Genomic DNA, 72089 nt, shown 5'->3' with positions numbered 1-72089 from the left:
AGATCCCAGAGAAAAGTCCTGCTCCGTCAAAATTGAGCCAAACTGAAGGAGAATCCGGTGACGCCATAGTATGTTGTACACGTAGATGAAATACCAACCCTTGTGGAATCGTTGCCAACCGCATATAGGCTGTAATTGGAGGTTAAAGTTTTTAAATAAACATTTATATTATATTTAATAAACCATGTTAAATAAACAGAGCCTGTGTAGCTCAGTGGATGTGGCGTTTGCACACCATCGCGCTAGGCCGCACGAAGGAAGTCTTGGTTTCGAGTCTAGTCGGCGACTAGAGGAAATTTTTCTAAGCCTTTTTTCGACCGGTTCCCGAGTTAGTCGATCTCTGGCACGGGCAAGCAGGTTTTTCCTCCCGGAAACTCGGGTTTTTCGTCCTGTAAACTCAAGAAAATCGACCGTAGAACCCACATTATTTCAGACATTAAATATATTGTGTTAGGGTTAGAGACCAGGAGATGGCGGCACATTTGAGCCGTCTCTCTTCACTGCGTACCGCTTAATTAGTGATAGCCTTGGGCCATCTGTCTCTGATTGGGTACCAGTGGAGATTGAACTGCCCACTCAGTCTCCAAAAGTTAGATAGGGCTAAATGGCCTCGCCTACTCCCGTATATACGGGAATAAAAAAGGCGTTAGCTGATTTTTTTTTTTTTTTGTTAAATAAACATTTCTAATGGAGTATCTGGTATGAGTAGAACTAAACGGAAAATAAGATCTGTTAATGGCTTTTAAATATACCTGATAATAGAGTAAACAGCACCGACAGAAGTGGAAGAACAATCGTGAGATCTAAAAAAACAACATACTGAGACCTATCAGTACAATGAACAGACCCTGCTGCAAACGTTTTGCGGTGGTTCTTAACCAGCTGTGGAGTAATCCTGTTGTTGCAGACTTTGCCAGGTTGTTTTGTGAGTTGTGAGTAGCAGTTTGTTGGAGAACTGTCGCTTGCGTGCTCGGATTGAATTCTAGGTATGCAGTGAGTGGTTATCATCTCCACAAATCATTAATCCCAGCTAAATATCCCACTATCTTTCCATGCTCAATCTTTATGGCTCAAAAAAAAAAGGAGATAGACTGCTTTTGTTCAAATGTCAAAATCTCCAACAATGATTATTTTATTATTCAGAGAGTTGAAACACAGAAAATTAACGACACTATATTCACCTTGTATTGGAGGAACTGTAAAGCGCTTCGAAAGGAGTGATCTCATCATTCTCCATATTGATTGATCCTCTGTGTTTAATTGGTGAATTTTGTTATTCCAAAGTTGGTTACGGTGATCCTTTAAGGCATACCGAACCTGGTTTGTTGCTGTATTAACTGCGTGTTTATCCGTTGGGTCCTTTGTTCTCTGATATTGTCTTCCTAGTCTGTTTTTCTCTTGGATAAGACGTTTTATATCCTCTGGGAGTTTATTTGATGGTGCACATTTGGTTATATTTGTTACCTGTGTTATCGCTGTCAGTAGTTGTTTTTCAAGAGTTTTCACTGCTTTTCTATATCTTCGGTGGATATCATATGCAGTATTAGACCAAGGTTTTCCTGGAAGGCTGAGGGAAGTTGTTTCCAATTTATAAATGTGGTGGTGGTTCCCGTTAAATCTTGTATGGTACCTAGCTATAATATGATGCGGTTATGATCAGAACTTAAGTCGTTGATTGCTTGTATTTGATAGCTGTACGCTATGTTTTTAAAATAGCTATATCTAGTACATCAGGACGTCCGGGTGCTTCGTAATGTGTGGGTTCAATGGGTCCTATCACGGTTATGTTTCGTGAAGTGTTATAAGAGTTGAGTATTCTTCCGTTAATATTTGAGTTTCTGCTGTTCCAGACTGAATGTTTGGCATTAAAATCTCGCTATAATCACTGCTATGCCTGTGTTTAGTATCACATCTAAGTCAGATTCAATAAGTGTTTTATTTAGAGGGTTGTAGGCTGCATATATCATGATGCTGTTTGTGTTTCCCATATGTATTTCTATTCCTGTAGTTTCCATGTGTTCTGTTTTGGGTTCTGCTGTTGACTTATGTTTTATGTTTCTTTTCACAAAGATGGCGGTGCCTCCACCTCTGGCTTAGCATCTGTCTATACGGTAAGTGCTATAACTGTTATTTCTGATCTTGTCACTTGGACGTAGGTGCGTCTCATTTATGAGGATGATGTCTGTTTGGGTTTCTGCTGCAAACTACTGCAGCTCCTGTAATTTGTTAGATAAACAGTTAGCATTCCATGAAACAATATGTAGCGATTTCGGTTTTCTTTTAGCCTTATCCATTAAGGATTTCCACAAGGAGTGACTGTGTGTGTGCCTTAAGATGCTATCCGTGGCTTCTTGAGTTGGGTTGGTTTGTCAGAGTTCAGCAAGCATTTTACCTATGTGACTGGTTATATTCAGTAGGATAGGTTTGTTGGTTTGCTGTGAGTGATTTCGTTTTGGGTCTTTTTGGAAGGTTGATATTGTAACTTCAGCATACGATCTTCCATCCGTTGTGGAGACTATGGTTTGATCGGAGTACGTGCGTTCTTGTATAGGTTTACTGGTTTTGAGTTATGCCTTTTGGGGAAATGCTGTACAGCCCCTATAATTCGCAGGGTGTGGGCCTCCGCAATTTGCACACGTTGCTGGATGTGTGCGGGTTTTTGGTATTCATTTGTTGCGTGTTTGCCACCAGATTTCACGCAACGAAATTCAGCCTTGCAGTATCGTTGTGTGTGCCCAATCTTCTGTCATCTGTGACATTGGGTTGTAGTTGATTTATGTTTCAATAACGCAACTTTTATGACTAGATCATAGATGGTTTGGAGATTGTATGGCATCCGGAGAGTTCATCGAAAAACAGTTTACCAAAAGACAATTCATCGAAGGCAATTCATCGAAAAAGCAATTCACCGAATAAACAATTCATCGAAAATCAGTTTATCGAACAACAATTAATCGAAAAAGCAATTCATCTGAAGACAATTCCCCGAAAAAGCAATTCACCGATGAGCAGTTAATATAAAAGACAATTCATCGAAAAATCACAATTCATCGAAAATACAGTTCACCGAAAAATGAATTATAAGGCGTGTGGGGGCGAAGATGTGTGTGCAATTTCTTTTTGTTTGTTTGTTTTGGATTATTTTGAGAGGTATATATATCTTTTTATTATCCTACTATTTATAACTATATTTATCCTACTTCGTTCGGAAAGCGATTTTTTGGCGGGGCATACTGGTTGCAGTGAATGATATCCACTGAGGCGGGTATAGTTGAGATGTTAAAAGAACATTTCATAAAGGGATTTCATCCTCGTGAAATATTTTAGCTCATATTCTAACCGTTCATGAAACATAGCTTCGTCGCTATGACCCAGAGAACAAACAACAGTCAATGGAGTGGAGACACAAAGGTTCTCCATGGCCAAAGAAGTTTCAAACCAAACACTCAGCAGGGAAAGTTCTTGCCATTGTCTTTTAGGATATGGATGGTGTAATCCTTACCTTACCTCAAGAAAGGTGAAACTGTTACAGCAGCTCTGAAGGAGGTACTGAAGGAAAATCGGTTCGAGAATCTAAGCAGAGGCGTGTTGCTTTTGCAGGACAATGCACCTGCTTATGAAATCCAACAGACAATATACGACTTGGGATTTCAATATCTACCTCAAACACCATATTCACCAGGACTGGCCCCAGGGCCGACCCAAGAAATTTTGTCGCCACGTGCAGTAGCATATTTTTCCGCCCCTTCCCCTTAAAAAAAAAAAACTCTTTTAATGACGTCTTAAAAGCCATGATATTAATCTAGGCTTCAACATCTCTGATCATAAATTCTAAATAGCAGCATTAGCTAATAAAAATTCATACGTTAATGAAAAAGGATCATAAACTATATTTTTTACAGAGAGAGAGAGAGAGAGAGAGAGAGATTTCCTCTTAATGTGCAGTATAATAAAATGATTCGAAACGTGTTATTGTACTTCGGGATCTTATAATTTTTAAAGGGGGGGGGGCACAAAAATTTTGCGCTCAGGCGCCGCAAACCCACGGAACGTCCCTGAAGATCAGTCACTAAGAGTTGTGTAGATTCTAGTTAATTGTTAAGAAAAGTTAATTGCTCTCCACATGTTTACTTGTGGCACCAAATAATGAATGAATAATTCCAGGAAAAAAAAAGTTTCTTTTCCAGGCATTAAAAAATACACAGCCTATATATTTACAAATGAATTGTAAGAATAAATTGCCGGTAGACAGCTTCATTTCCTGATCATGTTATTAGGAAATGAAAGTTTATGCTAAGAAAGAAGATATATATATATATATATATATATTCAAGATACCAAGTAATTTTATATTAACTTGGTTTTAATCCTATTTCTCAAGTAAACAAACAGACAAGAAAGTCAAGTTTGCGCCTGTAAGTAGTGCAAGTCCAAGGCAACTCTTGGTAGTGCCAGTCGAGGTATTTAGTTATATATTATTATATATATTATATTATATATATATATTATATACATATATATTATATTATATTATATATATATATATAGTTATATATATTATATATTAGTTAGTTAGTTATTAGTATATTAGTATTATACACACTAAGAAAAGTGATCAGAACTTTATCCACCTTTACCAAGAGTTGCCTCGACTGGCACTACCAAGAGTTGTCTTGGACTTGCACTACTTGCAGGCGCAAACTTGACTTTCTTGTCAGTTTGCTTACTTGGGAAATAGGATTAAAACCAAGTTTATATAAAATTATTTGGTATCTTGAATACATAATATACCCAAGTTAAAAAACGTTATGTATATATATAGTTCTGTAGTACTCAAGTTTACATTACTGAAATACATGAACTTAATTAAGAAAGGAATATTAGCCACATTTTTTTACATAGAGAAAGCAAAGCATTCACTATGAAATTTCTTCACGTACCATGATGCACGGATGTCAAAAATAGAATGGAAGTATAAATGCTTGTAATCTTTTTTTTTTTTTTTTTACTAAATTTAAAAAATTAAAATAAACATCTATATTTCTTAGGCAACCAAAACGAAACGAGAGAGAGTGTTCGCTATGAAATAGTAAATTGACGGAAAGAAGAATAAACATCGATATCGCCCAACCTAAGTAAACTCAAAGAGACGACACATAAAAATAAGAATTACATTAGTTGGGATGTCTTTCTAAATATAAAAAATGAATTCATTTACGACGCCATACCATTTTTGCAGAAAATGTTGTGATATTTTCAGCTATTTTGCCTAGTTAAAGTGATGTTTGCAGCTTAGCATCATTCTACATGTCTAGAAAGAGTGATATCTAGTGTTAAGGGAAAAAACAATAAATTGATAATTTCGACTGACTGCACAGGAGCCCTAAACTATCGCGAGAAAGTGCAATTTCTGTGAACATCTGACCTACGGTTCAAATCTTTGAACGATAGTTGTTTCAGATGTCGAATAAACTGTAGATTACTAAGTGCGTGTGTGTGGTGTTTTCGTTTTCTTCCCAACAGTAAACCTACCAGGAGGTTATTTATTGTTTATCGTATGGCAATCTACATAAAGTTATAAAAGTACATTTACAAAAATGGGTACAGATATATAAAAAGTAAAATAAAAAAAAAAAGTGTAAATGATAAATAATTACAGTAAAACAGGCAGTTACACGTTTGACGAACAAAGCACTTATAAGTTAAGCTCATGTTCTCTGATCCAGTCTATAGAAGGCGGTGTCACCTCTAGGAAGTTGCTCCTTTGACCCGTATATGCGCGTGGACTGCACTCAATGCAAATATGATGGATTGATTGGTACGGGTGTCCACAGTCACACTCCGGTGAGGGAATTTTCCTCCACTCGTACAGAAAGCTTGCACATCTTCTATTGCGTACGAATCCTGTTCAGTGTTATCCATGTCTTTCCAATTCCACACCCGGGATACAGGGGCACGCCGGCCATATGTGCAATGTGTGTGACGCACCCAGGCGCCAGGATAGTAAAGGCGCCAAAGAGGAGGAAATATTTTTTTTTAAAAGTATTTCCTCCTCTTTGGCGCCTTTACTTTTTTTTTTAAAGTGATTTTTTATTGGAGGGGAGGATAGGGGCGCCAGACACTACTGGCGCGCCCCTGCAGGAATGTTGAGGCAGCAACTATCAAACTAAATTTTGAGTTGGGCATTAGTATTTATGCTCCACACTCGTTTCCATTAATTTTTAGTATTTTAATTAATCATTCTCAGATGTTTATCTTCACGAAGAGGGGGCTTTCTTGATTTCAATCTGTTAAGCTATAGTTCTGATATGTCATTATGTATAGGCAATACAGTATTTCTTAGTACTTTGTCATATTCTCCTGACAGAGCATCACTTCTTAGATTTGGTGGTATTATGTTGCTTAGCATTGTAAGCCAATAAATAGGAGTTGTTTTAATGGTTCCAGATATAAGTCGCATGGTGCTGTTAAGCTGACCGTCAATTATCAATGGTAGTATAGCTCCTGTATATATTGTTTTCAGGGCTCATCGGCCTAATCTCTCATTCTCAATTTTCCATCTCTTGTTACTCCTAGGTATTTTAGCTGACTGGCTACCTCGAGAACTTCGACCTTTGGAAAGACCGTTATGGGTTGTTTTGATTATTTGAGACAGATGTGGAGTATTTTAGTCCAGCGCTTCCCAAACTGTGGGAGCGGCCCCCGGAGCCGTTAGTTTTGTTGAGAAGTCTCAGATATAAGTTGCATTGTGCTGTTAAGCTGACCGTCAATTATAATTGAAGGTCAGCTTAATTGTTTATTTATGAATAATTGTTTATATATGAATAATTATTCACTTAAAAGTGAATAATTATTCATGTTGCGGAAAAGGTAGATAATAGATAATATATTATTCATTAAACCGCGCGGTTGGCCTAGTGGCTTTGCGCTTCGCAACCATATGCCTGGGGAAGGAGTGTCCTAGGTTCGATTCCCGTCCACGACGTGAGGAGCTTAAGGAAATTCCTCAGCCATAGCCAAGTTAGCCGGTCTTGGGCGTCGGCAGCAGGGTTTTTTCCACCAGTTTATCTGGGGTTTTTCATCCCGCAAGCAGGCAAACCGGCCCCGTGAACACACAGGCTACAGTCATAAATACTTACAGCAAGGAAGGCAACGGGAAACCACCTTGCTCATAATCATCTCTCCCTAGAATGGTAGCATATAGCTACCCTCCCGCGGCCGTATGGCAGATGGGAACCAGAAGAAAGGATTATTCATAAACTGTTATTTGTGTTTCTTTCTGGTTTATCTGTTAAAAGTTCTTATATTATCACATTTTCGAAATCAATGGCTGAAATCAAAGTTTCATCATTGAATATAAAGTTGCATCGTAAACGAAGAATTTAAAGAATTTTTGTAGAACGCACTTAGAACTTTTACTAGATAGCTACAAGCATCACAGTTTTCCATAGTCAATAGTAATGGGAAACCTAGAGCATGTCGCCTTTCCACAATTAAGAAAGAAATGTAATCAAAAATTATGAAATTAGCTCAGATTGAGATTTTAATGAGATACAACTACATATCCTATTCTCTGCAGTTAAAAGAAATCGTAAGGAGAACGCTGAAGTTATCACAAAGATATTTAATATTTTTAACATTTAATTTCATTTCCATCTCCTAATGGAGTATTAGAGTTGAAGTTATTTCCATTGTCGAAGTTCCTTTAGAATTCAGAAGTTTTGTAGAATACACTTAGAGCTTTCACTAGAAAGCTACAAGCATCACAGATTCCATAGTGTGGCCCATTTATTTATTTATTTATTCTATCAAAAGCAAGCAGGCCAGAAGAACATATTTAATATTCACTTAGACATTACACAGTCATCGAAGGCTTAGTCCATTCGGCCGAAGCATATTTATGCCGCAGATGTTTGCATATGGAAAGTCATTAGTGTGAAACCCATAAAATTCAAATGAAGAAACTACACATATGGCATCCTCGAAAACATTTAGTTGTTTAGGAATATACCCTAAGATAGATGTTTGAGAGCGATCAACCACAAACAAAACAAGAAACCAAAAAAAGTCACATCACGAAGCCAGACAAAAATTCAAAATAATTAACACAAACAGAAATCTTGAATGTTTAATTTAATGCGACGGATTTCACGCCCGTTTGTATCTTATAGCTTGATTTGATTTTTAATAATTTGTAAAATTATTAAAACTTTCAACTTGTGTACTACACTTTCCAGTTGTCATGGCGGATAATCAACAGCTTATAATATAATATATATAATATAGTATAATTATATGTAATATAATATAATAATATATATGTCAAAAGTTTTTTTAACTTGGGTATATACTATGTTAAAGATACCAAGCAATTTTCTAAACTGGGTTTTAATCCTTTTTCGCAAGTAAGCATACAGACAGATAAGTGAAGTTTGCGCCTGAGGTATTTTCAGGTTTGAGGCAGCTCGTCGTAAAGGTGAAGTAAGCTCTGATCACTTTCCCTTAGTATCTCCCCTAATGATAATAATCCTCTACTGACCACATGCAATAATCCAAAACAGGAAAGAGAATTGGTATACAAATGCAGTGTTTAAAATGAGTAAATTAAAATGAATAAATAAATAAGGATGCACTAACAAAGATAATCGGAAACTAGAAGACTAAATTTCAGAAAAATAGGTAATAAAAAGAAGTATAGAAAACAACAAAAACGACTGTCTTCAGTTTACAAGGTAGAGTAATAATGCTTAAGAAACTTTCAGTGTTATGTTTTGAATAGTATTTTAAAATAAATGCACATTATTGCAAAAATTGAAATGTAACATAATGTATAATATAATACGTATAATAATATATATAATATATATATATATATAATATATGTCACTGAATAATTGTATTTCCTTACTAATTCTCATATGATTAATTTATTATCAGTATACGAAAGTTGCTGGTAATTGCAATTACATATGGAAAATAACGGGAAATAAAAGTAGGGCAAGTTTATTACATTATACATATTATAAAAGCAAGAGAAAATGCATCACTACCAGCCTAAGTGTAAATAAGTCACGTAAACTGAATGAAAATGGAAAAGTTATTTTGAAAAAAAAAAGTTCAGCAAAATCAGATAACATACATATAAACTGTATGATCCATTTACAGTATCACATCACTGAAAATCAGTCCGCGCGGTTAGCCTAGTGGCTATGCGCTTCGCAACTGTACTCCTGGGGAAGGAGTGTCCTAGGTTCGATTCCCGTCAATGACGTGAGGAGCTTAAGGATCTGCCATAGCCAAGTTAGCCGGTCTTGGCCGTGAACAGCAGGGTTTTTTCTACCAGTTTATCTGGAGTTTTTCATCCCACAAGCAGGCAAACCGGTCCAGTGAACATACACGGATTACAGTCAGGAATACTGACCCAGCCATAGGTCTGATTCGTCAGCTGTTCCGGAGCCCGGAAAAAATTTTGGGGGGAATGAGATGGTACCGTACCTCCCCATAAAGGGGGCTCACGGCCGTGTATCATCATACAATTATTATTATTACTGAAAATCAATTAGTTTCAATACTTGGTAAATAAATTTGTTGGTAATAGGAATTTTTATCTACAATATTGATCTTAGCATAAAGATGATAACTAAAATATTTAAATAACATAAAAAATATTTAAGATGTACATGCAAAAATCTTGTCTAATTTTAGCTCTTGACTAATTCTCTACAAATGATATGTGTATGTATACTTGTAAATTAATAGTAAACAGTTATGGAAATTGCATAAAAATGAAAAAAAAAAAAGAACAATTTCGGCTTACAGCAGAGGTCAATTTTTTTTTTTTTGCATATTCTTAAATAGTTTAAACTTCCACATTGGGCAGGAATGAAGTCTGTTGACTTGGAAGGTAAGGTACAAATTGAAGCACAGGTAACTCTCGTATAACGCGGATGTTAGGTTCCACAAAAATACCGCGTTATATAAATCGCGTTATGCGAGACTCAAATCATATAGAAAAAGTAGGTTTAGGTTCTCAAATCGTTTTTTCTTTTTTTTAAGATTATATAAACAATGACATATTCAGGTAATTCATGTAAGTTAAGAAAACATAAACTATGCAACAAATACATAGTAAAAAATTATAAAATGTATGTATACTTCATAGATATTCTTTATTTATATATGCAATAGTTCTTATTGCATACTTCGGTTGATTTAGTTATGAATTCAAGAAGTCAGTAATAAGACCTTGCTTACCACTATGCTACAATTTTTTATTAAGTTCATAATACGGAACTAAACAAATATCCAATTGTCTCGTAAATTTTCTGGAAAGCTCCATTGAGAGATCATTATCCATAAAATAACTTTCTTGCAAAGTCTAATCTTATTGCTAATTTCTTTAAACTGAATTCTTTAACGGACTCATCACAATCATAATCTTTGGCAGAACTTTCCCCGCCATTTGGTTCGACGTCATCTATTAATTGTACCAGTTCCTCCTCGTTTACCCCCCCCCCATCAACGGGCAGGACGTCTATAGACGTCAAGATAAATCTGGATACGATGAATGCTATCTGTTGAAGTTATAAGAAGTGCAATTCGGCCAGCATGTCCATTAGAAGGTGTGATAAACCCTCCCGCTGAAGAGAACAGTTAATCGGATTATCTCACGCTCATAGCTGCATCTCAGTTGTCTATAACAAGGAATGCAGTTCCTCGTTCTATGCTGGGTAATAACTGAATCCTAGTTATATTGGATAAACTAAAAATATAGAAATTATTTTTATTTTCTCTTTTTATTGTACAAAGCAATTTTAATGCTCGGACAAAATAAAGGTTCTTGCATAGTTTCTTCATTTAAATATCGCCTTACCTTGGAACACTAATTTCACTTTTATTTATTTTTATTTTTTTGCTAATTTTTTCTAATCGCTTACTCCACGAAACATTTTCTTTGTTCTCGAAAAAAATTAATTCACGATAATTATTTGAAATATTTGAATTATTTTTGAAAAAAACAGGCTGCGGAGGTTCAAGATTATGTTATATTTTTGTTCAAAATCATGTTTCGAAGAATACTTCACGGAATTCCTGAAGGACTTGCTTGAGCGACTCCGTTTTATAGAGAATAAAATGAAATTCTTTAATCATATCACTAATTTTTTTTCTTTATTTTCATTATATTGTAATCTTCTTGGTTTCCCTGTATAATTGGTCATTACAAAATGAAGTTAACGGTTATGATTTAAATTGATATGTATATATTTTCTGCTAGTTCAGATATACCAATTGTATCAGATGTTATAATGGCAAAAATAGTAAGAAAATAATCATTTATACTTTCCTTCCAAAACACAAAGAAAGGACATTGTAAATTCACCCAATGAAAAAGAAAATACTACATATTTTTCGTGTGTTATCTGATTTTTTTTTCTTGTAGTACAAAGAAGAAATCGCTGCCGATAAGATGGTAGAATACAAGAGGGCAAAAATCTGTAGCTTGATTACATTATAACTAATAGAGATATGTCAGGAAAAAAATTATTTATGTAAGAGTTCTATCATCAGCAGATTTATATCTGCTGATGTTAGAACATCAGCGGATGTTATTACTCTTGTATAAATGTTATTACTCTTGTATAAATGTTATTACTCTTGTATAAATGTTATTACTCTTGTATAAATGTTATTAATGTTTTTACTACTCGAAGTAGAAGTAAAAATATTTAGATTATTTTAAGAAAATGAAACAAAAATCTGAACTTTCTACTGAACTTTCTTTTGTGGTATGCATATAAGCAGTTTTACACGTTGAAAATATAGCATAGTGTTTCTAAAATTTCAAATAATTTCAGCAGACAGTAGAACAGCTGATTTAAGATGGCAAAGAAAGATTACAGAATTAGAATCTTCACGGTACAACAATATTATTGTCTTATTTCTTTTGTCAAAATGGTAAAATGAAGTAATAGATTTTGAATACTATCTGGAAACTTTATCGAAACTGTAGAAATTTAGAGTGGTTATGTAATTGAATTGCAGGAGAGAATAAGGAGGGGAGAGGGGCGTAAGCATTAGAAATTCTTCAAAATAAGCATACATTTTGAATCATTCTGTATATGATATCCTTCATATTATATTTTCAACATATCTACGATGGTTACGCACTGGATATTATCGTAATGTGCATCCTACAAGAAAAAAAAATATATTTTGTATATATATATATATATATATATATATATACACTCTCATATAAATCCAGTATAAGTCTGCTTGCCTAAATAAACTGAATAAATGCTGTATTAAATTTGGTATGAAAATCAACAATAAAAAGACGAAATGTGAACTGCATCCTGAATGGAGAATTTACAGAAGAAGCATAATATTTCAGCTATTTAGGCACAATTTTTAGTAAAGTTGGCAAATTTAAAATTTTAAATATGGAAATAGACAACAGAATTAGCAAAACTGGTATGGTAGGAAGGAAAAAGAACAAAGTTTTATGGAATTAGAGAAATTGTTCAAAACACTAAAACTAGCTGTATACAAGACAGTGTTCGAACCAGTTTTAAAAAATTATAGATCTGAAAGCTGGTTTAGAAAAGAAAAGAAAAAACACTATCAAAGTCTAGAGACCGCAGATATTAGAGAGAAAGATTAGAAGCGTGAATAGAGGGCATCAATGGCAATATCCTATTAAAAACAACGATATGAGGAAAGAACTCAACATTGCTAGCATTGAACAATTTGTTAATCCCAATACATTAGGGTTTTTTTTTTTTTTTTTTTTTTACTGTCAGCAGCTCTTATGTCTTATCAATAATAGAAGATCTCAAAAATGCTAATATTTTGTTGTAAATCAACTTCTTATAACACAGAGAAGTATTCATTTTTACTCAGGAATTGATAAATTTTTACTACTTCTGTTTTGTCCGAAGACTACAATGAAAATGTCCATGTACCATTAAAGAAACTTTCACTTCAACAGATGCTATAATGCACAAGCCAGAAAACAGGTGGCTTTGTTTAACACTGAATACAGTAAAAAGACATTTATGTATTGCGATGGCAAAAAAGTTTGTTCAGTTTATGCGTTAGTAAAAGTTTACGCCTTTACGAAATTTATCTTCACTGCATTTACTTTTCATATCGGTATCAATGCAATACCATTTCAATTTTCTAGCGAATAACATTTTCAGCGAATTTTTTCTGCAATCAATAGTTCGCGAGATGAATTTTGCTGATTTTTCCTCGCGATTAATTGTTCGAACACTAACATAGCCATATGTAAAAATTGGAAAAAGTAATCATTTGGGAAATAACTCTTTTACTTAATTATTTATACACAAATATAAATATACGCAAAAGAAGAAATCCAGAGGAATCAAATCGGGACTGCCCGGTGGACACAAGTAGTGGAATACGCGCAGTTGCCATAATGTGAAGTTGCTCCATCATGTCGGAAAATGAGGCCCTACACATTCTCAATCTGGGAAAACACAAATTTCTCTAGCATATTTAGGTATGCCACTCTCGTAATCATCTCCTCATGGAAAAAAATGGCTCAACAATGCGATCATGCATGATCGCACTATTGAGCCATATTTTCGAACAAACTCGAAAATTCCAAAACAGAAAAATCAACTTTAAGAAACATCTCATCTCTGGAAAATGGAAGACCACAAAAAAACTTGTCGTGAATGTATAAAAAAAAGTCCTCCATCCTAAACTTATTTTCTACAAAACTGCAGAAACCGAGAAGAGAAAATTTCTACAGCTCATTTAATGAAACTGCTGAAAAGGACTTCAGCATCCTACGTTTATCAAGGATGTCAAGTGCCTTTATCAGGGCGTTTAACCTGAAGGTGAGTTAGCCTGTCTCATACGAGGATGGAAGGTTTTTCTTCTCTGAAATTTTTTCTTTGTTTTTTTTCTTGCTGAAAAACAAGCGAACCGAACTGGAAAAACACGCAGGGATTTAAGGCCAGTTGCTTCTTCCTTAATTCAAAACAGCTCATCGCAATTCCAATTTCCTTTAGCACTGTGTTTTCTAACTGTGATCTGCCGACCACTGGCATCCTTCAAAAGTCGAATAAGACTTCCAACCGCTGCTCATCTAAATATAACACCAGATGAGTATGCTTCTAAAAGGTTTACAGGTTTGTTTTTTAAGACTCTTTATTCATCATTCCTTATTTTATTATTTTCCTTTCCTAGAGAATATTTTAATATTTTATTTTATTTTTTTAACAAACTGCACCGATCACCTCCTCAAAACCCAGAAATATACCCACACATATACTCATTAGTATTCTTAGCCTATTCCTTCCCTTATTAACTGCAATTACTTGCTTTAGAGGTTATTCGGGAGATAACTGCATGTGGCACTCCTGTCGTTGAGGAATAACAGAAACAGGAGTAAATAAGTGAAACATGATTGAAAAATTTTCAGGAATTAATATAATTAACCTATATTTTAGCCTGTTTTTGTTTAGGAGTGTCCCTTATATTTAATACATTGGCTAACATAACTCAAAAGGGGTATATATATATATATATATATATAATTTAGGACATTACGGGCGAGTGTAGAAGGCAATTATGGCAGAATAAAAAATGTTGAAAAATTATGTACATACCTTGATTTTGGTTTAAAGATGCCTTCTAAATCCAAGCTCTTGTGGAAGGGGGGGGGAGAGGGAAAGAACATGGGGATGTACTTGGGACACGGGAAATAAGTTTGGGAACCCGGGTTACAATTAATAATATATATATAAATATATATATATATATATATTATTTTGTTGTGGGGGGAGGGGGAAGGAAGGGGAAGGGTATCCTTATGTGGAAACTGGGGCAAGGGTTTACGGGGTGTGGGCCGTTTCGGTCATCGGCTGACCATCGTCGGAACTTTGTGGGAATGACTGTCAAGGCTGTAAGATGTATCTGCCAAATTTGGGCATTTGTTGTCGCTAAATGGCCGGAGGCGTGGCTTAATTTGTAAGTTTTGGAACGTCCAACATTCGGAAATTAGGTAGGGGCGGTGGACGCTGATAGAATTACCATCACATTTTATGGCAATAGCTTCGGATATTCTAAGCATCGTTTCGTTTTCTTGTTTGTCAATGATTATGGCTTTGTCTATTTGGGGAATGTGTTTTAGTTCAAGGGCGTGAGCTGTAATTTCAGTCTTCCCTGTATTCTGTGGTTTGTTTTTCTTTTTGATGTTGCGATGTTTCTTCGTGTTCAGATATTCTGGAATGGGAATATTGCAATCCCTGAAGTGCTCTTGTAGTCTAGTCCATAACGACCTAATTGTAGAGCCCGTGTAGGTGACGTCACAGTCTTTTTGACAAGGAAATTTGTAGACTACGTTGTGGTGTTCGAATAATTCTTTATGAGTGAGAGATTTAGTAGGTTTTAGGAGAGTTGCTAATTTATGGTTTGTGGTGAATACTAGCTTATAGTTCGTGTTTTTGAAAATGTATTTGTAAGCCTTGTATGTGTTTTGGATGTATGGCATTTTGATGACCATGCGTGTCGGGAAGTCTGCTTTTGTTGTATTATTGTTAAGACGGCATTTTGCCGTAAAGTTCGCGTAATTTATTAGATGCGTGGGGTAGTTTCGATTTTTGAAAACCTGTGTTAAATACTTGAGTTCAGTGTTAAGAAAATTGCTGCTGGTGGAGAATTTGTAAGCATTGATAAATTGTGATAGGATGACTGATTTTTTAACGGAATATGGGTGGTATGAATTGAAATGGAGGTAGTTTCCGACATGTGTGGGCTTGTGAAATATCTTCGTGGCAATTCTGTTATGGCTTCTGATTAATGTAAGATTTAAGAAATTGATGGATTTGTTCTGTTCTGTTTCCATGGTGAATTGTAGTCTGTTGCTAAAATCGTTGAGGGATGTTTGTAAGGTGGAGATGTGTGAGGGTTTGCCAATGCATAGAATATCGTCTACGTATCTGCCATAGAAGGTGATGCCGGGGGGGAGGGAAGGGTGGAAGGGTAGAAGTGATTCAATGTGCGCCAGGAATAACTCCGCTAATTGTCCACCGATGTTTTGGCCCATTGGGAGACCGAAAATTTGAATATATAAGGAGTTGTTGAATTTAAAGAAGTTGGCGGATATTGTGAGTTTAATCAAACTAATGATGTCATTTGGTGTTAATTTTGTGCGTGTGTGTAGGGTGTGGTCCTCGGAGAGTAGTGTGTGTACGATGTCTAAAGTTTTGGGAACATCCACGTTGGTGTATAATGAAGTTGCATCTAGTGAGGAGAGGATGTCATCCTGGGATGGAGTAGTGTTGCTTAATTTCCAGAATAGGTCATCTGTATTTTTGATCATACAGATAGACGTTGTTAGTAGTGGTTTGATGAGTTTGGCAACAAATTTGGATAAAGGAGCTGTGGTGGTGTTCTTGTAGGAGACTATGGGTCGTATCGGATAACCGTCATTGTGGGTTTTGATGTTCCCGAACATATAGGGGGTGCGAGTAGTGCAGGGGGAGGTTGTGTGTCTCATTGTGGTTTTATCTATTTTGTTTTGACTTTTTAAGATGTGTAGGGTGCTGTTTATCTGTTTTATGAGGTCGGGGGTAGGATCATTGTGGATTATTTGGTAGGTGTGTTGGTCGTTTAAGACGGCCATTATTTTGTTGTGGTAATCCGTTTTATTGATGATGACAACGGTGTCACCTTTGTCAGCTTTTGTGATCATGATATCGGGGTTATTTTTTAAAGATAAAAGGGCATTTTGTAAGTTGGGAGTGATGTTGGGTTTTACTATTATTTTGCTATTTATAATGTTTATCTTTTGGAATATTGTGTCTCGGTTTGGGTCATTTTCAAGTTTCGCTTGGATTTCGATGATGATGTCTTTTTTCGGTACGAATTTAGGGGATATCGCGAAGTTTAGACCATTGTTTAGGATGATGATCTCGTCGGTGTGAGAACGTGGTGCGATAGGTTTTTGATGGAGTTGTCAAGTGTGGGTCGTGAGGTGGAGGTGTCAGAAAGATAGGGAACAGTATGTGTAATGTATTTTGTGCATTTTACTCGGAATTCCTGTATATTTTATTATTATATTGTGAAAAATATTTACATCAAAGAATCAATTTATTATTATTAGTAGTAGTAGTAGTAATATTAATGATTAATACTATTTTCCCTCATCCTCCTCAATATAATGATTGTTGGTATAGCAATGCTGCTTTACTAAGGAATAATTACAGAACAATATGGATTCTTATTGTCTTTCTTGTCCGATTTGCCTATTTCCAGGAGGAAAAGCCTAGTCATCTCAGTATTAGGCCTACTAACTTACGTTCAGTAAATTTATTTATTTATTACATTTATTAATGAAAAAATTTTATTTCGATTCCGTATTTGAAATTTTTACAAAAAAATGTCGAACCCTTCCAGTTTTCAGTTCAGCTATATTCGGGGCGACAAAGAAAAATGTCGAAATTATGTATTACAATAACTCGCTGACTTAGCAGATGTTTTCAGTACAAGAAGCTGAATGCACGGTTCAGTTTTAGTTCGTAATGGATCACTTTTATCATGACATTTCCGTAAAGAAGTTCCTAAATGATATTATCAATTTCGCTCTCGCTAGATGAAATTAATGAAATTTTTAATTTCAATCGACTAGACTTATTGTAACAAAATTTGGTAGAACGAATTTCTTAGCCTATTCCTCCCCTTATTAACTGCAATTACATGTTTTCGAGGTTATTCGGAAGATAAGTGCATGTGGTACTCCTGTCTTCCCTACAGATAAATCGCTAACTGTACAATGAAGCAGGATGTACATTTACATTAAATGCTCTAAAATGCAAGAAAATAATTATTGCGTTTCAATGACCGATTCCATATGTTGTCTGTATCATGAGTAACGTTTCGCATTGTTACTGAACATTTTCTAAACAATAGTTTGCAAGAAAAATGACTTTTCGATGAATTATGAAAGAATTCATCGAAAAATTTTCGGTGAATTGTTTTTTCAATGAATTGCATTTTCGGTGAATTGTTTTTTCAATGAATTGCATTTTCGACGAATTGTCGTTCGATGAAATGTCATTCGAGGAATTGCCTTTTCGACGAATTGCCATTCGTTAAATTGTCGTTCGGCGAATTGCTTTTTCGATGAATTGCTGTTCGATGAAATGTCATTCGAGGAATTGCCTTTTCGACGAATTGCCATTCGTTAAATTGTCGTTCGGCGAATTGCTTTTTCGATGAATTGTATTCGGTGAATTGTCTTTCGATTAACTGTTTTTCAATGAATTTGCCTGTAACCGATTGTATACATGTTTTTGTTCTTTATTTATTTCCACTAGAATTAGGGCATAGGGTGTTTTATGAGCTCTCCACATTCGGCTGACTTTAACTGGGCTAAATCCCTTAAATTGGAGGTCTGCTGTGACCTTCTATCTGTATTCTTTCAGATACTCCTCTTAATACCACTTTTAGATTCTTCTCACTGTTGAGTGCAAATGTGTGGTATGGCAGGTTGTTGTCGTTGTCTAGGAGTTTGGTTATTTTTCTGTAGTCTGACGACGTTTTTGGTTGTATACGTATCCCTTCTTCTGTGTTTGTAGCTTTCGTGAAGGTGATATCTGAAGATTTCAGAGAGGAAGCAACGGAAGTCCAGTGCTCCTTGGCCCTTAGAACGACTGGAGGTATCCTTTCTTTATGTTCACTATCTGGTTCTATCTCCGCTGTTTTGGGTGCATTTGCAGTAAAGGAGATTTTACTTTTCTTTTTGACTTCTGTGTTGGTTTCCAAAAACTGCTGAGTCCTATCTAGGGATGCAGCATCCTCTAGATTTGCGGGGTGTCCTAATTCTGGTTTAGTCAACATACGTCCGTCATTTAAATCATATATATATATATATATATATATATATATATATATATATATATACTCTTGCTACTTGATTGCAAATTCATAGTTTTATATCCTTCGTCACTTCTTCCACAATTAATCACAATTCACCAACCTGATGAGTTGGCATGATTATAATCTCTACTTTATTTCCACTGAAATTAATCTCTAATGCAGACTATTTTAGCCTTTTATATGATCCCATTATATATACTCTCACCCTCATTTTACTGTGTTATATTTGTGTATCACATTTAAGTCATTTCGTTAAGAAGTTGTTCAGCAATTCACTTTCAAACTGAGGTAATTACTATTATTTTAACATTGTCGGAAGGTTTTGTAAATGCCTGTGTGTTTGTGTATTTGTCATATATTATTTAATTGTCAGGCTAGAGAAACCTTTAGCATACCAACTAATAATAAAAGTTTAAACATTCGGACTCTTGACCAGCAGTCCTGTTCTTTTAATGACTCAAAGCAAGACTACTCCGATTCCGAGGATTGTATTCTCTTATATACTTTGCTCAAAATTACGAACGTTTCATAGTTTTTACATAGATTTGGCTTTGAAATAATGTCGGATCTGTAATGTCCACCATTGCAAAGTAATTTACACCGCCAAAATGAAAACTAGGGTTCTTTTATTATTAACCCGGTGGTAATAATGAAAGAGCCCTAGTTAGTAAAGTGGAAAGTCAGAGAACGCAAAGATTTTAAATTGACTATCTTTTAAATCAGTGCTTCCCAAAGTTCTGGATGTCAGGGCCCCCCTTTGGAAAAATTAAAATATTTCACGGCTCCCCTGGAAAAAAAAATCGTAATATAGACATTATTGTATTTATATTCAATACAAAACATACACCAGCGAATATTGCAAAAATCAAATGCAAATATTACATTTTTAGCATCTTACATGGCATATTATCTCATATTTTTTATATAGCTAGATATATTGTTATTGTACATTTGCAGTACAAGCACATGAAACGTAAAACGATTAGTAATAAAGAAAGAATTAAAAACATAAAAGAAGTTCAATAACAATTTAATGTGAGGGATGAGTTTCAATACTACACCAATATCAGGTGAAATATTTGAAACTGCAATTCTTAGAGTTCTGCTTTCAAATGAAACTTAATATGAATAAGCATATATTTACTAATATTCATTAAGCGCCGAAATACGCAGGAAGCAAAATTTGTGAACCCGCACCAATGTGTGATTTTTTTCCATTGAAATATTTAAAAAAAATAAAATAAAAAATAAACAATAAACAATGAAAATTAAATGCGTTTCTTTTAAGATAAAAAGAATCTACTTAGTCTCAAAAGATTTTACATTTGTTTTCATTATTTCACGGCCCCTCCCCTCAACAAAACCTACGGCCCCCAAGAGGGCCGCGGCCACAGTTTGGGAAGCGCTGCTCTAGAACAGTGCTTCCCAAACTTCTGGATGTCAGGGCCCCCTTTGCAAAAATTAAAATATTTCACGGCCTCCCCCCCTCGAAAAAAAATCGTAATAGAGATATATTATTATAATATTTATTGTATTTATATTCAACACAAAACATACACAGCGAATATTGCAGAAATCAAATGCATATATTACATTTTTTGCCTCTTACCGTTTGGTTCTGAAGACGATGCGGGCTGTTCTGGTAAAATATGAAATACTGTCTTTTTTTTTTTTTTTTTTAGTCTGTTTCTGCTTCTTCTGATTGTTCGCAGGATTTTTTTTTTATCAACCACTTATCAATCTCAGGGGTTAAATTTTTTAACGTAGAATAGATCAAATAATATCACCACTTACCAATACTGGCACACCACAGACTGATAACATGAAATTAGTGAATATTACCGGAATAAGGGAATCCCCCGGACCAGGAACATTTTTCACTTTTGTGACTTTTCTCCTTTTACGGTAATTAAGCCTAATGCGAAACAGACAGCAAAGGCAGTCTGTTTATTAAAACGTGCATATGATTGGTGCGGTATTAACAAAAGATCGCGCAACCGAAAGATAAAAGCATAGCTGACAATTGAGTTGAAATGCTAACTCTCTTCAACCGAATTCCATATGTGAAACTGCCATAACATTCATTATATATATATATATATTACTTAGTTTTAACACGTTTACGAATTTTAACACGTTCGGTTGAATTTTATTGCTGCCTTGGGAAATCGAACTCACACACATCTAACTAATAACAATAGTTTTTAGTTAGATACTATGTTTGCCCATGCAACATATGGTTTTGTTTCAGTCTATACAGCATATATAGTTTCTGTATGAGGGGACATGTGATTCATTAATTAGTGTGTTTTTTATCCCAGTTGTCTCTAATTGCACTATTTGTTGAGAAATATATTACACAGACTCCTCATACCTTATTCACTGGCATAATGAAAGTACTTATTTTTATTGCCTCTGCAGTATAGTGGCTCTTAGGGAGGGCGTGTTGTTTACCACTGCAAGCGAGTTACTATCTCCCCACATGAACTTGTTTAAGCTTTTTTTCATGTGTGAAGTATATGCGAAACTTTTATTGGTAACAGAAAACTAGCTCGGATGACAGTGATAATATAAAACGAGTTTTGATATGTATATAAAGTCAATTTTTAAACAGTCCCTGATTACGAACGCGTAACGAAAGGGACAGAAAGATTTGGAACTTCCCTGGAGAGCATTCGAAGTAAATACAATTAACTACTACTTTGAAATGGAACATATGAATAAGCAATATTTACTAATATTCGTTAAGCGCCGAAATACGCAGGAAGCAAAGTTTGTGAACCAACACCAATGTGTGAATTTTTCCATTAAAATATAAAAAAATAACAAAAAAGAAATAATAAAAGTTAAATACGTTTCTTTTAAAATAAAAAAATATACTTAGTCTTAAAATATTTTAAATTTGTTTTCATTATTTCACGCCCCCCCCTCAACAAAACCTACGACCCCCCAAGGGGGCCGCGGCCCACAGTTTGGGAAGCGCTGTTTTAAATAACGCGTGGCAGTGAGTCAAGTATAGCTTCCACTCTCGTAACACGCTACTCGAGGTTATAGAAGATAGGATGTTCCGCGCAAGCAAGTTTAGTGTGCAGAGGTGTAAACTGTGCTGGGGTCCACCAAACCCCAGCTAACCAAAAGTGTGACTATATTTACTTCTGAAAAGTAAGTTGTTTCGTGTATATTCTACAAAAATATTATCGTTACTGCTGTGTCTTCTATATTGTTACATACCAAATATGTAAAAATGTTTTTTTACATACGAAATCCGTTATCGTAAACATTTAGAGGGTATTTTGAGAAGAATATCTTTTTTGTTATACCAGATGAGTTACGTCAACTTATAGATGACGATTTAACAGACGAGGAGCCATTTAGCGGAGATGATGATAGTGAAATTTAAATAATTTTGTGGATCTGCGGATTTATTCTTTCAAATTCCAGGACACTTAAACAACACATAAACTAATATTGATTAAAAAGATATGGATTTTTATAATTCACTACATTATTTGAGTAGATCGGTGGGACCCCTTTACCACTTTTGTTACATTTTCCCACCTCACCAGCGCCGGGTTAATCGGCTTATCAAAGGCGCACTTGAATACCCACTTTCAGAATAATCACCCTTCAGGAATAAGCTGTTTACGTTTGTAAACAAATTCATGAACTGTGTGAGGCTTCATAACGGTGAGAAACCGTTTATTTGTGCCACCTGTACCTAGATATTTTATTCGAAAGAACCTCAAAAGTCAGGAATCCTTAAATCCAGTGGTGAGCTATAAGGAGCTCGCGCGAGCCTTTTGTTAAATTTTTCTCAAATTTGCAAGTCCTTTCTTCGCTTTTATATTTTTCCAAAAAAAAATTTTTTTTGAAACATTAAGCGACAAACTCATACGGTAACCTAACAAAAATTAGTCTATTCGGCAGTGTAAAGATTAGTTGGAATCATTGTGTAAACTCCTCTATAACGAATGAGCCCAAGTTTGAAAATAATATAAGCGCATGCGCTATATTTATCCTTCTCCCTTCTGGTTGCCATTCAAATGTTTTATAAAAGATTTCATTCTTATTATATTTGAATAGATACAAAATGTTTTTTTATGTAAGATAAATTAACACAGATGATTGTGTGCAAATATTTCATGTTTAAATCATGAAATATTTGTTTAAAAATGATATCCTTTGCAGGATGATTGTCCCCTGATACTTTGTGATTGGAATTGTACACAAGCTGTATTAATAAACGTTTTTGTGTCAAATACGGCTTTTTTTTTTCCTCGACGATGCGAGCCCTTTGTTAAAATTTCCATAGCTCACCACTGCTTAACACTCACTTAAGATAACATCATGAGAAGAAACCTTTAAGTGAGTGAAGTGTGCTCTCTCACCTTCTTACTATAGTGAGAGATGAAAAATAAAAGAATGCAAGATATATTGAAAATAAAGGATAACTGACTAAGCTAAGGATATAGTTTTGTTGGCAAAAAGGGAAGTGATTATAAATAATATTAAATTCAGTGTCTTTTTATTAAAATACTCCTCCTACCTGGCCAATATAAATACATCCAAATTGTACTTCCTCTTTGCCTGTTGGGAATCTAAATAACAGAATAGGAAATGATTGTCAGACACACAAAAATATTTTGGGAAAATTCGGAGAAAGGAGCAAAGCTAATAATAATGTCGAATATTTGTTGGATTCCTGCTCGGGATATGGACTGGTTATTAGGAACACCATGTTCCAACATAAAAATGTGCACAAATTCATGTGGAGAGAAGAGGCAAGGAATACGAAAAGTCGCATTGATGATAGTGATGTTTTCTCCCTGGTGCAGGACACTAGAGTGTACAGAGGATTTGAAAGTGGAAGTCATCACCATTTAGTCTTGAGCAGGATAACCTTGAATTTCATATTGAAAAGAAGAACATGTAAGAAATTTTTAAAGCGAATTAAAGTTGAGCAGCTCTCAGATGTGAACTGTAGACTAAAATACAGAAAGATTATTGAAAAGAAAATGAAAGAGTTTGAGAACAGAAACCAAACCTTGGAGATTCAGTGGCAAACTCTGAAGAAAACATTGATTGATTCTGCCAGAGAAGAATGTGGTGATGTTGTCTGCAAGGATAGAAAAATCAGAACTCCCTGGTGGACACAAGAAGTTAAAGAACAGTTGAAGGAAAACAAGAAAGATATCAAAAGTAGTGGATATTGCAAAGCGTGTAACTGAATATTGGCTGAGCAGGTTAACTCGTGAAATATGGATCAAATTAGGCACAGCAGAACATAGATAGAGAAAGTCATCAACTAATGAAATATTTACAAACGTAAGTACTAAGGGAATATCACGTGTAAGAAAGATTGTCAAAGAAGAAGATGGACTCCGAGTTTCCTATGTCATATTGTGGAATGACATTCCACAGTTGGTCATTCCACAACAGGCTGTCATCTGCACACCAGACATTCATTCCAGCTAATAACCGAACATCCCTCAATGCTCAAAAAACAAAAAAAAAGGGAAAAAAAAAGGAGATCGTCTGTTTCCTTTTGTTTTAATGGCACATGGAAACATTTACGATCATACTGCGCCAAACACAAGATAAGGTTAAACAACAGAAAATTAGCAATGAAATTTAAATTTAAAAATAGAATGGATGGTTTCGTAAGGAGAGCAACAGAGAAAGTTCATCTGATAGCTGACTTTCAGCATATTAATAACCTTCTACAGATAATGAGGAAATATCTGTTGAAATTATCCTCTGTTGCAAGAACTGTCCACAGTGAAATGCAGGTTATCGAGTAATCTTAGATGCTAAACAAAAATTAGGGGTAAAAGAAGTTATAATTAAATTAGAACACCTCGGGTTGATTCCAAGAGAGAGATCATTAAGGGGAAACAGCAAGAAAATTCTTAATTATCTATAATTGAATAACACGTGACCTCATTTGTTAATTTTTATTGAGACGAAAATTCATTACCATATGGTGATTCGACATGATTATAATCTATACTATATTTGCATTGTAGGTAATCTTTAACGCCGATCATCTGTGGCTTTTGGTATGCTCGCAATTAATATACGCTCACTCTCATATTGATGTGAAATCATTTCGCTAAGAGGTCGTTCAACAGAAAAATTCAATAACTTGTCTCTTCCTCCTCCATGATCTGTTTCAAAACGTGGTAATTACTGTTATATCAACCTTATCGGAGGGTTTCGTAAATGTGCGTGTGTATGTGTTTATCTTTAACACACACACACACACACACACACATATATATGTGTGTGTGTGTGTGTTAAATAAACCAAGCAATTTTATAAGCTAGGTTTTAATCCTTTTTCCCAAGTAAGCAAACAGACAGTAAAGTGAAGTTTGCGCCTGAACATAGTTTAAGTCTGAGGCAATTCGTGGTAAAGGTGGATTAAGCTCTGATCATTTTCCTTAGTATTTCCCCCTAATGCAAAGCAACCCCTTCCGGAGATGTATGATGCTATTCATTAAAGGCAAGGGCCACTACCAGACCGGTTTCCCTTTGTTTAATTGAGGAATACCGAGGATAGTCTGAGTTGCCTCTCAGACTTCAACTATTGTCAAGTACAAACTTGACTTGTATGTTTGCTGACTTGGGAAAAAGGATTAAAACCTAGCTTATAAATTTGATTGGTATCTTTAACATAGTGTAACTTGGGTATACTATGTTAAAGATACCAATCAAATTTATAAGCTAGGTTTACAAATCTTTCTACATCTTACTCTCATCCTGAGATTTTTATTTAATAAGATCAAAGCACCTTGTGTCAACTTGTTTAGGTAAAATTTATAAGCTCTGCATTACTTCAACCTTGGGATTAATGGGTCTGGCTCCCGCTGAAGAGACCTCAATAAAGATCGAAACCGGTCTGGGTAGTGGCTCTTGCCTTTAATGCATGGCATCATACATCTCTGCAAGGGGATGTGCTTTGCATTAGGGGGAAATACTAAGGAAAGTGATCAGTTCTTAATCCACCTTTACAACAAGTTGCGAAAGACTTGAATTATGTTCAGGCACAAACTTGACTTACTTGTCTGTTTGCTTACTTGGGAAAAAGGATTAAAACCTAGCTTATAAAATTGCTCGGACTCTTTAACATAGTATACCCAAGTTAAAAAACTTTCTCTCTCTCTCTCTCTCTCTATATATATATATATTTGATATTTGAAAAATTGTAATTAATATTTAATTTTTACAAAATCTACCTTTAATCGTGAAACTCATTAAATTCAACTAAAGAAATATATTGAATCTTTTAATTGAAGTTTTTGCTCTCGTATAATTTCTGGCTTGTCTCTGAAAAGATCCAACCACTGCAAAACATGTGTCAGGCCAGGGACACCTTTAACAAATCTATAATAATAAAAATGCAAATATACAGAAGCTTTGATAGTGGTTGTGTCTTTTAAGTACTACAAATGAAAGCAACTTCAGTTCCGCGAATTGTATTTTTAGAACCTTTCTGGTCAAAACGAGGAAGCTTTCATAGTTTTTGCATACATTGAACTTCGAAATAAAGCTGGATCTTTAATATCCACGATTTCTATGTAATTCACCCCCCCCCAAATGAAAAATGGCCCTTTCATTATTAATTGTAACAAGAAACTTTCCCGACCGACTTAAAAAAAAAAACGCACTTCTTAATCCACTCTAACGAAGAACCTTTCAGTGATAAACCGTTTATCCGATTAATCGATATCAAGAAACGCGTGAGGATTCCTAATGGTAAGAAAACATTTATTTTTGCCACCTGTAACAATACAATTTCTAATGGAATAAATAATTCCATAAATCATATTTATGGAATAATTGAACATATTCACGTATGCACAGCAACACTAATATTGAGTATCTTGTGAGACTCGCTGGACAATATCAAAAAAATATTCAGTCTTCTTACAGGGAACTCTTTTCAACATCTAGGATTTTTTGATTGAGTAAAACAGCACTTAACTCAATGCCGAAGGCAGTATGGACGAGCTCGGCAATACCCCCCAAAGTGAATTGCCGATAAGATGGATGGAATTGTGTTATTCGATCAGTATCCTATTAAATGGATTTTCATTTCTGGACTCATTTTTAGCACTCGCAAAAGTGCTAACACTTGCAGTTCGGTTCACAAGTATGGTGAGATGACCAATAGTGTCATATATATAAAACGTTTTCTCAAGGTGCAAAAAAAAAATTGTTCTTCCTCTATATGTGTCTCATTAATACCGGGATACCCAAGAATTCTCATCTTCTTGATGTAGTGAGAGATGAAAAATAAAAGAATGCCAACTAAAGGAAAAATTATGAAATATAATTTTAAAATCAAAAATTAAGAATAATCGCATATGCTGATGACATATATTATGGAAAAATGGAGGTGACTTATAAACAACATCAAATTCTACTCGTTCCTTCATATGACTCACTAAGTAATATGACGTCATTTGGAAATTATGCAAACTCTAAAATTGACCCATAAAACGATGGGATAAATTGAGTAATAACCTAGAAGAAGATACTATGATCCCTTTTTCCTTATGTTATAAATAATCTCTCATCAGGCTATTATTACCATTTTGTTCTAACCCATCTTAAATAATAGTTCAATCATATTGCATGTTGTTACGTTACATACTTGTCTTATTTCTATGATTGATTCCTTCTACAATCGTGCTGTCAGAGAAAGGTAATTTTTGAGCCATTTCGGATTTTTTTTTAAATATGTTTTATTATTGCTTTAATTAAATCGGAATTTAATTCTTAAAATATTTAAACTATATATTTAAAAGTATTTGCGGCAGTTAAACCAAAATTCACTTGGTTGCAGTTTTGTTTAATTCTTCTAATTAAATGATGCGTATTAGTAAAATCCTTAAAGCAAATTGTTGCAAAAAATCCTGATTTCTTTCATTATTAATGCTTCCTTTTCTTTTTAATATTTTTTAAAGAGGATGAACATAACAACAATAATTATATTCATTCTATAATATAATGAATTTATATTATTTACCGTGATGGGTAGCTCATTCATTAGAACACACGCGTTTAACAGATGAAAAATAGCATTCCATGTGGTGGAATGCTAAATTACACATATTGGAGTAGTGAAAGTTGAATTCAAAATAGTTTAAAGTAGAAAAATACTGTCCGTCCCGATGACTATTGTTTCGGTGTGACGTTCACTATAAATGTTCTGAACAGACAGCTGAAAAGATTTATTACTCCAATGAAAGCTCATGTGAATTTACAGAGATTATCCCAATTGGCATTCCTGTAATGCAAGACAAAATATGGATCAAAAAGCGTTCTGCTGAATTTCAAAATTTGAGGAATGGAATCCAGTTTTCTGTCAACTACTGTATCTAAAGGAGAAACAAAATACACCTGAAAGGACTACTAGGATAGATCTGCCGAGTTTGAAGAGTAGTTATGATCATCCGGTATTCTCCGAGAACAATTTATATAAGGTAACTGGGGATAGAAAATGTCTCATCATTTCTTCATGCTCAATCTGTGTAGCTCAAGAACGTAGATCGACTGTTGGCTTTTGCAGGAACAGTGACGATGTATATTCATAAGTCCCTTCCCAAGGATACAGAAGAGAAGTTTAAAAAAGCATTTAAAGGTCTGAAAATTAGTCTCCAGCAATGAATACTTTCTTATTCAAAACTTTTAACCAGAGAAAATTGGCAATAAAAATAGAAATTAAAAAAAATTAGAATGTATGGTTTTATTGGGAGAGCACCGGAGAGAGTGCTGACTTGGTAGTTGACAATCGAACTCCTATTATTCAGTTAATTCAATTAATGAGGGAACAAAGTAATGGCCCACAATAAAACCCAAGTTGTTGAGTAATGGTATATATTAAATAAAATTAGCAGTAAAGGAATGTTTAAATTAGAACAGACGGAGGTAATTCCAAGAAGATCATCAGGGTTGGAAGCAGTATTTAATTATCGATTTTGATGAGAGAGCTCACTTCAGCATCGATCATTTAGATGGATGATAATTATTTGTTTAGATTTTTCCTGTTACCATGTTTGTTAAAATTATTTATAATTACGCACATTTGATGCCATTTCTTAATTTTAATTGAGATGAACATTAACATATGATAAGTTGATAATATGATTATAATCTCGACTTTCTTTGCAGTGAAAATATTCTTTAACCCGGACTATCTTTAGTCTTTTGTTTGCTCATATTAAATATACTCTCACACTCATATCTTAGTGTCTTATATTTGTGCATTACTTTTCAGTTTCTTTGTTAACAAGCTGGTCAGCTGTGCCATTGAATAGATTGTCGCTCATCCTAAGCTCCTATAAAACAAGGTAATTATTATTATTAATTTTATTTATCTTTATTGGATGATTTTGTAAATGCTTGCGTGTGATATTTAAATGTTTAATTTTATTTTTTTCAAATTTTCTATTTATTTATCAAGCTATCATTCAATATAAAGAAATATATTGAGTGAACAGCATTTGCGCTGTATTGGTTTCGACCTTGTCTCTGTAGAGAAACAAACGTTCGAAACATTTGTCAGGACAGTTAAACCAAAACAAATGCACTAACAATAAAACTGCAAACATGCAGATTCCTGGGCAGCGAACCTGCTCTTATAATTAATATAAGCTAAGGCAACTCGGATGGCGAGGATGGTATTCGTAGAATCATGCTGATCAAAATTAAGTACCTTTCATAGTTTCTACCCAATTTCGGCTTTGAAATAATGTTGGTCATTTAATATCCACTGCTGCAGTATAATTTACGCCACTGAAATGAAAATTAGAGCTGTTTCAGTATTAAAGACAGGTGGACTCTTCAGCGATAACAAATTATTCGATTAGTCGAGCTCAAGAAGCGTGTGAGGATTACAAATGGTAACAAAGAATTTAAAGTTGTGAGATCCAAAACGGATCTTAAAGCGGATGTAACTTATCATAATGAGAAGAAAACTTATGCTTTTGAAAAGTGTGGAAGGATATTCGCTAGCCCTTCAAGTCCTCTTATTCATGTAAGAAATCATACAGATCAAAAACTTTCACATGTGCGAACCGTAGTGACTATTTCCACTTCACATTAAATCCGATACGAAAACAAGCAGTTTATTCGTGAATTAGGCATCAAGACACCAAGAAAAAATACAGATTTACTTGAGAAAACTAAATATTTTGGAAATCTTAACATAAAACAACTAACTGTATTCCACGTTTCTGCATTCTATAATAAGAGTTTACCTTTCTTTTTACTACATTTTTCTAGTAGCGACTTTCGAAATTTACTGCTCTTAACAGGATAACAGTTATGGAAGAAGTCACAAATGTTTGTACAGGAACATGAACATTACGTATCTATTGAAACTAAGTAGAAAATATCGAAATAATATGCAGTTTTGTTGACGGTGACTATTGTCTATTACACTATTGAATAATGATATTTATTCAATAGTGTAATAAACAATAGAAAACAATAGAATGAAGATTATTGGTAATCCCACTCATGAAAATGCTTGTTACCCATTTCTACATTAAAATTATAACATATGTATATAGGTTTGCATTTTTAATATCTAAAACTATTCTAGACTAAACTAATTTGACAATCCAATTAATCTTCTGAAATATTTTACTGTTCGATCAAATTTAATATTTATATGTGTACATCAGTACGTTCGCTGTTCAATTGAGTTTGATTCTCGATATGACAAAAAGAGTCCTTCTATTTACATTTGATTTTCGATAGTTGTACACTCTGATGGACAGACGAAAACAGGTCTTACGCAGTGCGTTCAGATTGGCCATCTGAAATTCACATCATGCACCTAATTTTCGATTCACAGGCAAAAGATAGATCTTCCTTCAGATCAGCAGCTTGGAACAGGGAGTACAACCCCGACATCTACTTCGTCATTCAAGACAACAGTGGACGACCGTTACCTACATCGAGAAGAGTTCTCTCCAACTTTCCCCGAAGCCAACATAGACCAATTATATTAGAGGTAGGTCTGCAGGTACCCCTTGTCAGATCCATCCAACGTCCCCGTTGGAACTTCCAGAAAGCCGACTAGGATATATTTGCTGCCTGTCTTGACAAATATGACCATTGGATCCCTCCACCAAGCAGTAATTACAAGAGATTCGCAGGAGCTGTCTGAGCTGTAGGTAAGAAGACCATACCAAGAGGCTTCTGGAAGGAGTATATCCCTGGATGGGATGATGATAGTAATAAACTGTATCAAGAATATCTAGAGTGTGGCGATCCTGACATTGCAGATGAACTCATTCACAGCCTTGACACCAACCGACAGAAGAAATGGACTGAAACAGTAGAAAGCCTCGCTTTTCGGCACTCCAGTAGAAAAGTGTGGAACAGTTTAACAAAACTAGATAGTGGCACCCTGACTGTCCGGGAACAATCGGCTATTTCTCCTAACCAATATGCATCACATATTGTCAACACTTCAGGATATACCAGCAAGAACAAACAACACACTCTCCAAATAAAAATAGAACTTACATATTTGAAAAATAACAGACCATCAGACCCTCTATACTCACGACCCTTCACTCTTGAAGATATTAACACTGCTCTAATGGCTATAAAACCAGTCAAGGCTCCAGGTTTCCATAGAATTCATACTTATTTCCTGCTGAAGACAGGCCAAAAAGATCGACAGTGGTTGGCTTGCTTTTTCTCTGACATCCTCCAGACTGGTAGTCTTCCAAAAGAGTTTAAGAGGACAAAAATTATCCCTATCTTAAAACCAGGAAAAACCAACAACAAACCAGAAAACTACCGACCAATTTCCCTGCCTAGCACCTGCTATAAGCTCCTAGAAAGGCTCATCATTAATAGAATTACCCTTAAGATAATAGAACAAGTCCCGGTGGAACAGGTCGGATTCAGACATAAACGAAGCTGCTGTGATCAGGTTCTGTCACTCACCACACATATAAAGGCAGGCTACCAACAATGCCGGAAAACAGCTGTAGCTTTTGTAGATCTTACTGCAGCTTATGACACATTCTGGAGGTATGGTGCAGTCTGCAAGTCCGCCTGTTCCAAGTGTGTATGGACGAGAACAAAAGCAAACAAAGAATAATGGATTACCACAAGGGTCAGTTCTGGCTCCCCTCCTTTTTAACTTATACATCGTAGATATGCCTCATAAGAATTTTGCTATGCTGATGACATTGCTCTAGCCACCAGGCACACCAATTTTACTTCAATGGAAGATACACTAACAAACGACCTTACAGTCCTAGATAAATACTTCAGCAAATGGAGTTTACGCCCGAATCCTAACAAAACACAAGTTTCATGCTTCCACAGGCTAACAAAGAACTCATGGTCTACTTCAACCACAAACTGCTACGCTTCAACAGATTCCCGAAATATCTGGGCGTCACTCTAGATAGAACACTATCGTTTAAACCACATTTCATTAACACAGCATTCAAGCTAAAAACAAGAAACAATATACTGCAAAAACTATGTGGAACAACTTGGGGAGCCTCAGCAACAACGCTTCGCTGCACTGCTCTTGGCCTCGTTTACTCTACAGCTGAATACTGCTCGCCCGTATGGCTGAACAGCGCCCATGTGTATTTGCTTGATGCCGACCTTAACACCACTATGCGCCTTATATCTGGAACTGTAAAATCAACCCCAACCTACTGGCTCCCAGTGCTAAGCAACATCCCGCCTCCGCAGATCCAACTTTCTTCTACATGAATACAGCATGATCATGGAAATCCAAAATCTTCTAATCCATGGAGACAGCCCATCCCTAGAAATAAACAGGCTAAAGTCAAGGTACCCTCCAATCTTAACAGTAAAAAATCTTGCAGAGACAAGCTTCAACATGAAGGAGAATTGGAAAGAGACCTACCTCGGAAAACATGGTCTGCCCTTAACCGAATCCGCATCAACCATGGCAGATGTGCAGACCACCTTTACAAATGGGGCATGATTGCCTCACCCAGGTGTGACTGTGGATCACCCCTCCAGATAGTTCATCATATTATAGCAGAATGTGTCCTACGTGCATACAGTGGAAACCTGTCAGACATCATGCATACTACACCAAGTGATAATCAACCTAGACATTCAGTTGTAACCCATTCTTGAGTGTATCTTTTATGACTGTATTATGTCTTATTATTGTACATATGTCTATTACTATGTCCATATATATATTAAGGATTAATGTAATATAACTTTTCATGTGTGAGCCATACGCTAAATAAATAAATAAATTTAGAAAGGTTTTAAAAAAAGGAAAATATTTTCATCACAAATTTTCTATTTCTTTACTTGTAGATAAATTGATAAAAGAAGTAGACAAATAATCAAATGAAGTTACATTTAGATTTTCGTTGCTAACTTATATTAATTTAAAATCTCTGTTTCTAGAATCAAACTATATTTCATTTAAGTTTTTTCTTATTTGTTTTAGTTTCCTGTAATCATTACGAGAAGGTTCGTCCACTGGAGGATTCAAAACGGAGAAATCTAAAGATAAAAAAGAACAAGTCGGAAAATGCATTTCTTCAAAGTGAATCATCAACGAATAATACTAAAAAACTATCTGCAAACAATTCAAAAGTGAATTTTTCAATTCAAAAGTCACTCGAATTTCAAAAAATTAGAAATTCGAGCAGACCATAAACCCTTCATTTTCTCAAAGGACGAAAAGAAATTCGATCACTCACGTAATCATAAAGTTCACTTAAGGGTTCACACTAACGAGAAATCATTCTGCTGTTCCTGGTGTGGATACCAATTTTCTCAGCGAAGTAGTCTTTCAACGCCTACAATGAATCACAATAGTGAGAAATCCTTTAGCTGCTCAGTGTGTGAAAAGAAATTTTCTTACTCATCACATCTCAAACGTCACTTACGTGTTCACACTAAAGAGAAACCCTTCAACTGTTCAGTGTGCGAAATGAAATTTTCTCAGCAAAGTAATCTTATAGCTCATTCAAGGAGTCACAATAATGAGAAACCCTTCAGCTGTTCAGAGTGTGAAAAGAAATTTTCTCACTCATCACATCTCAAACGTCACTTAAGGGTTCACACTAAAGAGAAACCCTTCGAATGTTCATTGTGTGAAAAGAAATTTTCTCACTCATCACATCTCAAACGTCACTTAGGTGTTCACACTAAAGAGAAGCCCTTCAGCTGTTCAGTGTGCGAAATGAAATTTTCTCAGCGAAGTAATCTTATAGCGCATTCAAGGAGTCACAATAATGAGAAACCCTTCAGCTGTTCAGTGTGTGAAAAGAAATTTTCTCTCCCCTCACATCTCAAACGTCACTTAAGGGTTCACACTAAAGAGAAACCCTTCAAATGTTCAGTGTGCGAAATGAAATTTTCTCAGCGAAGTAATCTTACAACGCATTCAAGGATTCACAATAATGAGAAACCCTTCAGCTGTCCAGCGTGTGAAAAGAAATTTTCTCAATCATCAAATCTTAAAAGTCACTTAAGGGTTCACACTAAAGAGAAACCTTTCAACTGTTCAGCGTGCGAAAAGAAATTTTCTCACAAAAGTGATCTTTATAGGCATTCAAGGATTCACACTAAATAAACGTTTCTGATTATTGTGAATCACTGAATGTGTTTTAAATAGTCTTAAAACACATTCAGTGATTCACAATAATCAGAAACGATTCAGCTGTTCAATGTGTAAAATGAAATTCTCTCAATCCTGATATCTGAAAAGATACCTAAGGGTTCACACTAAAGTGTGAACTTTTCAATGTGTGGAAAGAAATTTTCTCACAAAAGTGATCTTTATAGGCATTCAGGGATTCACATTAATGAAAAACCATTCAACTGCTCAGTGTGACAAGTAATTGTCTCAGCGATGTAGTCTTGTAAAGTATTTAAAGTTTCACAGTAATGGGAACCCTTCAGCTATTTAGTGTGCTAAATAATTCTCTACTGCATAAGATCTCAAAAGGCACTTTAGTGTTCACGTTCCAGTATCGAGAAACAGCTTCAACGTTCAGTGTGTGAAAAGAAATTTTATCAAACAATGTTATCTTAAAATGCATTGAAGGGTTCACAAGAGTAAGAAACACTTCAGCTGTTCTTTGTGTTTAAAGGAACTGTGATCGAATAATCTGAAATGCACTTCAGAGTGCACGGTAAAGTGTAACTCTGCAATTCTTCTGTGTGTGAACAGAAATTTTCTCTTCGAAATCATCGTAAATGCAACGTAAGGAATTCACAAACATAAGAAACCTATAGGTTGTTTAAAGTGTGAAATGGAGTTTGCAGAACCTTGTGATTATAACAGAAATAGTTAAGGATACGTACAGAAGATGTGTTTCGTTTTTTCGCCTGGGATAAAAAAATATTCTTAAAATATACAGCTGAAGAGGCACTCCACAGTTCCTATAAGAAAAAAGATTTCACTCAAAAAGTTGCAAAACGTGTATTTTGCAACTTTCTCCTGTTCAACAAACGATTATACACATCCCCCCTGGTCATAATCGTGAGAAGTCCATCATTTTGATTTGTGTGAAGAACGTTTTCAGCAATCAAACCATAATTTCCAATTAGGCATAAAAAAGAGAATTCTTACTTATGAAAAATGTGTGTGGACAGCAATTTTCCACATCATCGGTACATGAAATCTATCAGAGAAATCTTAGCAAAAAAATCTGACACAATGCTAACCCACTTCCAGAAATATAAAATTCCGTCTAGGCCATGTTCGTACTAAAAACCTGTATGTCTTTGTAATGTATGCAAAAATATATTGTAAATCTTACACCCAAGAACAGTTGATTTTGTCAAATAGTCATTTTTATTCTCGAACTGTAGCCTAGTTTATCACTTTAATAGAAAATGTTTTTATCAAAAATGTGGGAAACAATCTTAAGACATTTCTGCATATATTATCTCTTATTGCAATTAAATTTTAGCGATGTAATCAAAATAGAAATGTGTTCTTAGTAGTAACTAGTATTTGTTTTGGTCTAATCATTCATACTGTAGATCTTTATTTTAGAAACGGAAATAAATTATCTTAAAAAACGAACTTTTTCATTTAGTATTTGTTTAGTATTTACGTTTACTGAAAACATAGTTAATATTATATTTATTTCCTGTTTCATTAATCTTGTTATAGTTTTAAAATACACCCTGTTGAAGAAGTCTTGGCAGGAAAAAATGTACCTTCGCAACCCATGAGAAATCATTAGTCTTATTCTAAATGTGAGGTGTCTAAATATTCCCTGCTTAAGAGAGGCTTGAAACGTCAAACTCTTACAAATAATGCTGTAGTTACAAAAATTTATCTTATACTGTATTTCTATCACTATTTGTTTTCTCAATCTACTCATATCTGGAGATGATTTCTTTACCATCATTCATGATATTTTCCACAACTTTGCTTGGAGAATCTTCTACATTAAACCATTACCTGAATGAATAAGATAAAATCACCTCCGTCACTTATTATATTCTTTACATATCCTAAAGTGTACGTCCTTCCAACCTGAGTTTTTTCGGTGTATCGTGTATATAAAACAAAAGTCTTTACAATTTCTCTTTTTTCTTGTCTGGAAAAAATCATTACTGGGCAGGACACTCTTTAACTTTTCAATGGATTTATGTCTATTGTTTCAATCCTGTTTCAGTGACACAGTGGAGATGTCATGTGGATTGCTGATGTTCATTATTCCCACAAAAAATGTGAATTCTGAAGCAAAAAAAAATACCTCTCATCGCGTACTGCTTCGCATGCGATTCAAAAATATACAATGGATGAAAAAGGATAGGAGTAATAAAAAACGAGATGCAGAGATGTCACGTTCATTACTCTAAATAATGTATGGGGTTTGGTGCTGAAATATTTTCAGCGATATTCTGTCCAGTAAACCAGACATGAGCAATGTGTTGTACGTCAACGAAGGGGTTATTCTCCAGAGATTCAAATGAAAATATATTCCTGTATTGCGCACTTTTACTGCTTTCAAATTTCTAACACCTTCTGGAAATATTTTGATCACCAAAATATCTCTGGAAGTTGAAGTTTGTTATAGCTGGAAATGTAGAGAAGTGAGAGCTCTTCGCGTTTGCGAGCTGAGAGACTGTAGATGTTAGAGAATGTTTGAATATTCAAGATTAGTTATAATTTTCGATTCATTTTGAGTTGCCTTTTCCGAAGCAAATAATGGTTGTATTAATCCTATCATTTTTAATATTGTTATTAAAAACATTTGCAGGGTTATGTGAAAGTACTACTGTCAATGTTACTCGTAAATTGTTTAAAGAATCTCACAATTTATTAAAGCAAAATCAAGATTCTCTATAATTTTTTTCAATTTCTATTGAGTTCTAGTGGCCTTTCCATCTTGTCTGGTAATGCTACTCGAACTCTCAATAGGAATTGAAAAAAATTATAGAGAACCTTGATTTTGCTTTAATAAATGGAGAGATTCTTTCAAACATTTCATGGTTGGATTGAGTTGGGATTTATATGTTACAGTAAGACATGTGAGAAACAGTATTTTCATGGAAAATGCATACATTTGTGTACAGCAATGCACTCCACAGGATTCAGTCAAATATCTAGAAATATTAATAAACATATTTATTAATCTGTTTATTAATGTTAACTGATATCATACACTCTTTGCAATAACTACTTAAATTAAAATTATACCAAATATTTATATGCATTATAATAAAGAGAATCACAGCATTTTTGAATTGCGCACAGCTACATGAACAATCAGGCTTCAGGGCAATATTTCCTTCAACACTTCACACCCACATTGCTACGTACCATTTGTAAAATCAAATGGATATCATCATCCTGTATTTTTTATTTGTAGATTTCGAAACTTTATTCAATTCATTTTTCTTTATGTAGCAGATAATCAGATTATATTTTGGAGGACGATATTTACCTTGGACAATGAGTTAAAGAAAGAATTTAAAAAAATCACAGAAGGAAACAGACTGGTGTTGTTTGCGCAAAGATTAGGCAATGGATTTGTCTGCAGGATTAAAACTGAAGCCAATTATTATGTTTATTAGATATAGGCAACCACAAAAATCCGAAGGATGGGTTGTGATGGTGTTGTGCTAGGAGCCTTAAAAGAAGAGTATTCCACAAAAGAGATAGAATAAAAAAAATTACAGTATTCAGAAGATTGTCGGATTTGTGGTTGTAAAGCGTGTAAATGAATATTGGCTGACAAGGTTAACTGGTGAATTATGAAGTTAGGCATAGGTGATACTGAATGGCCAAATGTCGGAAGTGATGAAAGATGTACAAACGTAACCGCTAAGGGAATATCATGCGTAGGAAAGATTTTCAAAGAAGATGGAGGGATGACATTCCATGATAGGATATAAGATAATGACCATTAGCTAAACATTGTAAGAAATGTAAAGTTAAGGAAAACCTGTATATAACAATGAATGAAAAGCGGTTAAAATATAAAAAGAAAATGGTGTAATACTACACAAGACGGTTTTTAGGCATTATGAGTTTCAAGAGCTTCTTGAGTTGTGCATAGAAGAATAATCTTATTTCATTCTTTTTGTTGTTACTCGGGTGTTTATTAAAATCACCATGTATTGAAAAATTCATAGACTGCACATTTAAAAGTTTTTCCATTGTCCTGAAAGACTGAATGTGAAAAGTATCAGATGGTACATGCGAACGAGTTTCTTGAATGAAATTTATTACGGTCTAGCCAGAAATATGGAGACCACGAACTATACAGCCGGTTTTAATTTTAATAGTTATTGCAAAGAGTGTCTGTTTTCAGTTCATTGTCTAGTTTATTGTTTTAAGAACTTCTGCATGCAGAAATGTTCTGTCACAGATATGAAGATTATCAAGATGCCAAGGGAAACTCCTCTCGTAGTACAGAAACACAAATTAAAAAAAGCAGGAGTTTTAAACTGAAACAAAGATATATCCCAAATGATATCATGTTATACTCAATTCTCTTCACAATAAATAAATAATCATAATAAAGTAAATAAAGCGGAATGATTATCACAATTTCGCACTGTTTTGGAAACTAAGTGACTTAATTTTTCTCCTAATTGCCACTTCGTCATCTCCAAATTATCTTCAACTATTTGATTCGGACTCTCTTTCATTCACAATTCCTCTAATGTTGACTACGATGTCTTCTATATTCTCGAAAACAACTTCGCTATCAATACATTGTTAATATTTTTCAATTCAGTTTTCTGCTTTCAACACATCTATCAAATTTTTCACTAACTTACTGTGGACAGAATGATTTCTGACCAATCATTCTGCCCACACTCACGTTTCATACCATAAACCAGTCACTGGGCGTAATGAGTAGTTTGAGTACACACTAAATCTTACGACAAACCTCGTATTAGACTGAACGAGAAAGCGTTTGACACAATTTCATTCTCGAAAGCATACGTGTTCTTAATACCGGTTTTTAAACCAATAACGTTTAATAAATTTATAAATTTATTATAAATTTCAGAAAAACACACACAACCATAAGGTAAGCAGAGCACTGCGGGACAAATGAGAGCGATACGGCGAACATATTCCCTCTTAAAAATTAAAAAATAAGAAAAATACATCGATACGATAGATCTACACCGCTTCATCTTACACATATTGACCACTGAATTAGAAATGTTAATACAAATGTACGCACACATCACATACGTAGCGTATATGAAAAATACTAGGTCATGTGCGTCACGATGTGTTGAAGAAAGTATTTAATAAACGCTGATACCAACCCATATCTCACCAAAGTATGCACAGGCAATTGAAGAAGATCGGTACTGGTAATCACATACCTAAACGGGAACTACTGATTTATGCGAAGAACTAGAAATTACGAGTCACTGTACACCTTGTCAAATACCGACTGTGGGCAGAGTGTCTGGCAGTAACACTAAGAAGCAATGAACCGCGCTGCCTTGTAAACACAACTCAAAATTGTGGATTGAGTTATGGTGTGGGTATGAATGAGTCCTCTGTTATTTCTAAAAGGTCGAATGTCCTCCAAGGAACATCTGAACATTGTTGGCGATGAAGCCCATCGTGCAATGTTGATTTTTACTCTTAGATAACGGTTGTCTCATGGACGGCAAAGCTGCTGTCCAACGAGCAAGAATTGCTCATTGAGCTATTCTCGATGAGCAATCGAGCTCATGGAGTATGACAGCGACTCTCTTCATCTCTCTGGCTACCACAAACCTTGCATCTGAAACCTTTAGCATACCCCACTAATAATAAAATTTTAAACATTCAGACTCGTGACCAGCGGTCGTGGTCTTTTAAGTAGGCAAAGGAAGACAACGCGATTCCGAGGATTGCATTCTCATATACTTTGCTCAAAATTACGAACGTTTCATAGTTTTTACATAGATTTGGCTTTGAAATAATGTGGGATCTTTAATGCCCACGATTACTATCTAACTTATGCCGCCAAAATGAATACTAGGGCTCTTTCATTATTAACTAGGCTTTAATAAGGTTGGGTGTCACAGAACCCAAAGATATTAAATTGACTATAACTTTTTATTAATGCGTGGCAGTGAGTCATGCCTCAGTATAGCTTCCCCTCTCGTAACACGCTACTCGACGCCATAGAAGATAGGCTGTTGCGCGCAAGCAAGTTTAGTGTGCAGAGGTGTAAAATGTGCTGGGGTTCACCAGACTCCACCTTACCAAAAGTGTGGCTATATTTACTTTCGAAACGTAAGTTGTTTTCATCTATATTCTACTAGAATATTATCGTTACTGCTGTGTCTTCTATATTTTTACATATCAAATATGTAAAAATGTTTTTTTTTTTTACATACGAAATAGGTTTTCGTATTTAGAGGGTATTTGGAGAATAATAACTTTTTTATTTTTACCAGAGGAGTTACGAGCAGGAAGAACAGAGATTACTTCAACTTATAGATGACGCTTTGACAGACGAGGAGTCATTTAGCGGAGATGATGATAGTCAAATTTAAGTAATTGTGGATCTGCGTTTTTATTCTATAAAATTACAGGACACTTAAACAATGCCTAATCTAATATTATTGATTAAAAAGATATGGATTTCTATAATACACTACATTATTTAGGTGGGTATGTGGGATCCCACCTTACCACTTTTATTACATTTTCCTACCTCACCAGCGCAGGGTTGATTGGATTATCAAGAGTGCACTTGAATATCTACTCTAAAAATAATCACCCTTCAGCTATAAACAGTTTATCCATTTAATCAAATTCATGAATCGTGTGAGGATCCATAACGGTGAGAAACCATTTAGTTGTCCCACCTGTACCAAGACATTTTAATCGATAAAACCTCGAAATTCACAAAGAAGTTTATAGTTCTGAGATCCTTGAATCCTTACAACGCACTTGAGATATCTTCAGAAAACCTTTAAATCAGTGAAGTGTGCTCTCACCTTCTTACTATAGTGAGAGATGGAAAATAAAAGAAAGAAAACTATATTAAAAATTAAGAATAACTGACTAAGCTAAGGATATACTTTTGTTGACAAGAAGGGAGGTGATTATAAATAATATCAAATTCACTGCCTTTTTATTAAAATGCTCATCCCATCTGGCCAATATAAAAATATAACCTTATATTTCCTTTTACCCTGTTGGCGATCTAAATAGCAGAGTAGGAAATGATTGTCAGATACAAAAATATTTTGGGAAAATTCGGAGAAAAGAGAAAAGCTAATAATAATGGCAAATATTTGTTGGATTTCTGATCAGGACATGGACAGGTTATTACCAACTCAATGTTCCAACAAAAAAAATGTGCACAAATTCACGTGGAGAGAAGAGGCAAGGAATAAGAAAAGTCTCATTGAGTATGTTATTGTTGATAGTGATGTTTTCTCCCTGGTGCAGGACACCAGAGTGTGCAGAGGATTTAAAAGTGGACGTCATCACCATTTAGTCTTGAGCAGGATAAAATTGAATTTCATATTGAAAAGAATAACATGTAAGAAAGTTTTAAAGCGAATAAAAGTTGAGCAGCTCTCAGATGTGAACTGTACACTGAAATACACAAAGCTTATTGAAGAAAAAATTAAAGAGTTTGAAAACAGGAACCAAACCTTGGAGATTCAATGGCAAGCACTGCAGAAAACTGTGATGATTCAGCCAGAGGGATATGTTGTAAGGTTATTTGCAGGAATAGAAAAATCAGAACTCCTTGGTGGACACAGGAAGTTAAAGAGGCAGTGAAGGAAAAGAGGAAAGCATATCAAAAGTTCCTGGCAAATTAGTTAGCTTGTACCCTTAGAGAATACAGACACAAATGTGAGAATGCTAAACACGGTGTAAAACTAGTTAAAGAAAACTGATGGGAAATAGCAAGAATGTCGCAAGATATTCTGCAGGTTGTTGAATAAGCTCAGAAATGGAGGAAAGAATGATACAAGCAATGATGACAGCACAGTAGTAAAACACACTCATCAGACATGCAATCAGGAATACGTATATACACGTGAAGTAGAAAAAGCCGTTTAAAGCCTGAAATGTGGAAAGGCAGCTGTAGTAGATGATATCCGAACAGAAATGCTCAGGTATTGAGGTATTAAGTGTTACAGTGGCTGCATTGCATATTTCAGAAGGCCTGGACAGAGAGACGAATTCCCGATGACTGGAGTAGAGCTCTCATAGCACCCATATATAAAGACGGAAATAAAAGTGAATGTGGGAACTACAGAGGTATTTTCCTACTGAGTGTTTCTGGTAATATTTATTCAAATATACTTCCGAAACGATTGAGAAGGATTGTGGAAGTGAAGCTTCCACAATCTGGATCAGGCCAAATAAAGGAACAAGCTGGATCAGGCCAAATAGAGGCTATCAGGATCAGATCTTCACTTTACGACAAATAGTCGAGAAAGCATGGGAATATAACAAAGATCTGTATTTAAGTTTTGTAGATCTGGAATAGGCATATGACAAGGTGCCAAGAGAGAAGCTATTCAAAACCCGACATTTTTATGTGTCAGTAGGGCATTATATCAAGCAATACTTAGTCTTTATTTGAGTTGTAAATCAGCAGTTAGGATTGATGGTAGTACAGGAAGATGGTTTAATGTTAAATCTGGTGTCTGACAATGATATACATTTTCCTTCGTTTATTCATTATCTATATTGATGACATTATGAAGGAAATAAACCTGATATCATAATTGGAAATGTTAATGTCAGCTCTTTGCGTTATGCAGATGATGTTATATTGCTAAATAGATCTATTACAAGTCTGCAAGATTGCCTCGCTAAATTGAATAACTATTGTAAGAGATATAGTATAAGGGTCAGGAATAACAAGACAAAGACGATGAAAATAAGTAGAAGCATTGAAAATATCACCTGCAGTGTGAACAGAGAACCTACAGTACAAGTAAAACATTTCAGCTAACTTAGGCACGTTTTTTTAGGGAGTGGTAAATTCAATATGGAAATATACTACCGAATCAACAAAGCTATGGTAAGTAATCAACTGAAAACTTTTATATGGAGTAAGAAAGAAATCAGTCAAAACAGTAAATAAACTGTATACAAGACCGTGTTGAAACCAAATTTAACTTATGGATCTGAGAGCTGGGTTAGAAGTAAAACACTTGACTAAAGATATATACCATAGATATGAGAGACATGAGAAAGATTAAGGGCATGAATAGATGGTATCAATGACAATATCATATTAAAAATGAGGATATTAGGAAAGAACTTGATGTTGCTATCATCATCCAGGAATGTGCTAGTAGAGCAAATGTCAGGTGGTATTGATACGATAAAATGTGCTTTTGAAGGTAGAAATATAAGATCTGATAATTTTGGAGTCTTGACAGGTGACAGATTACTTTAGATTAAAACTGTAGATAAGGGAGTTAGAAATGATATACAATTTTCAGGTTGTACTGTCATATCCTGTACACTTCATTAGGGCACATGTCAGCAATTTGATGATGATGATTTCCTTTTTCATATGACCCATTCCTTTTTATGAAATTACTCAAGTAATGAAAGTTACCCAATAATACGAAAGGATAACGTGACCTATAATCTCAAAGATGGTTAATAATCCCCTCTTTCCTTGTGTGATAAGTAATCTCTTACCCTGTCTATTATCAGCGTTTTATTCTTACCAAATAGAAATTTATACTGAAGCATATTGAATATTGTTGCCTTATATACGTGTCCTATATTGGTGTGATTAGTTTTTCAATTGTGTCCTCTGCCAGTAAAATGTAATTGTTGTGCCATTTCGCATTTTTTAAAATGAGATTTTATTATTTATTTTAAATATTTCTTAAAAATAATTTAATTCAATAAATGGAATTTAATTAAATATATGTTTAAATTATATTTTATAATATTAAGTATTATTAATATTTACTAATTATAATTAATATTAATATTAATTATAATTAGTAAAATTTTTCCAAATAATCATGTTTTCATTATGATACAATGACATAATCTGAAATATGTGTCATTTAAGACCTTTTACATTATTATGGGTAAATTCTACTTTTAATGTATATTTAAAAAAATGAAGTTTACTGAATAACAACAATATTTATGCCGATTTCAGTAATTAAATGAATTTACATTATTGAATTGAAGATTATTGATAATCCGAAACACTCACGAAAAGCCTGTTGTCCAATTATATGCATTAAAAGGCTAAAATATCTTTATATTTTCAAAATCGGAAAACTATGGTGCTTGATGCTTGAAAGGTTACTGATTTCTCAGTAATCGGAGGAACCATGTAAATTTCAAGGGACGAAAACAAGTCGTACGCAGTAGGGCAGTGTTTCCCAACGTGGGGCGTACGCCCCACAAGGGAGAATTTGAATATTTTGGGGGCGATTAGAAAGTGATGTTGCATTCGTCACGTTATCGCCGATATACTGAAAAAACTCATCATTGTCGGTGATAAATTGTCGATGTTGCAACCCTGACTTTCCGAGAAAAAATCTGACATCACTAGTACAGCAGTCAGAATAAATACAGTATCAAGAAGTACTCTCAGAAAAGCAAAACGATGAGTCTATTATTAATCATCTTTCCTCAAACCGTTCACAGAATAAGGTGGTCGGCCTTACGCCCCGGTGTATCCTATGTCCGTAGTGTTGAGTTCGCAAGGCCGGTTTGCCTGATTTGTGGGATGAAAAACCGCGGGATAAACCGGGGAAAACCCTGCTGTCCACGCCCAAGACTGGCTAACTTGGCTATGGCTGAGGAAGATCCTTCAGCTCCTCACGTCAGCGACGGAAATCGAACCTAGGACACTCCTTCCCCAGGCATATGGTTGCGAAGCGCACAGTCACTAGGCTAATCGCGCGGACAATTAGTACTTTATTCAACATAAAAGGAACAATGGCATGGCTTTCTAAGGAGACAGAAACGAAATACCGAAATTGAACTAGTTTTGCAAAAAAAATACTGTTGCCCTTCGTCATATTTAGTTGAATGTGGCTTTAGTGCTGTAAATGACTTGCTACCTCGAATAAAAACTGTTTGCAGCAGATATCAACCTCAAGGATCGCATTAATTGGATTTTATTTTCCCGAGTTCAGTTCGATTTATGTTTTATAATATACAAAGAGTAATATAAAATTAATATTCATTGAAGAAAGTCAAATTAATAACAGTTTTACCGATGTTCCTTCTTTATTTAAAGTACATATTTATATTATAGTTTTTCAGAACTTGGATGACTTGGGGGGGGCATAATAATCGTTGAGGCGGGGTATGATCCAAAATATGTTGGGAAACACTGCAGTAGGATCAAATTGACGAGAGAACACACCTGTTTTAAGAGTTAAATGATGTATCCAGTGTACTGTAGACTCAATAGCTAGTATCGAGTTAGAACATCAGAGAAAGAAATTTATCACAGAATTAGGAGTGCAGCTTGGAGATCCTGTATCACCCAAATTACTTGATTATATAACAAAATCCAACCAATCTTTGCAGGAAGTCGATATTCGTTTACTTTACGATTACTTGCTTGATAATAGGGAGGTAATTTCTTGAAGAGAATTTTCTCTGCTTCCTGATTGTTCACATGGTTGCGCATCATCCCAGAACCGTGTGATTCTATTTATTGATATAGTTATAGATATCATCTCTGCTACCGATTTTAAATATTAATAATTGACTTGTGTTACTGAAGCGGATCTTTCTTCAATTGCAATATCTGTTATCATATTTAGTATGATCTTATCAAAGTGGGAATCTTATGATTTCCCGTGTTCTATTAAGATACCGTCTATCACAGGAAGACTTCTAATAATCGTTTTCTCAAAGGTATCATCGTTGATTTTAAAGATTCTCCACTAAATTAAAACTCTGTATTTATGATTAATAATATAGGTGCCAAACAAAATATTTTAGAGGACAAGAAAATTTCCTCGCCATGCTCACTGCAAGATATTGCTATATTCTATAAATTAAAGATACCAAGAAATTATATACTTAGTTTAATCCTTTATCCAAGTGTAAACAAACAAAGTTTGCGTCTGAAGTATTTTCAGGATTGGGACAACTCGTGGTAAAGGTGATATGACTTCACATCACTTGACTTTGTATCCCATAATGCAAAGCACATCTCCCTGCGGACATGTATAATGCTATGCATTATGGGAAGGATCACTACCCAGACCGGTTTCGACCTTTATTAAGGTCTCTTCAGTGGGAGCCAGACTCAGAGGTGATACCAAAATCATACCACCTTTACCACGAGTTGCTCCAGTCCTGAAAATACTTCAGGGGAAAACTCTGTTTGCTTACACTTGGATAAAGAATTAAACGAAGTATATAATTTCTTGGTATCTTTAATTTATAATATAACCAAGATTTTTCCTTGTTCCAAGTGAAAAAACTTCAAACAGTGTCATATTCTGTTTCTAGAACAAGGTTTTTTAAACATCTCACTTTTTCGAGGAAAAGCATTGTCATCAAAAACTTGCTATTCTCATATCTTTCAGATGAAATGGTAAGACAAGTAGACATCGTTTTCCTATCCAAGTTCTAGGCCAATTGGACAGTTAGAACTCAGTCCATCTTCATCTTGGTCTTTCCCTATTCCTTATTCCTCTAGGATAATATGTTAAGAACTTTTTTGGTAATCTGTCTCTCTCTCTCTCTTTCTCTCTCTCTCTGCATTCTTGCTGTGTGGTCTAGCATATTTTCCTACATTTAATCATTTAAATATAGCAAAATATAGGTTTATAATGAAATGATATTGCATTCACTTTTTCGTTACTTACATATATTCATTTAATCACTTTCACTCGAATCATTATATACATTACTTTGTAGGTCGTCTCGCTCCATTCAAGTTGCTGTAATCACTACGAGAATGATCTTCGACTGGATGATTTGAAATGGAAATATTCGTTAAGAAATTGGAGAAATATAAATATTAAGAAAATAAATCAGAGGAAACATTCCTTCAAGGTAAATCATCAACGAATAGTACTAACATATCTAACTGGAAACATTTGAAAACTAGTTTTTTCAATTTTAAAGACAGCGTGAAGAAATTAGAAATTCAAACCAACCCTAAACCTTCATCTGTTCAGTGTGGGAAAAGAAATTCGATCGCTCACATAGTCTTGAAATTCACTTAATGGTTCACACTAACGAGAAACCCTTCGTTTGTCCATGGTGAGAAAAGAAATTTTTTTTACGTAGTCTGCTGTAGTGCAAAGAACGTTTACAGTGGAATGGAAGCTTGGAAAGCTCTGCTATGGGACGAAGAATCGCACTGGAATCTTCTAACGAGCAGGGAATGAGTCTGATGCCCGATGAACGACTCTTACCAGTGTGCGACCTCAACTGTGAAAAAGACACAAATGCAAAATTTAAAAAAAACCTAAGAAATTATGCTAAATTTTTCAACGCTTTTTTATATAGACTCTCATATATCGATAACACTGTAATTATCTCAAGATCAACTATAGGTTATGTTATCATGAGCTAGCGGTAGAGGGCGCGCCATTCGAATATAACAATAACATTATTCGAGAATGTTTATAGGTCCATTGTTGCTTTATTACGTGCAATGAGGGATTTCATAGATTTATAACTCAATACTAAGTAATATCTGGAATATTTTGTTTGAAAACAAGGTAAAATAAATCCCTAAACTTACTTCAGAGCTAAAATTGAAACCAGTCTACGAATTTTATTTCTTTGTTTATGAATGCTTTAAAACTGTTTTTTTATTAATAATAATTTAGAACATATTATACACGATACACTATGCTGTATATCATAGTATAATGATAAAGAAATAAACGATGTATATCACATAACATCCACGTTGATTTTAATGATAATACATTGACGACGTTTGAAATAGGAAACAGTATAGTGCTGCCATCTATTAGTCATTGGTCGAAATTATTTGCCACTTCTATAAGAAGGTGTACATTATTTGAAATGATCAAAATCAATAAAGCATAGAGGGTTAATACAGTAATAGATTCATGTGATATTGCAAACCCTTCACTGCACTGTGTTTTGTAATGCTACTGCATGTGATAAGGTCAAATAATCAATTTAAATTTTAGAGAGGAGACAGAGGAAAGAAAACAAAATAGGTAATCTAGACACTTGATAACTTTTCACACGATGCTTCTTAAAATGTCTTCGACTAGTAATAGCGCAGTGAAAGAAGAAACTTCCCTTTAAATTAAATGTAATCTATTGGCGTCAGGACTTCGCCATTTCTTCCAAAAGAAGTTAACAGAAAATTCCACTAACCATACACTGTTGAGAAAACAGATTTTGTCTTATGAAATCAGTTAAATACGCTTACTCGGGAATTACAGAAGGTTCAGCGACGTTTGATTGAACATAAGGAAGGAAAAAAAAAAATAGGCAGCAAAATAAGAAACAGCCAAGCACGGAATCAAGTAGGATAGTAAGTAAAGAAAATAAATAACATTGCTTGTAAAAAGAAGGGGGTTATTCGGTATGGCCACTCTATTAATCAAACATGATATTGATGAGCAGGTTGTAACGATAAGGTTTTCCGATGCTAAAATTAAAAGTATAAAGAAAGTAATTCAAAAACTGAAAATAAAAGTGAACAAGATCGTAATTGTAGTAAATACTAGCGACTTAACTAGCGATAAGTTCGGTGTCACAGAGGACATGAAACGATTGTTTAAAGAGGCGAGAGTGACGAGTGAGAAAGGGAAAATACTAAGCATATTACCTCGATATGATAAAAATTAATTGAGAAGAAGGACTATGATGACAAACGATTCGATGCGTAGGCTATATAGAAAGAATGGATGCAAGTTTTTGGATGTGTGGAGAGAGTATGAGGAAAGATTGGATTTGTATAAGAGGGACGACCTACTTGTGAATGTATTTATCAGAAGTATAGAAAACGTAATAACTGGTATGAGCCCAACACAGAGAGTCAGGAAAACTAAATTATAAAGGGAGGAACAGTGTAAACGTGAATGTAAAAGCGACAATGTCATATATCTGTGTTAATGAGGGGAATGGGCTTTGTCATTGAAATGTTTTCGAGGAGATAACGATTTCGGCTTTGTGACCGTCCGGTTCGAACCCATCAAACGTCTGCAAAGATGTTTACATGTGTAAGGCATTAGAGAATAGAGATCTGCAAGTTGTCCAACTGTGTCAGGCAGACTACAGACAAGACAATATAAAATTACAAATAGATAGATTATTATATCTGTACACGAATGCTGGGAGCAACAGAAACAAAGGGGTAGAGTTTGTTGCCTGTATTAGCAACTTCCTCACGTTGTATAATATGTTATCATTGAGGTAGAGAAAGAGAATGGATGCACCATGAGACTTTAGGATTTTGCTAAGACTTTTGACAGAATTGCAATGAAGTCTGTTGCAAAAATTGGAGAATATGGGATGGATTTTAAAATATTGCCATGGATAGGGTGGTTGTCAGACAAACAGCGAAAGGTTGTATCCGTGGCGGGGGGGGGAGTCTGCAAGATTCAAGGTCCGCTATTATTGAATCTGTACTTAATGATATTGGGAAGGATTTGGCAAGCGACATATAGCTATTTGCTTATCATGCAAACGATAGGTAGGCCAATCAAGAATGCGGTTGATAAGCAGTACTTGCAGATTGATTTAAATAGGCTGGAATTGTGGGCATGGGAAAATGGATCTGAGATCACTCTCATAAAATGTAAACTCGTGCACTTTGGCGTGACAAGATATCCAATTTCGTATTATATTGTGGGATTATGCTAGAAGGAAGTGGGCAGGTTAGGAATCCTGGAGTGGTAGTAGATAAGAATTTCAAGTTACAGGCCATGTAGAAAGATTGCAAATACAACTCACAAGATAACTGCAATTCAAGGATGTTATTTTGCCTCTTTACAAGGCCTTGATAAGACCCCACTTGGACTATTTGGAGCAGGTCTGGTCTTCTGTTTTCCCATGTGATTTTGATATATTGGAGAGAGTGCAAAGAAGAGTGTTAAACATAATATCAGGATTGTGGAATACTAATTACGAAGATAGATTGAGAATTTGCAGACTGCAGAAACTAACAAACAGGAGAAAGAGGGGGTGATATGATTGAAGCTTCCAGGGTTATAAAAAGATCATGCAGGATTTTAGTTAGAATATTTAATTTCATTCAGGGTGGCGTATGGAGCCGAGGGCATCCTTGGAAGCTGAGAATGAATACCGCTAAGAAGCGCGTAAGGGATAGCTTTTTCTTTCGTACAGCGGTGTTCGATTGGAATGGATTGACATTAGGAATGTTGTGTGTGCAAACAGTGCGAAAGAATTCAAGAATAAGTATGATAGCAGGGGCGTGTAGTACGTGGCCCTCTGTCGATGAGTTCTTAACTCCTGGGAGGTCTATCTTAATACCACGATGCCACATGAATTCTCACCTTATTACTAGAATGAGAGATGAAAAATAAAAGAATGCAATGTGTATTTAAAATTAATAACAAATATAACGATATAGTATTTTTGGCAAAAAGAGAGTTGATTTATAAACAATATTACATTCATTATCTGTATTAAAATATTCATCCTATTTGGACATTATATAAATATCCACTTTTACTAGCCTTGTTCATATAATCCTGTATTTATGAACGTCATTCGGTAATTAAACAGCTAGTGAACGTTAAACAATAAAAAGAAGGGGGGATAGCCTGAATAATAATCTGGAATAAGGAATTATAATCCCCTATTTCCTTATAAGTAATCTCTCAACCAAGCTACTAGAAGCATTTCGTTCTTATCCATGGAAATAACGGCTGAAACATAAATGTGTATTGTGACGTCATATACCTCTGTTATTTCTGTGCGATTCAATAAATCACACAGAAATAACATCTCACCTTTCCAGACTGGTTTCTGGAAAGGTGAGATGTCCAGGTGGTTTAATCAGTGGAAAAATAACCCACATTGTTTGTTCAAGAGGCGTAACTGTGGTCCTAAGAAAATCTGTCAGGAACGAAATCGCCGTCGTTTTAAAAGGGTTGTGAAGACAATCAAAATTTCCGGTTTGCAGCAGTTCATCAACGCATTTAATGAAAGATGTTCCGCATCATATCTCAACGAACTATGCGCAGGGAATCGTGGATCAGTATCAACAGTCACCTGCCAATACGAATACCACTGATTTCTGTGAGGAACCAGAAAGTTCATCTACAGGGGTGTCAGGGTCACCGCGACTGGACACCCGTTAAACGTCATGTTGTTCGAGGAGTTAGTGTACACCTTGTTATGCACGACGGTACGCGGACAGTTTGCGCGAATCCCATGAAGCAGTGAACCGCACTTGCTTTGTAAACACAACTCAAGTTTCTGGATGGAGGGTTTCATGATGTGGGGAATGTTCCGTGACCTTTATTGCTGCTGAAGTCCAAACGCCAATGCTGGTTTTAATCCACCAGGTGACTGTTGTTGCATGGACGGCAATGCTAATGCCTATCGAGCAAGAATTCTTCAGCAGTGGATCTGAATCACCATGGAGATTGTATTGGTCAAGTTAGAAAAACTACTCCAAGAAAAAACTCCTCTTCCGTCGGATCTGAGACTGAGACTGCCTGATATATTTCAGACGTAGGTGCAATCAAATACCATGCAGATTATGCAAAACAGCATATGTTCAGTAACTTGGGATTTCAAATTCAGCAGCAGGTATTGTAGAACTAAAGAGAAAATATTAGATTTGTTAATGGGTTTTATATATACCTGATAATAGAGTAAACAGCAGAGAAAGAAGTGGAAGAATAATGGTCAAATATAATAAACCAACATATTTAATTTGATCAAAATGGTGATAGCCATGTTGATCATCCTGCCGTTTACACTGCAACTAATTATTTGGAAACTAGCAATTCCTCCATTTCAGGGACTCATGAGAGTATCTTCCGAGGGTTAACCGTACAATGGACTGACACTGTTGGAAACGATTCGCGATGGTTACTAATCATCTGAACAATAACATGGTATTGCAAAATCAGGTGTGGTGGGAGGGAGGTCGTGCGTTGCAATTTGTGTGAGAATTTTCGCTACCTTGCTCGGATTGAATTCTCTGTATCACTGCGTGGCTGTCATCTCTACAAATCAGTCACCCCATTAATAACCAATTCAAGGCCAGTTCTCCTTGAATTCTGATGACTCGAATTTTGAAGACTCGACATTCAGGGTAGCCCTGAGTTTACCAAAACGTTTCAAAAAACTTGACAACATTACAGCCTACATCCGTTTCAAGCCGACGTCACATCCGTTGCCAATTTCAGCTTATCATTTTAAAGTATAGAGTAGATAAAGCTAAGCCAGTAATGTAATATTTGTATATCGAATACCTCCCTCTTAAAAAAAAAAAAATTAAAAACAAACATGAAAACGACATATACTGTACTGCTTCAAATTACACATATTGTTAAATGAATTAGAAACCATAATGCAGATGTACACAAACGTCCGTTACGCAGCGTATATGCAATTCATTTAGTCACGTGCGTTACCACGTGTTCTAGGCAACTATCTAAAAATGCTCCTGGTCAAAAAGAATTAAAATTCATTAAACTGGAAAAGCTGTGTAGCGATGGAACAAAAGTGGTATGCCAACATTGTAATGTCCATTTTTTCGTTGCTCATGGAGGCAGAAGCGCCATCGACCAACATCTACGTAGCCAGAAACATAAGGATGCTGAAAAGACTGGCTTCAGTTAAAAACATCAGCTCGTTTATGGTGAGACGTGATGGTGTAGTTAAAGCGATAAAATTGCAGCAAATGAAGCTCTTGTTGTTTACCAATGTTTTCGCGCAAATGACTGCGTGTCGGCATTCATAAATACAAAATTTATGAACCAAAATTTTCATCAGCACGTCACAAATCAAAAGCAATAATTTCCAATGTTTTATCACCATACATATTAGGCGAAGTAATAGACGATTGGAACAAAACAAAAAGCATTACAGTCAGTTTAGATGAATCAAATAAAAAAGACAAACCTTTTCCAATCTTTGTACTGTACTTTTTTCCAAATTGTAGTGTGACAAAATTATAGACTTTAATTTCCTTACCTGAAATACAGCCCCCCCCCCCTCTACGTCTACCTAAATTTTTGTATGGGTTCTGTCACCGAAGAATAATGGTAAGCTCAATATGTTTACGTAACAAAACTTTTTTATCGTCTTACTTTTCCATGAATACAGAATATTACATAACCCTCTTCTCGTTTTTGCCATCCCAATGTCCTGTTTTTGTCTCAAGGAAATACGGTCAGCCTAGCCACGTGAATCACGTGGCTAGGCTAATCACAAGAACCACAAAGAAATGGTTGGTGTGCACAACGTCAATATTTCAATTTTTCTTTCAATGGTGAAGTAATTTTTTAACTAAAAGTTAAAAACTTAAGAAAACATTATAGGTTATTTGTCCTGGATAATATCGTTCCATCTGAAGGACATCCTGTAACACTAAGAAAAAAGAAAACCATTTTAGTAGCTTAATGAGATAATTTACATAACCTGGCAACTTCTAGCACAGGTAGTTCAATTGGTGTCCACGAAAGTAACCATCGACGGAAAGATCTGGATTCCATTCCCGTCTAGGACGTTAAGAATTTATTCAAGCTTTTTCGAGGAAACGTGTGATATTAGGTGTCATTGGGGTAAAGGGATTTTATCGACATTCAAACACACCTGCAACACTCGCAATATACGTACAAAAAAACTTTAAACATAAAACTAAATCACCTCCCTAAAATAATGAAAGCCAATGTTGAGCGGGTTGAAGCATTAGAGAAACCACGATTATTATTTGGAACACAGATGTTATCTGGCTTTAATTATCAAACTCTTATTCAACGCTAAGATACATATTGAATGAAAAGCTTTTCGTCTCTTATTGTTTCTGCTTTCTCTCTGCAAAGAAATAACCAGTTCGAAAGAATTGTCAGGCCAGTGACACCTTTATCAAATCCACTAATGTGTAATAAAAGTGCAAACATCCAGACGCATCGGCAGCAGTCGTGTTCTTTCAAGTAATGCAAGCTAAGGCAAACTCCGATGTCGAGGATTGTATTCTCAGAAGCTCTCGAACCAATAAAACCTTTACAGTGTATAATCTGCACAAAGAAATTTTCTCAATCCGAAAACCTTAAGAGACATCTAAGAATATTCGAATGAAAAATGCTTCACTTGTGATATATGCCATTGAACTCACTCTTTTTTACGCCTTGATGCGTCGAGCAAATATCAAAATATAATATAAATTTTTACCATTTTACCATACAAGTAAAAAATTTTACTGTAGCAAATACCACTTCGATATCAATATTAACATGGTAATGCTCCCTAAGGGCAAAAATGGAGGTTATTTATAAACAATATTACATTCAGTAATTTTTATAAAAATACTCATCAATTTTTGACAATTTAAATATTAAAACGCTATTCTCGCTTTTCGTGCGATTGTCGTCGATTTATGCCGTCATTCAGTACTTACGCAAGCAGTGAACGGTACCCAATAAAACGACGGCATAACGTGACTAATAATCTCAAAGAAGGCATTATAATCCCCTCTTTCTTTATAAGTAATCTCTCGCCAGTTCTTACCCATTGTAAATAATGTCTCGTTCTTAATGTGAATTGTGACATTACAACCCTATCTTATTTCCGTGAGATTCGTTCCTCAATCGCGTGCTCTGTTAGAGAAAGGTAATTTTCGTGCCATTTCGGATTTTTTTAATGCGTTTTATTATTTATTTTAATTGAATAAATGTTTTAATTACATATTTAAAAGAATATACGCAAGTTAAATAATGAAAAATGAGTTGCTATTAATTTAAATTTATTCATTTAGTTAAAGAATAGATATTAGAATAATGCTTTATTGGAATAATTCCAAAAATTCTTTTTCCTTCGTGATACAATGATCTGAAATGTGAATTAAGATTTCGGATTATGTCATATTTAATTAAAGTCATTTAAAATTTTTACAGTATTCATTCGCTTTTTAATACATTTTGAAAAAGAATGAAGATTACTGATTAAACGTAACAATAATTATATTTAATCGATAATGTAATAAATTTACATTATTGAATTGAAGATTATGGATAATCCCTTTCAGAAAAGCCTATTACCCATTGATATATATTAAAATGATACAATATGTACATAACTTTACATTTCTAAAATCTGAAACTATTCAAAAATAAAGTAATCTGACCAACCTTTTAACGTTTCAAGCATAACCCTCCGAAATATTTCAGTGTACAAAGAAAATGAATATTATTTATAAGTACGTAAACTGGGCACATGATTTGAATGCCAAAGATATTCTTTCTATTCATATGTGAAGCTGATTACAGCGACCCTGATGGAGAGCACGAAATCAGGTCGTACGAAGTAGGGTCAAACTGGCTAGAGAACACACCTCTTGAATTGGCAAAAATATGATGAATCGCGTGTACTGTGGATTCAGTAGCTAGTATGCAGTTAGAAAATCATGGGAAGTAATTTATAATAGCAATAGGACTGACGCTTGGAGATCCGATATCAGTCAAATTATTTGATTATATAAAAAATCTTTGAAGAAAGATGGTTGGGATTACGTTGCCAATTATTGTTTTTTTTTTTATTTCTCCATAGCGATCTCTTACACTTTAGAGGAAAACCGATACGAACGACAGGCATATTTTGATTTATGAAAATTTTTACATAAAACATCTCACTGAGGTTTCTAGAGAATAGAGGATTTTATCTGTTCATATGGTTGTTCATCATCCAAGATCCTTGTGATTCTATTTAATAAAATGTCAAACAAGTACAGTACACAGATAATAAAAAAATTAGTTTTTAATCAAATCGTTTTAGATTTACATTTTTATTGCTAACATATATTCATTTGCAATCACTTTCAGTGGAACCCTAATATGCTTTACGTTTTAGGTCGTCTTGCTGTATTCAATTTCCTGTTATTACTACGAACGGGATCGTCGTCTTCGAAATGGAAATATTACTTAAGAAACGGAAGAAAGATGAAGAAAACGATTCAGAGAAAATATTCCTTCAAAGTAAATCATCAACGAACAGCACTGAAAAATCCAATTGCAACAAACTGAAAATGGATGTTTTCAATTCACGAGTGAGGAAAATGAATTTAGAAATTCAAACAAACCATAAACGCTTCATCTGTTCAGTGTGCGAAAAGAAATTCCATCGCTCACATAATCTTAAAGTTCACTTTAGGATTCACAGTTACGAGAAACCCTTCAGCTGTTCATGGTGTGAAAAGAAATTTTCTCAAAGAGGTAATCTTCAAAGGCATTCAAAGATCCACAATAACGAGAAACCCTACAGTTGTTCATTGTGTGAGAAGAAATTTTCTGTTACAGATAGTCTCAAAAGTCACCTGAGGGTTCACACTCAAGAGAAATCCTTCAATTGTTTGGTGTGTAAAAAGAAATTTTCTCAAAGAAGTAATCTTAAAACGCATTTAAGGATCCACTATAATGAGAAACCCTTCAGCTGTTCATTGTGTGAGAAGAAATTTTCTGCTGCAGATTATCTCAAAAGTCATTTAAGGGTTCACACTAAAGAGAAACCATTCAGCTGTTCATGGTGTGAAAAGAAATTTTCTCAGCGAGGTAGTCTTAAAAGGCATTTAAAGATTCACAGTAATAAGAACACTTCAGCTGTTCAGTGTGCCCGATGATTCTGTATTTGATATTATTTCAAAAGGAACTTTATAGTTTACATTCAAGTAACGAGGAAATCCCTTCAACAGTTCTGTGTGAACAATGAGTGAAACAATTTTCTAAAGATTCGTTCAACAATTCACATAAGAGAAAAGACTTTCATTTGTCAAGAGTGTATTTCAAGTTTTTCCTGTTTACTTACGTTTAAACTCCTTAGATGTTCATACTCATGAGTCGTCCTTCATTTGTGCGATTTTCGAGAAGAAATTTTCTCAGCAATCAGTCCTTAACATCCACTTAAACAGAGATAATGAAGGGAAACCTTACTTTTATGAAATGTGTGGACAGCAATTTGTCACGTCATCAGTACTTAAATCCATCATAGAAGTCATACTAAAGAAAATCTTAGACACTCATTCTGAGACGAAATTTTCTCTACTTCTAGAAATATGAAAGTCCACTGCCGAAATATTCTCACTCTAAACCACTGTGTCTGTGCAGTCTAGGGAAAGATATGTTGTAAGTATTACAACCTAAAGATATATGAAACCACTCTATTGAAGAATCTTTGATTCATGAAAATGGTAATTTTTTAGCTGAACTGCCAAGTTAATCACAATAATAGGAAACATTTTGGTGAAAATTGTGGGAAGAAATCTTGAGATATTTCTGCATATATTCCCTCTTATTACAATGTACTGTTAACGATGTGATCAAAGTAGAACCCTGTTCTTTGTAATAAATAATAGTTTCTTTAAATCCTGTCATTTATGCTCTGGAATATATTTATTTTAAGAATCAATTCTTATGTGTAATTTTTGTAATTGAAGTAAGTGACACTTAAGAAAATGAATTATTTTTTTCATATTAATTTATAATTTACGGTAATTGAAAACAAAATTAATATTATGTTTATTTCCTGTTCTATTATATTGATCTTATAGTTTTATAATAGAAAATGTTGAGATCCTGGCAAATTAAAATCTGTCTCTACGCATCCTATGAGAACTGATTAGTCTTATCCTAATCGCAAGGTGTGTAGAACCTTCACCGCTAAGAGAAGCCTGAAATAGCTTGAAAAATCATGTTTCAGATAAAATTGTAGTTGTTAGTATTTATATTATATTTCTAGCACTGGTTGTTTTTCACTATCAGCTCACCTCTTGAGAGGGTTTCTCTACTATTCTCCATTCGCTTCGACAGACGTCAATGATATTTTAACAACTTTCGTAAGAAAATCTGCAACATCCAAACTTTACCTGAATGAATAAGATAAATTCCAATCCAACAGACATTTTTCACGTTCCTAAAGTGCAAGTCTTTCCACCGTGAGTTTCTCTGTGTTTCTACTCTATATAAACAAAAGCATTTAATCGCTTTCTTTACAATTTCTCCTTTTGGTTAGGAAAAAATCATTACCGTGCCGGACACTCATGAAATAGTCCATGGCTTTATGACTATTCTTACCAGTTGAGTTGGCAGTAATTCGTGGGTGGATGGATTTTGGATTTATATATTTGAATATGGAAAGGCAAGAAGCATTATCTTCAGGGAAAAGTCTACAGCAATGCACTCTATTGGATTCAATCAAATATCCGAAGTATTCACACACGCAGCAATTTAAGTACAGAAAAAGTAAAATTATGCAAATGTTTATATCCATTGAATTAAAGAAAATCGCAATATTTTTGGAGGATGCGCAGATATGTGAACAATCATGATTCAGAGCAATATTCTCTTCTTCTTCAACACTTCACATCCACAGTGTTTGGGTATCTAATACTAAATTTAAGTGGATATCATCATCCTACATTTTATTTCAAAACTTTATTCAATTCATTTTTTTTTTAATTAGCACATAATCATATTAAATTTTGGAGGACAATATTCACCTTTGATAATGAGTTAAAGAAGAAATAGAAGAATTACAGCAGGAAATAAAGTAATCGTGTTTGTACAAAGATTACCGTTGGATTTGTTTGTAGGATTAAAACGGAAGCGATTTAATATTTGGGTTAGATATGGGCATCTACTAAATAAACGGGATGATAGGTTGTGATAGTGTGGCCCTAGAAGCCACGAGAAGTTCTTCACAAAAAAAAAAAAAAAAATTATTAAGGAGATTGTCGGAGCAGTGGACATTGTAAAGCGTGTAACTGAATATTAGTTGAGCAGGCTAACACGAAATATGGATAAAATTAGGCACAACAAGCACTGGATATCCAAATGCGTCAACTAATGAAATATTTATAAACGAAATCGCTAAAGGAATATCATGTGTAGGAAAGACTGTAAAAGAAGATGGAAGGATGACATTCCATGATGGGATATAATGTCACAGCCATTAGCTAAAGATAGAAAGAAATACAAATTTAAGGAAAACGTGTATATTACAGGGAACGAAAAGGCGCTAAAGAAGAAGCAGTAGAAGGTTATATCAGCACTAATGTCACATAAAGCGGTTTTTAGGCAATTTGGGTTTCAAGTGAAGATATTCTTATCTCAGATTCCTGTTATAACTAAGGGGTTATTAATATCATCGTGACGGGATTCATTCATAGACTGCACACTTCTACGTTTTTCAATTGTCCTGTAAGGCTGCAAGTGAAAATTTATCAGGTAGTACATGCGAACGATTTTCTCCTATGAACTTTATTACCAGTCAAACCAGAAACTTTGAGATCACGAACTTACATCCGGCTTTATTGATTGAGAAGTTATCGTAAAGAGTTTCTCATTTCAAGAAATTGACTAAGTTATTGTTTTAAGGATTTCTGTGGGCAGTAGGTTTCTGTTACAGATACGAAGATTCTCAAGATACCAAATGGAAGTTGAAACTCCTCTCATCGAGTAGTACGACACGATCAAAAAGACGGCGTTTTAAACCGAAACAGTGATATATCCCAAGTAATATCATGTTAATACTCAATTCTATTTACAATAAATAAATAAATAAGAAGAAGAATGACTTGGTGGTTCAAGTCTAATCGCCGACTAGAGGAAATGTTTCTAAGCTTTTTTCGACCGGTTCCCAAGTTAGTCGATCTCTGGCACGGACAAGCGGGTGTTTCGTCGCATAAACGCAAGAAAATCGGCCGTCTAATCCATGCTATTTTCAGACATGAAAAATATTATCTTAGGACCACGAGATGTGGGGGGTGGGGTTGACTTGCTAGCCACCTTCTTTACTGCTTACCGATTAGTGACTGATAGCCTTTGGCCAGCTATTTCTGATTGGCTACCAGTGGACATTGAACTGCCCACTCATCCAAAAGTTAGATAGGGCTAATTACAGAAAGGCGTTAGCTGATTTTTTTTTTTTTTTTTTTTGAATAAAATAAATACCATTAAAAAAAAAAGCATCAATACGACTTATACTATACTGCTTCAAATTACACATATTTGCCATTGAATTAGAAACGTTAATGCAGGCTTATTCAAATTGCTTAATCACTACATCACCATCTCTTTTAGGCAACGTTTTTAAGAATGCTACTGGTCAGTAATCGTCAATACCGTTTCGCATTGCGATCAACGGTATTGACGATTGACCCACAAAGGATATTTCGATAAATGGCTTATTGTTGGTGCCTCTCTGGCTGAAGCCACGAATTTAAAAAAAAAGCAGAGTTGATTGGTTTCTGTAAAAGTTAGATATCCGGGTGTTTTAATCACAGGAAAAATAACACATATTGTTTGTTGAACTGGCGTAACTCTGGTCCTAAGATAATCTGTCAGGAACGAGATCGCCGTCAGTTCAAAAGGCTTGTAAGGAAAATCACAAATTCCTGTTTGCAGCAGTTGACCAAAGCATTTAAAGAAAGTTGTTCGCGTACAATATCTCATCGAACTACCCGCAAGGAGTCGAAGATCGTTATCAGTAGTTACTTGCTTACACGAAAAGCGCGGATTTCTCTGAAAACCAGAAAGTTCATCTAAAGTGGTGTCAAGAGCTCCATGACTTGACACAGGTAAAATGTCATGTACTTCGGGGAGTCAATGTACACCTTGTTATGCACCGACGTTAGGCAGAGGGTTTTGTAGGACACAAATCAAGCAGTGAACTGCATTTGCTTTCTAAACACAACTCAAGGTTCTGGATGTACTTTTTTGATGTGGAGAATATTTTGTGAACATTGTCGCCGATGAAGTCCATCCTGTAATGCTGATTTTAATCCACCAGGTGACGGGTGTCTCATGGGCGCAATGCTGCTGTCCATCGCGCAAGAAATGTTCAGCGATTTCTACCGTCTTCGTTAACCACAATCAATCCCGGATCTGAATCACATCGAGATTTATTGGGCAAGTTAGAAAAACAGATCCAAGAGGAAAGTCTTCTTCCGTCAAACCTGAGTGAGTGAAAGGACTGCCTGATATGTTTTAGACGTAGGTACAATCCAACAACTTGTGGAATCTATGAAAAATTCATATGTACTGCAATTTGGGCTTTCTAAGTCAGTATCCAGTATATGTAGAACTAAGAGGAAAATATTATATCTGTTAATCGCTTATACCAGAAGTGAAAAACAACCGTGCACCCTAATAAAAAACCAACATGCTTAAAGTGATCAAGTTGATTATAGCCATGTTGATCATGCTGCAATTAATTAGTTGGAATCTATCAACTCAATCAATCCTGGACGCATCAGAGTGTCTTCCGAAGGGTGGGGGTTAGCAATACAAAGGAGTGACCCCTGTTGGAAACGTTTCGCGATGGCTCTTAATCAGCTGATGAATACACCTCGTATTGCAAACTCTGCCAGGTGTTGGAAAGAAGTTCGTGTGTAGCAGTTTGTGGGAGAATTGTCGCTACCTTGCTCCGATTGAATTCTCGGTATTCACTGTGTGGTTGTCTCCACAAGTCATTCAATCATCTCTCCATGGCTAAAAAAAAGAAGATCGACTATTTGCTTCCTTTGGAATCCATCTTTTAGATGGAAGCAAAATTATATATATTTTTTTTTTTGGGGGGGGGGTTCCTGTTACCATTTTTGTTATTATTTAGAAAGAACCAATATGTGATTTATTCTTTTTTTTTCATTTATTTATTCATTCATTTTAATTGAGATTAAAATTAATTACCTTATGTACTTGTATGCTCCCAAATAATATACTCTCACACTGATATTGACATTAAGTGATTTCGATAATAGTTGGTTCAGCTGTAATTTGTCTCTTCTCTTAAGCACTCTCTCATTCAAACCGAGCTAATTGCTGTTAGTTTAGCCTTATCTGAGGGTTTCGTAATTGTGTGCATGATATATATATATATATATATATATATACACATACACACACACTGCTCTAAAGAATTAGGAGATATTTTGGTTTTCATGTAAATTATAAACTTATAAAAATAATTTACAAATGTAACACATTTATTTCAAAATATTCTTAATATACAACAGTGTATAACACGTAACTGTGTACAAAATCATGTTAAGACTTGTCGAAACGTGTCTTAGCCGTATTAGCATGTGGGGGGGGGGTATAAAAGAGTGACTTGTTGCTCTGATTTCCACAGTGCATAATTATCACTTCAATTGTAAACTTGCGTCCACCTACCACCATTCAAAGATCCACATGAAAATACAGTTCTGTACTGCGCACTTTTATTGCTTTCAAATATCTGACACCATTTGAAAATATTCTGAGTTCGAAAATACACACAGAAAATATCTCCGGCGAATGGAAATTGATTGTGGGAATTATATTGATGTGAAGTTAGCAGTTTAACAGACTATGTCGCATTTGAGAGTTAAACTGTCCGAGAATGTATGGATATTGAGTTGCACATTCTGAAACAAATAATGGTTGAAATAATCCAGTATTTCTAATTATTGTTATTAAAAATATTTGCAGGATTATCTGAAATAACAGTGAAATCACGATCAATGTTGTTAGTAAATTTTTTAAAGAATCCTTTTATTTATTAAAGCAAAGTCAACATTCTTTACGACATTTTGCATTCCTATTGAGTTTGAGTCCAGAACCCAGATGAGTGAGCAGTATTTCATAGTTGGATAGATTAGGGATTCATATGTTAGAATATGGACAGGTGAGAAGCAGTATCTTCAGGGAAAATGTTTAGAGCAATGCACGATAATGGATTCAAACAAGTATCCTAGAAATATTATTATATGCAATAATTTAAGCACAGAAAACTAAAAATTATACAAGGTTTTTATGTCCATTATATTTAAGAGAATCACAATACTTTTGAATGACGCAAAACTATATGAACAATCAGGCTTCAGAGCAATGTTCTCTTCAATACTTCACCCACTGTTACCTACAAATAGTAAAATTGAATGGATATCACCATCCTGTATTTGTTATTTGTAGATATCAAAACTTTATTGAATTATTTTTATTTTGGAGGACGATATTCACCTTGGACAATTAGATAAGAGAAATAGAAGAATCACAGAAGAAACCAAACTGGTGATGTTTCTTAACTGATGATATATGGACCGAATTAGGCACAGCAGACATTGGTTGGGCAGAGGCCTCAACTGATGAAAGAATTTTTAAACGTAACCACTAAGAGAATATCATGGGTAGGAAAGATTGCAGAAGGAGAAGGAGGAATGGTATTCCATGATACGATATAAGCTCATGCTCATTAGCTAAAGATAGAAGCAGCAAACGTAAGGAAAATTTGCATAGAGAAATGAATGAAAAGGTGTTAAAGAAGAATTGCAAGACGATTTATTACCACATACGCGATTTTAGGGCATTATGAACTTTAAGTGCTTTTTGAGATATATATAGAAAGGGATCAGTTGCTGAATGGAAAGATTATCAACAGTGCATGGGAAACATTTAAATGATGCGATATCGGAATGTGTTGCGAGAGTTAGAAGAATAAATAGGGTTGGAGTCAATGGATATTTAATCTTATCATGCAAGGAATTTGTAACAAAAGGGAGATGTGGAGGTAATACCATGTGCATAGCGATGGTGTGCATTATGCAAATGATAAGAAGCAGGCCAGAAGAGTCACAACTGTTGCACTGAAAGCAAAGTCTGAGTAAGAAATGATACTGGGTAACTAAAGACAACACAAGAATTCTATTGATATGCTGCAAGTAAAAGAAAGAATGAATATGTGGTTGTTCAACTAACGAGTGCCCTTATTGTTAAAATCTATCAATTTGATGTATGCAACATGAAGTTTACTGGTCCCTCTTCACTTAATGAAGTAACTAAGGTATATGAGTAGGTGGTATTAGAGTTGTTACACAAATTGAACAAGATTTCAGCAATAGGGAGTAATGGGATATCAACATGTGTGCTAAAAGTGTGTTCACTTGAACTGGGTATTCCTTTGACCAGGCTATGTAAAGTGAGTCTCAGAACAGAGAAAATTCCCCCATACAAAGAATGTATGGCAATACCATTGCACAAGATGGTGCAAAGACCTATGTATCCAACTACCGAATCAATATCTGTGGAGTCATGGTGAACATTTTTGAAAAAATTGGTTAGGGATCGCATTCAGAAATGGATTGACAGAGAATCTCTATTTTGCAATAAACTATGGATATACTGAGGAAAAGGCATGTTTTAGCAACTTCTTCACACTGTATAATGTAATCATTGAGCAAGACAAGGAGATTGGATACACCACAATGCCTTAGGATTTTGGTAAGACTTTTGACAAAATATAGCATTGAAGATTGTTCAATAAATTGAAGAATATGGCAAAATATTAGCTGATTAAGAGGATGGCTGTCTGACAGATATCAAAAAGTGGTATATGAGGGGGTGTTCAAGATTTAAGATAACTACTGGGGTTACACAAGGATCAGTTCTTGGTCCACTGTTATTTGGTATGTGCGTGTATATTATTCACATTTGGCAAGATTTGACAGTCGACGAGCAGCTATTTGCTGATCATGCAAAGATAGGACGAGTAATCAAGAATGCGGTTGATGTGCGTTACTTGCAGAATGACTTGAATAGGCTTTAATTGTGGACCTGGGAAAACTGATCTGAGTTCACTGTCAGAAAATGCAAAATCATGCACTTTGGCGTGATTAGATGTCCAATTTCGTATTATATTGGTGGAATTATGCTAGACGAAAGTAGTCAGGTTAGAGATCCTGGAGAGATAGTAGATAAGACTTTTAATTTCAGGGCCATGTAGACAGATTGCAAATACAACTCAAAAGATATTGTAACGCAAAGATATTTTGCATCTTTACAAGACCTTGAAATGACCACAGTGGGACTATTGTGAGTAGGTATGATCTTCTGGTTTCCGTTGTAACTATGATATAGTGGAATGAGTGCAAAGAGGATGTTACAAATGATATCAGGATTGTGGAATATTGATTACGGAGATAGATTGAGACTTGCAGAATGAAGAAAGTAGCAAACAGGAGAAAGAGGGGTTACATTATTGAGACTTATGGAGTTCTGAAAGGGCCATAGAGGATTTCAGTTGGAATATTTCATTATTCCTAGTGGGGATAAGGACAAGAGGGCATTTTTGAAAGGTGAGAATGAATGAATACTGGAAAGAAGGGGGGTAAGGGCTAGATTTGTTTCTGTCATAGGGTGGTGTATGATTGGAATGGATTGCTATTGGATGTGGTGTGTGTTTAAATGAATTCAAGAATAAGTATATAACCTCTATCAATGAGTCCTTGACTACCTGAAGGTCTATCGTATTAATCCTAATAATAATACATATTTTGGACACTTAAAATTTTTTCAGTGATTTTAAATAATAAATGGTTCCATCGAACATAGCACAGTGGGCTCCTTTTAAGACTCATGCGGACAAATTCCCACCAGGACCACACAAACTTACCAAATCTTACCTCAGCGATTGCAAACTGAGAGTGAAGATAAAGGGAATTAGATCTGGTGAATGCAACATCAAAGCAGGCATCCCCAAGGGCTGCCTGCTATCACCTCTGCTCTGTGCAATCTAAATCTCTGATATTCCACGCTATTAGTGGGTTTATACGCAGATGATACTGCAATTATGATCCCGTCCTTGCACTCTAGAATTGGTGCTAATGCAGACCCACAAAATGCTCGTCTTCGTGCGAATAAAGTGCTGTTCACAAGAAGAAGACTGTCCTCGGAGGAAGTAGTTTTCATGTTTGGCGGGACACATTCCATTACGTCCATTAGTAAAATTGTGTAGGGATACAGTTAGATACAAACTTCACTTTACAACTCAAATCGATCATGTCTGCTCAAAGACAAAGATGACCTTGAGGCAGCTATACCCGTTAGTGAATCGTCGTTGCCGGATAAAAACAGAACCTGAATAGCTGCTTTGCAAGAAACTGATCGGGCCAGTCATGACGTGCTACTCTTCCTGGTGGAGTCACACAAAGAATTCGAACTTTTGTAAACTACAGATAATGTAAAAGAAATGTTTACGAATAGCATTTAACGCACCATGGTTCTTATGAGAGATACAGCTTCACTCAGATGCCGATATCCCTGAGATAAAAACTTTCCTATGCGAAAAGCTTGCAAAATTTTTCGTAAATGCTGTTAACTACCCTAAACCACTAATCCGCAAAGCTGTATTCTACGTTGATCATTACCTGCAAAACACAAACATCACAAAATCATACTGATCAGGAAAGATTTCGACATTAAGCAGGTTTTTGAAAAAAAAAAAAAAAACATAATGACGATAATTATTAGTATATCGGATTTTTTTAAAAAAAGAATAATTATTATTATATTATGTTTTAATGCTTGTTTTATATTTTAATAATAATGAATATTTCCAAAATTATTAATGAATATTTTCGAACACCAGGAAAATTTTTCTATGAGATTAAGTAATAAGGATTCTATTGAACATGAATGAATCCCTTTATGCAGATGAAGTGATTAACAGTAAAGGATAGTTCATCCATCAAAGCAGTTAATACTTAATAAATAAATTGACAAAAAAAACTGCATTGTTTTATTATAAAAAAATATGTATAATTCATATAATATAAGAATAATATTCGTTTCTTCGTCAACAAACTGTTTACGAAGAAACGCTTCTTAATCAAAAAAATTATATTTATTTCTTCTATCATTTTGCGTTTCTGAAAATGCCGTATAAATTGTTTTTTTTTTTTTTTTTTTTGAGAATGATGGTTTTCGTTGCGCACATTCGCGAATCTCTTCTGAAAATACTTGAAAAGCCGGAGCCGCACTTGAATAAATAAATGAGAAGCTGAATACGACAGAGGATGCAAAGATAGCAAGTGATAATTAGCACAGTTTTCGCGAGAGAAGACTGATTCCATAGGTTTCTATTATCCAGTTATAAGGCTGAGGTACATCAATAAGAATTCGTTAGCTCATGCTAAAGAAATGTCTGAAAACAAATCCGTTAACGCCTTTTATTCTCTACGGAAAGTTGGTGAAGCGATTTTAGCGCTACCATTTGGACACTGAGGAGATATTTCAATCTCCACTAATAGAAAATCAGAGTGAGTGATAGTCTTAGGCTGACTGATTCAGTGAAATTAAAACTGTAAGTGCATGTAGTCTCCTAAAACAGAATTCGGCTAAGAAATGGTGGTTTGTAATCTGAATGCAGACGTAATGCAAGCTGATTCTAATAAGCATTTGAACATTTTTAACCTGAAAATCAGTGCATGAAACCAGAACGTTTAAGAGAGAGATCATTAGGAGCTCATTAAGATTTTCTATATACAAAAAAAAAAAAAAAAGAGAATTGATGTCGTTGTTTAAAAATTCTTTGCAATTAGAATTTTAACGACGTACATTATTTTACTGTATGATTCTATCATACACTGTCGTCGCCTATTAATTGACTTTTGCAACCCACAAAAATTCAATTTGTTGTCCCATACCACAAACCAATTGGACAATCGCCTCTGGACCATTTCCAACACTTCCGTTTCCCCAAAGAAATCCACGTGACCAGACCTGAGCACAACAATCCACATACTGAACGTATCAAAAGAGGAATGATAACTTCTTTATATATGCCTGTTGGTAAGTTCTTTAATAACCAAGTAATCCTTGGTTATCCAGTTAATCCAAACTACCTTGACAACCTTAACAATATATACTCTCTGACCTTGTTGACCTCGATTGTTGATAGGCGGGGTGAATGTTGTTTGGTATAGTTCGCCCACCGATTAGAGATCCTTCGACACTTCTGCGCATGTCAGAAAAAGGAGAATCCATTTCGATAATAGGGTAATCAGTCCGTATTGTGGGATGAGTTGTTTATTATTACCGGTCGGAAAATTAACTTCTCTTTTATGATTATTGTAGTTAACTGTGTTGCTTGTATAACAGTCGGAAAATTTTACCTATAAAGCACGTGATTTCGCGTGTTGGCGACCAATTCGTACGTCCTTCATTTCTTTCTCCCCCTCAATATGAATCGACTATTCTTGGCAACACGCCAAGTAGAGACCTACAAACGGTGGGCGAACTATATGTGCTGTACAGCCAACGGATGATTGAAGTTACCTCAGCTAACAACAGACTACCACCAGAAAAATGTCACCGAGGGTTGGACGGACGCTCTTGGGGATAAATCTCGGAATATTCCCCATCTCACTGACTATCATCTACTTCCCCAGTCACAGTGGGAACAGGAGCACCGTGACTGGACGATCGGTTACAAAAAGAGTTGTTTGGGCTGACGAGTGAAGGTTTGTGTTCTATGCCGATGGACGAGTCGGCATAGATCAGAAACCATTTTTGCAGTGGAAGTCAGCATGTCAGGACTATGCCGCCTACCAGATCACAGCGTACACATGCAGACGTCAGTACGGTTCTGAATTTCATACTTTGTGCAGCAGCGGTCGATTTGCATATAATAAATTCAGATGTGTTTGTATTCTGTGTATACTATTCTCTAGAAAATTAACGAACAGATTTCACTACTATAAACTTCCTAAAGCTGGCTGTGGCTCGTATGTCAGATGGACGAGTACATATTACAATACGGTACTTCCGTTTAGTCTTTTAATTAGATGCCCGTTAAATTTAACTGACGTTTGTAGTATTCTATAACAAGAAATCAAACGAATTACTTAATAAAATTGATTAAAAATTAAGATAATTTTTAATCCATTTACTAATTTTCATTAAGTAATGTTTTGTGGAGGATTTTGCGAAAAAAGGTGAGAAAAGGTGGAATCTTATGAGTAGATTAGTAGGAATAAAGAGTCAGGGTTTCTATCATTGATAGAATAAATCTGTCCTCAAATTATTGCTCCAAGAAAACTGACAGAGAAAAAATAATTTATAATATGATTATTAATATATACACACGCATCGTATTTATATTTATTATTATAAATAATTATTTATTGGATTGAAAACTTCGTGATGTTATAGTGTTTCGAATGTTATAAGCATAATCATTAATCTGCTGAACGGTTGGACCCAGCTTTGATTTCGGCATTTTGAGTGTGTCTAGGAATAGAAATGTGAGTGTCGCCCAACCAAGCCAAACAGGGTCGATTTTATCATTAGGCGAACCTAGGCAATCGCCTATGGGCGCGAGACTTCGGGACGCCAGATTTTGCTACATATAAAACTATATAAAACTAACAAGAACTCCTGTATTCCATAAAATTCATGTATGTAAGCGGACCATTTCTTTGCTGGACGTATATACACGTCCAACAAACCTGGATAATATTCTGTCCACCTGTTGAAAGAACATGATTAAGAAGTGCAGTTTGACAGTCATGTCCATTAGAAGGGGAAATAATCCTTCACGCTGAAAAGAACACTTAACTAGATTACCTGGCGCAACTAAGTTGCCTACAGCAAGAAACGCATAATTTTGGAGGTTTAATGGATTTTTTACAACACTCAGAAAGGATTAAAAAGAATTTAATACTTCCTATATTTCATCCTAGTCACTAGGACATCTACGGGGATTACAAAAATAACTAATGTAACATAACACAAATATCATACAATACTAGAGGAGAGGAGAGCAAGAAACGCAGTTGCTTGCGGTTGGTCCATAACCGGAATCTAAGTTATATCAGACTAAATACCTATGAGTTATATTCATTTTGCTGCTTGTTTTTATCGTATAATTATAGTTTTTAATGCCAGCGCAAAATAAGAAATCCTTTCATACTTTCTTCACTTCATATTGTATCACTATGGAAGATCAATGTCACTACCAGTTTTTTTTTTGCTAATTATTTTAATCAGCAATACATTTTAAAATTCTCCCAGAACTTGATTGAAGATAATTATTTTTGTCAAACAGTTATTTTATAAATTCATGAAAATCCGAATCTAAAAATGAATACAGTCTCCATCTGTTCCATATTAAGTTTTCTTTTTTTATTCATAATCTTAGTTCGAAGGTTAGTTCACAGACTGCGCGAAGGTTCGCTCTTATAAATTTTGCTTTGTAGAGAATCATACGTAAATCTTGAATCATGTCATATAACGCATAATTTTTATAAACGTAATCTGTAGGTTTTTGCATTTCAACTTTCTTGGTTTCCCCCAATCACTGCCTATAACTCGAAATAAACGGCAGTTATGAAGTCAACTGTTATGCACATATTTTCGGTATTATGCGGCAGTTTTGAAGTAGCGATATTTTCGCAACACTTTATCCTTCGAAACATGTGTAGGTGCATGCGTCAAAATGAAATTTTTTTTCAAAATTTTCATAACAGAATTAATTCGTCTTTAATGGCTAACCCCCCCTCCCAAAATTATCACTGAACACACACACACACCAAATACTGCTAGATAACATGTGTGCACTTTCTTTTTGTTTGAATTCGTTATTTTTCGAAAATAATTGTACTGTTGCAGTTTTAAGCAAAAGACAAAGGCGAAGAGTCTCTGATAAAATACATTGGATATAAATTTTTGATATTAAAAAGACTCACAATCAGAAACCCCAAGTAATTAAAAAAAAAAAAAAATCGTTTCTAAAATTGAAATGTGCGCCCCATATAATTTTATTTTGCAAGGAAAGAAAGCAAAATGTCATATTTATTTCAATAAATGTTATTTAAATAATACAAATATTTGACATAATATTTCCAATGCAAACAAACATTTTGATTATTTATTTTCGCACGTGTGAAATTCGTTTTTATTTGGGAACAGAGACAATAAATAAATTGTGCAGCCAAAAAGGGTCAAATATCGTAGAACAGTAAAGAAATTCCAAGTAATAATACAGTGCACATAAAGACAATAATCCATTAATGGGGTGGGGGAAATAATTGCATTTTAACAATTAGAATGCTGATGAAGTTTCATCAGCATTCTACATTTTTATTAGGTCAAAGGGATTTTGAGTATATTTGCGAACAGATATATTCAACATAACTTAGCCAGTTTTGTTGTAAAAAGTGCCGCCTTTGAGGAAATATTAGGTAATAATAAAATAGTAAAATTCATAATGCTTCAGAATAACTTGATCATTTTGATAATACCAAAACAAGATGAGACACATCTGTAGAACTTTTATTGGTAGAGTCCTTTTAATTATGAACTCTATAAAGATATAAGATATCTATAAGATATATTTATATCTAAGATATATTTAATATCTAATAAATAGATCTACAAATATATATTTGTAGATAAATGTATATTGTGTTTTTAATTAAATAGACTATTTTCGTTTTGTCACAGATGGTTTTCGCTTCTGAACTACCTGGACTATTGTTCTTATCAATATTACTAAATTCCAATCTCCTTTGCTGGAAATTTTCTCTTACTAAATGTTTGACTTGTGTTGACCAATCACTGACTTAGCAGTTTAATCCAGAGATTAAATATATGATCAGTTTAATCCTTACGTTCTTAAGAATATTTCACCCTGTGATTTCCCAGAATCCTGTAAAGAAAGAACAGATCGCTGAGTATTGAACTTGCGATCATTTTGAAACACGT

The 72089-nt window shown here is 34.8% G+C and overlaps 1 protein-coding gene across 1 annotated transcript; it reads left to right on the top strand.

The window, feature by feature from the left end:
• Nucleotides 1–33762: 33762 nt before the first annotated feature.
• Nucleotides 33763–57193, top strand: LOC150095909 (uncharacterized). The gene is made up of 2 exons (XM_090409560.1): nucleotides 33763–34511; nucleotides 56428–57193. Exons 1-2 carry the CDS (start codon nucleotides 33763–33765, stop codon nucleotides 57191–57193), a joined length of 1515 nt encoding a protein of 504 aa, XP_090265686.1.
• Nucleotides 57194–72089: the final 14896 nt, after the last annotated feature.

The sequence above is a fragment of the Typopeltis vanoorti genome, chromosome 19, assembly GCF_054136105.1.
Source record: "Typopeltis vanoorti isolate ZY-2024b chromosome 19, IOZ_Tvanoo_1.0, whole genome shotgun sequence".
NCBI classification, from domain to species: Eukaryota; Metazoa; Arthropoda; class Arachnida; order Uropygi; family Thelyphonidae; genus Typopeltis; species Typopeltis vanoorti.
This window is presented reverse-complemented; position numbering and strand designations above follow the sequence as displayed.

Coding starts and splice junctions, on each gene's coding strand:
- LOC150095909 (XM_090409560.1), top strand. CDS start 33,763: ATGAATCACAATAGTGAGAAATCCTTTAGCTGCTCAGTGTGTGAAAAG. Junction 34,512..56,427: donor CACAAAAGTGATCTTTATAG/GCATTCAAGGAT, acceptor TTTACGTTTTAG/GTCGTCTTGCTGTATTCAAT.